Source organism: Thalia democratica, chromosome 8, assembly GCF_965202585.1.
Source record: "Thalia democratica chromosome 8, ktThaDemo2.hap1.1, whole genome shotgun sequence".
Lineage (NCBI taxonomy): Eukaryota > Metazoa > Chordata > Thaliacea > Salpida > Salpidae > Thalia > Thalia democratica.
In genome coordinates this window covers 9,933,811-10,005,899 of record NC_139172.1, presented here as the reverse complement: position 1 = coordinate 10,005,899, position 72,089 = coordinate 9,933,811, and the positions used below count along the sequence as shown (strand labels likewise).

The window sequence follows — 72,089 nt, the reverse complement described above, 5'->3', positions numbered from 1 at the left end:
GCATTTTTCCTTTAAAAAATCTATCATAAGGTTATACTACTGCGGTGCACTAACTAGTTGCGTACTGTTTAAGTCTAAATTCTTATGAAGTTAATGAAGTTATAAAATTTTTCCTTATGGAGTTTTTCATCAACATCGGTGCGCATTTGAAATTACGCACCGAATCAGTATACTGGGTAATTTCCCTAACTTGTCACTAATTGATATTAGAAATTTCGTTTTACTTTTCGAATACTAGAAAAACATAGTTGAAAAAAGGCAAGTTAAGCAGTAAAAATAAGCAATAAAGGATAGAGATATTGCATTTTTTTACTTCTTTTTTTTGGGGTGGCACGCATGCGCCAGCGTCCCTCCCAACGCTACGCCCCTGGAGTACACTAATAATTACTACACATAAGGATGTAAACTATAAGGGGTTTGTTTTGTGCTTAAAGTATTAAAAGTGATAGTATGCTCTCCATCATCTTAGTATTTTTATGAGTTATCTACAAACACTTTATATTTTGAAATAGTCCATACTGAGAATGTTATCAAGTTATAATGAAATTGTTTCAGTCTAGATTGTAACAATTACTATCACGTTTTTTAATTTTATTAGGAGTAGGCAACTTTTATAGTAGTGGGCAAGATCTACTAAACATTTTGCGGGTTGTAACTGTTTAAAAAACTATTAAAAAATTAAAAATAGTATATTTTAGTATTTGAAAGCAAAGTTACATTAAAAAATTTGTTTGTTAACAAGCACTATATTATCAAAAACAATTCGCGAACAAAAATATTCAAGTATTAGAAAAATTTTGCTTGAAATAATGAAAAAAACATTTTATTAACTTTCTACAAATTAAAAAAAAATGGTAAACACCGTGAAATGAAAAACCTATGTGCTTCAAAAAACATAATATTATTTTTACTTATAATAAGTTTAAAAACTTATACAACAGTTAATAAACAAATATAATTAAATAAAATAAACATTTGCCTATTAATCTAACTACAATAAGAAACAAACTAAAAGCAAGCTTTAACACATATCTATCTAAAAAAATCAGTTGTTTGACTTGGAACGTAAAAACAGGCTGCTTGACAGACATTTCTGTTGGCGAGCCGAACCTTGCCCACGGGCCGTACGTTGCCCCAACGTATTTAAGAGACTGCTTGTAAACAACATCTTATTAATAGCTATACCTTTCGTATATCAAATTTACTGAGTTCCTGATATAGTAAATACTTTGAGAAAAGTTTAGCAATTGAGTCTTAGACTAAAATTACTGTTAAAGTACAAAGTTAACAGTATCTTAACTTGTTTTTGTAGTTGTTTTTATCTTATAATGTCCTGGACAAGACCTTAAAAGGTATCCAAGTGATGTGCGACTCGATAACCGAAAGGTTTTTTCGTGCATTAGGTCCTATGACCAAATATTTTGAGGACCTTTTTTTATTGTTCAATAAACAATACCTTAATAAATTAACACAGTATTAAGTTTAAGTGTGTTTTCTTATTGTAATTAGATTGTTAAGCAAATGTACATTTTATGTAATTATACTTGTTTATTTACAGTTGTGAAAGTTTATAAACTTATAGTAAGTAAGAATAATATTATGTATTTAGAAGCACGTAGGTTTTTCATTTTACGGTTTTTACCATTTTTTTAAAATTTGTAGAAAGTTAATAAAATAAATTGTGATTATTTTAAGCAAACTTTTTTTACTACTTGAATATTTTTGTTTGTCAATTGTTTTATCTTGTTTGATAAACTATATAATTTATAATAATATCAAACCTTTATTTTATCAAACGGTCTTTAAAGAACTATGATATCAAATTCAAAAAGTTGTACTTATAAATAAAATATAACTTTCAAGTTGTTTATAATACAAGTTTAATAGATTGTTTGAGTTAAAAGTAAAAAACTAATATAGAACTAATTTTCAAAACAATTTTTCATTTTTTTATTATATAATGTTTTTTTTGGATAGTATGTGTATGCTAATATTGATAAAAGAATAAATTTATTTAACTATTAGCTACTGGTTATAAAAAACCTAATTTACAGTTTTTTTTTCAGACGCTAAAACTAATACAACCAGTTTTCAAAATAGAAATTTGATTTCAAAGATTGCACCTAATGTTTAGTTCTTATATGTGATCTATGAGTTTTTTTTTGTTATAAACAAAGTTACAAACTTGTTTATATATAAACATAATTTACTTTATACCTATAAAAACTTTATCATAGTGATATTTTTTATAAAATTTCAAAAGTTCTTTGTATAAATAGAAGTATGTTAACACTTTGTACAAAAACTAACAAAGAGTTTTTCAAATCGCTTTAGATCGATTTTTAACCTTACTTTATTTTTTTTTTAAATATCTGTTCACCTATAAGTTGTAACTAACTTAAAAAACAAACAAAGCTCTTAAATTGAACAAACACGAAGTTTATAGATACAGATCTATTGTTTCATATGTAATTTATCAGTAATTACGATCTTATTTCAACGAGCTAACCAGTATAGTTGTAGCTCAGTACGATTGTGATATAATGCCGTAATAAGTAGGTCAACGTTTCGGTACTGAATTTATGTTTAAATATTTTACAACTAACTTTATGTATTTCAGTGTTAGATTTTTCATTTAATCAGGTTTAAACTTTTTAGACTTAAAAAGTTTTATTTAAATAATACCAGATAAAAATTAAATTTATAAAAGATAAATTTTAAACTAAACTTCGATGTTAGTCTAATTTTTTTTTCCTTAATCTTTTTAAAAAGTGTTAAACACACTAACTTTTATAGTTATCTATTGAAACAACGAAAGTTGGTTTACGTATTAAAAATTTTTTTGATTATGTATTATATTGTTTTTTTTTAGATATACAAAATAACTGATTAACTTTTTTTTTAATGTTTTAATGTTAACTTATTAGTTACTTACTTGAAAATGTTTCGTTTTTTAAAAAGAAATTATTCGATATAAAGGTTATGACAGTATATTTTAATTAAAACAAAGATAAAAATTTAAGAAACTTCTTTATTTTTTTACTAAATAAGCCATACAGTTTGAATAAAAACTAATACCTTAATAGTTAACTGATGATAGTAAAAATCAATGAAAGATTAAAAATATAGTTCAAGCATACAAAAAAGTATAAAAGATTGGTAAGAATTTATTGGTGTTCAAGTATAATGAATGTATTTTGCGGTGAGATATGTAGAGCGTGAAAACCATTGAAGTATAGCGTAAACTCGTTTCTCAGAAACCTGATATCTTGCACTTAATTTTATATGCTTATTTGTATACTTTAAAATCTACTTAGTTTTTTTTTTCTTTTATTAATACATTTTATTAAGATTAACAAATTTACTTAAAACTACTTTATAATCTTAACATATGATAAATAAGTTTTATCAACTCTGTTGATTTCTATTAAGTAAGTATAAAACACATAAACTAAAAATATACGTACTATGTTTTTGCTTTATACTATTGAGTCACTTCAATAAGTATTGAAAAAAATACACTTTAGTATTGCGAAGATCTGTTCATTTTTAAGTATAATGTAAAGTATCAAACCTGCATAACAAGTTTAGTTGCAGTGAAAGTGGCAGTTCAGAGATTAATGCACTGAATGCATTTTTTGTTTAATGTTTGCAAGATATTTGCCTTCGAGCTTATTTATGTTTAGTTTCGAACCTTTACGAACTTCTGTTTTAAATACATGAAATATTTTTACATCCAGCACAGAAGTAGTTTTTTAGGACGATTAAACTGATTTTTTACAGTTGTAGATCAGATAACAGAAACCAACAATGTTTTTAATCTTTTAAGATTTTTTCGTGGGTCTTAATACTATTGAGATAAAACTTTAAACAATGGCTTAAAGTATTACATCTTTGCTAACAATAATCATTTTTTAAACGGTAAAATATATTAGTTTGGCCATAAAAAAACATTTTTAGAGAGTTTTTATCTAAATCATCGACAATGTTTTAACAGACTGTTCTACTGATTGATATTAAAATAGCTTATAAAAGTAAATTTTAAACTTAATGATGTACAACTTTTGACGAATACTACAAAACAATATTAGATTGATTTAAAATATATTTAAACAGTCATTTCTACTTAGATGGGAAGGAAAGTAATTAAAAATTGTAAATGTGATATTATTTACATTTTTATTTTTAGAGTAATTTGTTAGAGCTGAGCGTTTTCTAATATTTATATAAAATTTAGTTTAATTTTAGGTAACTTATTGCTAAAGAAGAATTTATACAAATTGAATAAGGATTTCTTAAAACTAATTTTATAGTTTTCATTCTCTAATCATTTTATTAAATTTCTTTGAGTAAAAAATAACAAAAGTCAACTTCTTAATATTTTCAGTTTTCAATTGTCAAACTGTTGTACAATAAAACGACATTAAATATAAGGAAATTTAAGCCATTACGAAAAAAATATTTACAAAACTAAATAAAACTGAACCCTACATTACTTTTACTTTATACAAGCTGAAATATTTTTGTATACTCTTATATTTAAACAACACTAAGACATTTTTTTAATTGTTAATTTATTTCACTCTGGTTTAAAACTAACAGCAATATGATAATAAAAAAAATATGCAGGTTTAGCTAAATAAAAAAGAAAAGGTAGATTAATGTTATAAATAATTACGTTAAAAACCATACAAAAGTTTTTTCAGAAAATAAGTAAGTTTTTGCATTTTTTAAAAGTACTTTTTAACTGAACATTTACATAGTATTAATACTATTTTAATTGATTAGTAAACACGAGTAAGTAAAAATTTTAATGCGTTAAATAAATAGATGTTTTGAAATAATTTTTTTTTGAAAACTTTAAAAAATTGATTTAACCTTTATTATGATAATTTAAAAAATACTTAAATAAAAAAACTAATGTACAAAAGAAAATACTCTAAAAGCTTTTTAAATACTAGGTCTGGCACAGATGTTTTTGTCAAAATAAGCTAGAGGTAGTTTTGATGAGTATTGCTTTAAAGCATCTCGTTTTTGAGTATAGTTGTTTGTTCAGAGGTCTATTAGCACTAAAAATTCAACAACCTTACTAGCTTCTAATAAAAAAGCATGAACGTGTAAGTATAAAAATAGCAAAAAGTAATGGCTATAAGCTCTTTGACCATAAAACTTATGTGAATCTTTTTACTAAATTTCGAAAGCATACTACAATAAATATTTTTTAAAGGTGAAATTTATATCAGTTATAACCCTTAAAAACTACCTTTCGATCAAAAAACCTATGTTTTATAAGTATACTCTGTTCTTTGTAGCCAAAAACATCTGAGTTTCAAATGCTGTTTACTTTGGTAAGTAAATTAAAACGTACTTAGAGTCTATGTTCGTTATAATTAACAATTCAAACTTAAGTCCTGATTTTTAGTAAAAAAATATTACGTGGTGCAAAAATTTTTATGCTGATGAAAAAAATAAATAAGTATTCATCAATAAAAAATACTGAAAAAATTAAAGGCTTTTTTGTATAATACAAGGGGAATGAACTGGTTTCTCTTGATTGCTTACAAATAATTCTCTATGAAGTAATATACTTTCAAGGCAACGTGAAATAAGGTTTACTAGCTATAAAGTCAAGGTGAAAACTGCCTATGAGTAATAAAAAAAATGAAAACGACCTAACTGAAAAAATGTATCTTTAAATTTAACATTTCTTTTCTTAAATATTGTTGCACTGTTAACCCTTTTAGGTTGATAACCTCAAGCTTCAGAAACCCATTCAGCTGTATGGAAAATCAAGTACTTTTTAGATTTTAAGTTTTTAAGCAATTTCTATCATTAAACTGCTTATAAGCTGTTAGCTTGCTGTAAAAACAAAGCTTGCTGTCTAAGATGCTGTATAACTGTGTTACTAAGTTGAAGTGGCTGTTGCAAACCAAACTGTGGCTGCTGCTGCTGTATACAATTTTCTACTTTGATTTCAGAACCAACTCTCGGTATCCTTTTAACAGCTGAGTTGGCACGTTTTCTTTTACTTCCGTTGTTTCTTTCTTGATCCAAAACCATTGAGGGAAGCGAATCTTGAACGGAACTTTGAGGCATACCATGAAGCGTTATGTCGAAAGGAACATTGTCTTCAGTCTCAAAAACGTCGTGCAAAAAATACAGGGGTTTTTCTTCTCCAACAGACTGTGTATCAAACAAGTTCGGTTCTCTCAGCAACTGATCGATTACGACGCCAGGGTTACGCATGATTTTACCGTCTGGTAGTAAACATGAAGCTGGTACAGGACAGATAATTAAGCCGGTAGTTAGATCAAACACCTTAGCGACATCCTTAGCAAACCTGTGCTCGGCTCCACGAGAAACTTGGGTGTTTTGACAAAGGAGAAGTTCTCTAGGAACTGCTTTAAGATCGACTGACCAAAAGTTTCCCTTCGAGTGAGGCTTGAACGGATTCTTCAGAGTCTGTTTTAAAGTATACAATAAGCATTATAGCTTGTTTTTTAATACATATATTTATTTGAAGTTATTTAAATTAAGTAAACTTACAATTTAATTACTTATGTATATTGTATTAGGTACATCATAAAAAAGATGATTAAACATAATTTACTAACGATTATAGTACTTTAAAAGTTCGTATTTGAAAGAGCATATAAAATTAGAGCTATCTTCTAAACTAAAAGATAGAACAAAAACAAGCAAAAATACTTTATGCCTGCATATTGTTAATACATTTTTTAACACTAAAATAAATTTTTTTATAATTTAAGTGATGAATATTTTTTTTATTCAAATTTAGTTTGATTGCATTTTTTCTAAAAAAAATATAGTTTAAGTTGTTATTGCTAAATTAGAAAAAAACAAAATATGAACTTAGCTTTAAAAAATACTTTAGAGTGACCCAATACCCACTATGCAAACAAAATGCTTGATGAATTACCAAGCGATCAGTTTGTTTTTGAACGTGCAAAATAAGAAACGATGCTATTTTGTTTTCACGCTACAATAGCTTGACGCGCAGATTTAGAAATTTCATTTAAAAGGCACCCAACTCGGCGTAAATGAGGGTCAAAAGACTCTTGAGAACAAAAAAAGGCTTCTATATACGCCTTGCTGCAACTAAATGGTCAAGTTTTCAATAAACAAAGAGAAAAGAACGAGTTAACTCTATATTCTCTTTAAACGGGTAAAGATATAAGTAAATTAGCTCTCGGTTCTTGCACACAAAGTATTTCAGCTTAAAGTGATTTGTTAAAATAGGTAATTTTTACTTATTGTTTTAGTAAGATCTATGAATATTAAACGCTAAAAATGTATGCAATAATGTTTTGGCAGACAAACAAAAACTAATTAAGTCTAAAAAATAAGCAATGAAGAAAGATCAATCACGCATAATTGCTTTTTGTATTAAACTATTCTTCTTTTTAAATTTATAAAAGTTTTTCAGTAAAAACGAATATATTTTTTAAATTTTACTTAATACTAAAAGTGTTTAAACTTAAGCTTTAACTTTCATTTATGTTACCAGTATCACAAGCATTAAATAAAAAACCCATAAATTCTATTTAGATTTTTATTAGCACCTTGTGCACTATTTAAAAATTACTTAATGATAATAACAAATCATTTTTAATTATTATAAACGTGTTTTTTTTTAAGTAACACCGTTCTGTTTTAAAAAAACTCGTTGCATTAACTATAAATTCAGCGTATTTAATAATAATAGCAATGATTATGAATATAAAATTTCGAAGGTTTCTTAGTGGTAATGCACTTGTAAAATTAATAAGTTTTAAATACTAAATACACAGTTTGTTAATATATACAATACAGAGCTGTTTGGCATAACTAAGTGTAGAAAAATGTTGTAGTTGTTCTTTCGGTTCTTCATAATGTTTTAAGTTTTATGATTATATTTTGAACTGCGAAACAATAATAAAAGCATTTTGCTTTTTTAGATCATAGAATATTTTAGTTTAGTTATCTATGACATATAACAAAATCTCTAAAAAACACGTTTATCTAAAAGAAAAAGATTGTTAACTGATACGTTTAAAAATATCTTAATAATAAAAGAGTAACTTAAAACATTGTTCATTTACTTTCAACTTATTTTGTGCGTATTTTCTCAATTATTGCCTATTTAAATGGAATAGCAAATGGGGTAGCGCATCTTTTTCTCAGATGTCTTATTTCATAGTATTTTTTTAATTTATATAGTATTCCAGTAACTTTTTTTTACTTTACTATTCTCATTATTTTTAAATGCTGAACCTACGTAGAAAACAAAGAAGCTTATTAATGTCCTGTTAAATATTTGAGTTAAAACCAATGATAAAAATGTTTAAGAAAATAGTACAAAAATAAAAACTCAATAAACACATTTTATTGCATACTTTGAAGCTTTTACACCAAAACGATATTAAGAAAAGTTGGCGAACCGGAAAACTCATTTGAAACTTTTATTTATTTATTTTACTTCAAGTATGCCGATGTATTCTTTTTCAACTAGCGGTTATGCTTCGGTAGGAAGTCACGGTCTGAATAAAGTGATTGCGGATGGTTGGTTATCGGGTCGTAATACTCTTCTTTAGCGCTTTATTCTGAACGTAAACAACTTTTTCACTTCTGAAAGGCTCAGCTGCCGGCCTTATTCTAAAATGAAAGACGTTGGGGATTAGGGCCGGAGAGCGGCTCGACTTGCTGCGTACGATGAGACTTAAAAGAGGAATGCAGAAAAGCTCGAGCTGGTTGCAGCGCCGAAGGGAGGGGGGCGCGGGTGACCTACTTGTTTAATGAGTCGTAAAAGGAAAGAGAGAAAAAGCGTTTGCTTCGAGGGTTTTGTTTGTGCAGGATGCAAATGAGACGCTGTGTAAATAACTTTGAATGGATGAGTCATATATTCACAAGCCGAGTAAACAAGCCTCCGGCCGTGGGTTGTATATTATAACAGTGTTTCACAGATTACAATTTGCTATATAAGTCTCCACACTCGTCATCAAACTACTAAACATTTTAGAGTATACAAGTTGTTAAACTAAGTTTTTTAGGATCATTTACATAATGAGGTTTAACGCATAAAATTCATTAAACTATTTTTTAAGATTTTCGATACTGTAAGCACTTATATCAAGTTAATAAGTCACGAAAAAGTTCTAATACGCAAAGACGTTAATTATGGTTAAAATTAAAAGTTAAAATCATAGGAAAAAAATATAATTATTGTCTAAAATCAATCATAAAATAATTGCTTAGGTTGCTAAGATGTATACTAACATGTTTTTATTTTAAATATATAATCAAAAGTTTTTTATAACTTTTCTAATGATTTTTTCGTTGCGCTATGATTCTTTTAGTATTTGATTTAGAATATTTAATTTTCAAAACATAGTTTTGATTATACCTGTACTTACTTTTTTTACTACGAACACTTATTTTAACTACAATGTTATTAAAATTATTATTCCTTGAAAGAACAAAACTAGTCATATATTGATTCTAAACTCGAGACTAACAAGTTTTCAAAACGATTATCAGGCAGTTTATTTTGAAAAAATATTGTGAATACTTTGCCGCCAGCTATATTCGTTTTGTTGCCACATTACACTGCCAACTGGTAAACAAACGTTTTAAAACGCGATGTTTACCGGCAGAAAAAATATAGCGGACTCTTTATCAAATTTTCAATGCGAGCATTGCTAAAACGAGCTATTTTTTTACAAACCCATGCAAAGTTTTATTTTTTTGAATTTATGTTTATATGCACACTTAAGTTAAACAAAAAAAAAAAAAAATCTGTTGAAGTTTAAAATTACTAAAAAAATATTTTTTTGACTAGGTTAGAAATTTTAATAGTTTATACTTTGTCATTTAAAAAAAGAAGTACCTACTCAACAATAAGAAAATTGGTTTTATTTTTTCTTACAATAATAAATTTAATTTTTGAATATCTATTATAACTCTCTACTGTTTTACTCATTTTAGGATAATTTTTAACATTTTTCTTCAATAGTGGTATATGAAAAACTTTTCATTTATTTTTTAAACTTCTTAAAACATATAAACATAGCATTTTTTTATTTTTTACTTTTGCTAACAATCTAAGTAGGAAAGCAGGAGTAAAAAAAAAGTTGAGACTTACCTTAATAAAACATTCGAACTGAGAAAGATTGTGTCTGATTGAGTCTCTCCAACCCTGATAGGCGCCTCTAAAAAATGGAAACATTTCGGATATTCGAGTTAGAATCTGAGCCAGTTGCAATCTTTTGTTTTTTGACGAAGCAATTGCCATAACAATCAAGGCTACGTAGGAAAATGGTGGCTTTTCGTATCTCTTGTATCGCTTCGGAGTCTTTCCTTGTGCTTCATCGCTATCTTTACGTGCCTTTTTAGCTTCCTTGTCGTTAGTTGGGTAAGAATTAAAACCTATAACTTCAGGCTGGCCATTCGGACGCAAAGCTAAGTTCAAAGGAGAGCTTGATGAAGAACCGTTTTCCTATATTTGTTGTATTAACGAATGATTATTCATTCAGAACTTCATGGTTTTTTAAAATATTTTTCTTTACAAACTTTATAAAGCCATGTTAATTATAATTACCTGAGTAAAAGTTAGCGAAGTTGTAATTAAATACTAGTTTAAACTTAACTTGTAAAATAACAGTTACTTTAAAAATTCTAACTAAATACTATTTAAAGTCTTAAGAAGTAGGAAACTAACGTAGCCATTCGATCGCTTTCGAGACTTTTTGTTGGACGGTTTGTACACTCTTGGAGGGTCCCATGTTGTAGAAAAAACAGGTTTTTCTTGGGAAGATATAGTGTTTGTACTTGTGCTTGTCTCGTCATTATCTAGAATCGAACGTTTAGCTTCGGTGGACGGTGATGACGATCCTCTGTTTTTCAAAATTTGAGGAAAGCCAGTGACAGCTGGTAAAGAAAGAGCTGAGATATTCGCTTTGTAAGTTTTGTTTGAACCATTGTGAAAAGATGGACTTGTGTACGGGCATAAAGATGGCTTTTTATTTGAAATACTTCTCGAGAAAATGTTTAGATCAATCTTACCGTGGTCGTTATCACTTGTAGCTGATTTGCTAGCGAAAATTCCGAGCTGAGCAGCCCAAGCTTGAAATTGATTGTTTTTGTTGTTTTGCTGTTGTAGAATCGATTCTAATGTTGATTTATTTTTCTGCTGCTGATTCAGTAATAAATTGCTCAAAAAAAGCTCATTAACTTTATTTTTATTTTGCTTTTGTGATTGTTGTTGCTTTTGGACAGCAGGCGACTGCTGGTTCGAAAATCCTAGAAGTTGCAGCACGGAGTTGAGATTGGAGTTGTCTGTGGCAATTTTTTCTCTACACATTTGCATTGCGCTGATCCACGCCTGCATTAGCTGCTGCTGTTGTTGAGGGTTGGCTCCTTGCAGGACGGCGGAATTTTGTAGCTGCTGATTGGCAGAACTTCCCTGCATGAACATTTGCGACTGCTGTTGATGGGGAGAAGTGGCTGCTTTTGCTTCATTTTTCATCATCTCGAGATCAAAAAGTGGCTTGAAAGACGACGGAAAGTGAAAGCCATTAAGTGTTGAAGGGGATGAAAGTGATGTCATAGAAAGCGGGGAGAAAGCGGTTGTGGTTGATTTTGGAATATAAACGCTTGAAAGTAACTGCTGATTGGTATCTTCTTTAGGCAAATTGAAACCTGAGTAAAAAGTAACATTTTTATTATTTTGATTTTTCAGCTTCTTTAACTTCAACATAAGTATATAAACATACTTATAAGAATAACATCCCTCAGGTTCTTGCAATAAATTATTAAAAGTAGTAAAATACATTTTAATGATAGGTTATTTATGATTAAAAGGTTATGTAATCAAGTACGGACCTTATTATGATAGGGTAATATATAAATAGTAAGTTTTCAGAAACAAAATACTAACTTTGTAAAAAAAATTGAAATTTAAGTGAATTGTGTATTATGTTTTGCAACTAAAATTCATAGACTTGTGTAAATCATTTTTTTTTAAATAGCTGTGTACTTTAAAAATATATTTAAGCTCTACAATTAGTATGTTCTAGATTTTATCATCTTGTAAGTAAAGTAAAGTAAGTAGGTTTGTACTGCTTTTGTTTTTGCATTCAAACTTAAATAAGTTATGGAAAAAAAAGAAGTTTATAAGTATTAATCAAATCACTTTGTGTAGAAAGAGAAAACTTGTTAGCAATTAAAAGTTCGTTGTCTGTCGGTAAAAGTGTTGACTTTGTGTTGCTCGTATCTTCTGTCTGACCTGATCATTTCGTTATCATTATAAAGGTAAAATAATTCAAATAAGTAAATTTATAGAACATTTAAAATGTGCTTTAGATACTTCTAAAAAACTGTCTTTAAGCATTAAATTTATGTTTATAAGAATACTTTTTACTTTTTATCTGTTCTTAAGCTTTTTCGTTTTATTAAACTTTAAGTCTTACAAAAATGTTATTTTGAGCTTTAAAAAATTTTAATTTAGATTTTCAATAAATAAGTAATTCATAGTCTCAGACCATAAAGAAAAACAATTAATTGTAATACTACAATATTGTTAGCTTTTCTATTCAGTTAAAAAAAAAGTAAAAAATTAATTTTGTTTTTGTTAAGCTTAGTATCTAAAAATTTTTTTTTTTTTTTAATTTGATTTAAAAGTTCAAAATTAGTTTAACAACTTACAACTATAACGATCGTGTTTAATATTTTTTTAAAAGTACTTTTAGTATACGCAGTAATTGTTATATAAATTGTAATAAATTTATTTTAAAATATCTAGTTTTAATTTAAAACTTGCAAGGATTTATACGTAAAAAAAGTTTTTTAAAATATACAGACGGTTTCGAAAGGTGTCTCCTTGGCTATTAAAAATTACTAGTAATCAAACTAGTTCTTGTTTTAGATTTTTAGAGTTTTAGCAACGCTATTAACTATCAGTTTAACTAATAAAATTGGAAAATTAAAAAAAAAAAAAAAATTAAATAGAAGTTCTACAGGTGACAATTTTACGCTTGATGACGCAAATATTTTGGAATGAAGTTTAATATAATTCACAAAAAAATTTTAACAGTTTGTTAAATTTAGTTTTTATTTACTAGCTGCTATTAGAATTGTTATTATCATACCCTGTTTCCTTGTCTTCTTAAAACTAAGAGTATAGTGTAAAAAATCATCATTACCATAAAGCTAAAAATTTACAATTTCATAACTTAAACTTTATAAAAATTTAAATCTTAAAAAAATAAAACGTTAACTACTTTTTAAACATTTTTTTAAAGTATTTATATTAGTTTTTAAAATTACTTTTAGTTAAAAAAAAATTAAAAAAGCGTGTACTATTGAAAGGAGTAACTCACTTTGATTTAAGGATATTCGGTTTTTTAAATCCATTTTTAACTGAAATACTTATTTTAAGAAACTCTGAAAATGGTTTATATTTTAAAGAATTATAAAGTTTATTTCGCCTTAATTTACAAACTAGGTTGCGCAAGGAATTTAGGTCAGCGAAACCACAAAACATATCCTAGAGCTAAAATAACTTGAATAATACACTTTCACATTGGTTTGATTGAATAACAGCCTAGAATATACTTTGACACGCCAACTACACAACAAGCCGACTATTGTACTCATAATGCTAATTTCGCAAAGGGAGTGGTCTCTGCTTGCTGCTTGACTTATATTCAAATGTTACCCTGGGTTCGAAAAGCTCTTGTACTGGCGTTCGTAACAAATAACACCTTGTGAGTAAAGTACTCTTGAAAATCCATTCAATACACATGACAATCTTTCGTCGGTATAGTATAAACATATTGAAAACATAGAGTTTTAAAGCTATTTATTTAGAGTTCTGATGCTACATTTACAAAGTTAGACTAGTTTATACTTAGCACCTGCTTGTTAAATGTTTTAATACCTAGCGCTTGACAAATAAATCACTAAGTTTCTAACGATAAAGGTTAATACTTTACGTTTATATTTTTTGTTACGGCATAAATTTCTGCACTAAGTTAAAAACACTTTTTGTAATTTTAAAAACTGTCTAAAATATTTTTTCTAAAACTTTAACTTTTTTTAAACAAAATAACTCTAAAATTTTATAATTTATACTAAATTAAGAATTGGAAAAAGTTACTTAGTGTTACTCAGTATTAGAATTGCTTCTTACAATTTTTACCTATTTAGCAGCGCTTTTTTAATTCTTAAAAACAAAGTATTAAGAAATATAACCAAACTACACAAACCACTATAATCGTTTAAATAATTGACACAACTTAAAGTTGTTTATTAAAATTTAGATAACTTTTAATACTAAATACGTCAAATTTTTAATTGATAGTAAAGTTCAACTCTCGAAAATTTTTATCATTTAATGATATATAAAAAATATATTCAACTAGTCTAATATAAAAAATGTTACATTGAAAAAAATATATCAAAAACTAAACAAAACAAAAATTAAATATGAATCACTGCAAGTTTTTTTCTATACAAATATAACTTATCTTAAGCAACTTTTGAAATAATAATTTTTAATATTTTTCGCTGAAATTAATAATTTTATTAGTTTTTGTATTATACTTTCCAAAGTATTTATTGCTGTTTGTTTATTAATAACACCAAAGTAAAATATAAAACTAAAAATTGCAAAAAAAAATTAAATTAACAAAGTAAATACTTTTATTTATTTAACTATACTTTTTGATTTTACAATGAGCTAGCTAAAGAAGTTTAAAAAAATCTTATATAAAACTTTTGAAGCGATTTTCTATTCAATAAGTAAAATAATTTTGAGTTCACAAAAAAAGCTAAAAACTGCCACAATCTAGGGCAGGCCGCAAGCAGAGAAATATGTGCATATTTGCAGACGACGCTGACCTAAATATTTTTTTTGACCCACATATATTCAGAACGCGGCTGCGATCGCGCGTTGCTGTTCAGGCGTGAGAAAGAGAGAAGAAGGGAGAGACTCGTCACGGTTGACCTACTGCACTACCGTAGCGAAAGCCGGCACCGCAGAAAAACGGACATTATTAAGATGAGATGAAAACTCGAATATTTTTATCAAAACAACGCATTTTTTCTGCTTTGCACAGCGACGTCCCAGCGATCTCAATAAACTCGGAATTAATTTGCGGGCCTCTGCAATCTATCACACGGCTGACAATATGTTCTTACATTTCTAATGTTAACTGACTCTGTTACGTAAATTTCAAGTTGGTTATATTATAACTCAAAAACAATATGAGTTTGTTTGTTGATTAGCTTAGACAAATACTATGAAAAAGTAATTAAGTTAATTTATTTTTTATCTGATAGTCAAGTAAAGAAAACGAAAACTTAAAGTGATAAATTGTGAAATATATAAGCATAACAAAATTGTTGGTCACAATAAACAAAAAAAATATTTCTATTTATCCAAAGAAATCATTATTTTGTTAAATTACAAATTTGTGTAAGAGTATTTTTATAACTTTAAAAAAATCTTTAGAAATAAGCTTATAATAAAATTTGTTTATTTGGTCACATTGTAAATATTTAAAAGTTTTGGGTATCACTTATATGACATAATTAATTAAAAGAAAGTTAAAAAATTGTACGCTAATTTCAACAAATAGCTTTGATTAAAATTAAATCGTATGGTTTCCATTTGGTAAACACATACAAACGTGGGGTTATGTAAATTTTGTAGTATATTATACTTTACACTTTAGCGGAAATACTAAAGTTCTACTTTTTCACAAACAGTTCATATTTGAGACTAAATGGTAGCTATATGCACGTAAATTCTTACTAAGGAGATTAAGTAAAATTGACCTGCCTATGAGCTACCTAAGTGATTAAACACAATTGAACTTATGAAAATTCTTGTTTTACCACTTTTTAGTTTACATTTTATGCACTAGTTGTTACAATGAATTTTACGTACTTCTACTTCCAACAACATATTAGATCAAAACAAAAACGTGTTGTTTAAACGGCTTTTTACTCATCAGTTATTTGTAAGATAAACTAAGAGATTTCGTTAAAATAATCATGTAAAGCTGATTTTATAGCTAAAGTCTTTTTTCTTAATTACTGAAGTTTTTCGTAAATCAGAATTACTAAACTATACTTACTTATTAGAGATAAAATTTTATGCCAATAACTTTACTTATAACTTTTTAAACAATACGAATATTTAACTTAAAGTAATAAATAAAGCAATGTATTAACCTTGCACTGACTCAGACTAAAATGTTCTTTATTTGAAACAAACTTTAGAACACTTATTCAAAATCTATATTAGTAAAACTTCACGTGATAGTTTGCTGTTAGGTGAAATTTAGTTATAAAACTAGTTTTCTTGTTTTATAACAAAATTTACAAGTAAATACAGCTTAATAGCTGTTTGTTTTTACAATTTTTTTGTTTTTAAAGTTCACCTGAACGCAATAAAACGCAGATGTTTTATTGTGAGAGTCAAATTAAAAAAATTTTTGTTCAAGTTTTAATAAATATTACATTAAATATATTCTTTTTTTTTAGAATGCATTATGATTTTTGAAAATATTTATAATTTGTCAGAAAAGTCATAAACTGCTCAAAAAATTTTTGGTCTGGGACCTGGGTACACAAAAAGACCTCTCGGAATATCAACGAAATATATCAAAGAAATAAATATATCAATAAATCAATCGTAAAAATCAGCGTATTACGAAAAACACAAAGTTTTGATATAAGCAATACGAACTTATAAGTGTCAATTTATTAACTGTAAGATTTTGACTACTGAAAAACTTTTATTACTACTGTTTTTTTACTCAGCTTTTTTAATGTTCGATTTAAAAGTTTAAGCTATAAACTACTTAGCTAAAGGCTTAATTTTTATTTTCTTAAAAAAACTCTGTATTAAGTTTTAAGTTTTCAAGTATGTAAGAAACTAAAGTGTTTCGACCTAATATGTCTTAATATTATTCCAAATTTTGTTTACAATCTGAACTCGAAATATGAGTCATGTTCCACTATGATAACTTGAGAAATAACAACTGTTATGTACAACTCTTGAAAGATATACAACCTTTAAGAAAACAAATTGATATTATTAATTGTAAAGCTAAAAGTATCTAAAACGATTATTTTTTCGAACATATAAAAATTTTTATTTTCTTTAGTTTCATACTGTAGTTCAAATTGTTATAGATTAAATTTATAACCTGAAAATTACAGTTTTTTACCACAATAAGCTAACTCAGGTTTCGATAAAAGTTTTAACATGATTCTCAGGTTTCGATAAAAGTTTTAACTTGATTCTTTTGAATTTCAAAATCTTAATTTACAATTGCTTAAAAATTAAAAAACCTAATATTTCAGATTTTATTACTTTGTTACAGGAATAAATAACTTAGATAGCTAAAATATACACTTTTTATAAATTCTATTTCGTTGTTTCTTTCAAACACAAATAGACTTAAATTTGTGTTTTTACTTTAAATGTTTATCTTAAAATGCCAATAACCGTAATTATTAATTCTAAAACTACTTTAAATAAAATTTTAACTTTTATGTTTTTTTTTGCTTTCTTTTTTGGTTTATTTACTTTAAGTTACACAGCAAATTGAAAACTTAACTTAGATTTTGTGTAAATCTCGGTTTTGATTGTTAACCAAAGTGCACCTTATTTATTGCACCTTATTTATTCAACCTGCATAGATATTGAACATGTTAACTTTATTTGGGTTTCACTTAAGGCCCAAGTTGTATAAAAAGTTTACTTAGTAAGTTTAAGTTGAATACATATATTTTAAAATGCTTCCTTACAAGTTTAAATTGTTTTTAACTAGTAAAAAGTTTTACAAATTAGTTGTTATATAGTTTAGAAACTCGACAAAAATCTATATTTTATATGCATCATTTTCATATAAATATAATTTTAAGTTGAGTTAAAACGGTTTAATCTAATAGTTATAAACCATCATAGTTTATTTTTTAAAAGGTATTTTTATAGTTTTTCCATTGTTCGAAAAATAAAACAAGTTGTCCTTATTTCAACTACTAAATCTTAAACTAAGTAAAAGTTCTAAAGTTATATTTGTGTCTATCTGTATTTAAAACAAAGGTATTTTCAATAATTACTTGAAACAAAAAGCTAGTGAATTTCGTTTTAAAAATTCTTAAAAACGTACATAGTTTACATAAACTATTTTCATAATATTTTTTTAAGCCATATGATAAACTAGTGCTGTACTAAAAATAAACCTTTTGCTTTGCATTTTAACTACTTCCATACAAGCTATGTTTAGGTAAAAAGCGTTTTCTTTATTTTACAATAAAATATTTCATATTTTTTTTTTTACTTTAAAGTTATTTGCTATACAAATTTTTATATAGAAAAATATTTCTACCTGTGAAGTAGTTTTAAGAAAAATAAATTATTTACACAAAACTTTTCCTACTAAAACTACTCACCAAGAAATTGAGTTTTAGATAATAATTATAGTTCATACACAAACTATTGGATACTTGAGTAGTTGATTTTATCAATATATCAAACTACAGATATACAGTACGAGTTTTAACCTTATAAGATAAAGACGAATCACTTTGACCTAGGTCTTCATGCAGTTAGTACAGCAATCACTTTTCATTACAAATGTTCTTTAAATAATGAGTTTTTCATTTTTTTTAAAGCTTATTGTATTTGCATAGTTGAACAGTGTTAAAAAAAGGTTTAAAATATAATTTTTTACTTAAATTTTTTTTGAAATTGCCAGAATGATAAAATTTTGTTTTGATCGCTGTAAAAACTTGTAAAAAGTCTTAAAAAAAGCAGCAATAGTAAATAAAATGTTCAGTACAACTTTAAAATAATCGTTGAAAAACTTTTTGCTTAAATCTTTGAAAATAATCAGGAAGTAAATAATCTTTTTTTTTTTAACCTTAGTTATGAGACAAACCAGAGGCCTGATTTTTGTGATTAATAGGGAATATACAAGATTAAATTTAACAATATTTATTTTGATTTAATAAACTCTTTTTAGTGAAATTTTTGTTAAAAAAAAACTATCTTTTGAACAAAAGTTTAAATAAAAAAACAGAAAGAATTGTTTTAATTTGTAAAAATTGTTTACAAAATATATTGATGAATCTGTTCGAAACCTTTAAATATTGTTGATATATCTAAAAGTTCTTAAAATTACTATATTTTTGAACTTATTTAACCAATTTCTCAAAAAACATTTTAAAATTTTCATAAGAGAAAAAATAGCTTATAAATATTAATAAGATCTACATAAGATTTTTTTTGCTTTTTTGAAATGTACATTACTTTTTAAATTCTGGCCCCTTAATTTTTTTTTAAGGAATTTATTTGTCCAAGTTTGAACAGTCGTGCATCCTACAAATTTTTAATTAGTAATGGTTATTGAACAACAAAAAATACGCTCAAAAAGTTTAGTCTAAGGACCTGGTGTACGAAAAAATTTTTTAGTTATCGAGTCGTACACCAGAACAGTTTAATATCAATACCAGGACTGGTAACAAAAGATCTTTTTTTAGTAAACTGTTACATTATATACTGTTTGATCACACAAAATGAACTAAAGTTTTTTTAAATTTAACAAAATTGTTTTTGTAGCTATTACATAAGAAGAAAAATTAACTATAGTTGAAAATAGGTTTAAAAATGACAAAAAATTATAAGTACTATTAGGACACATTAAACTTTTAGTAGTACAATTTAAATCATCGATACTAACCTTTTTTGTTTATTGTACTGCACTGTAAACATCAGTTTAATTTAAAAAAGAAAAACTAATAAATGGTGACATTAAATATAGTACATAGTACCTACTTATGTAATATTTAATAAAAAAGTGAAGTAATTTTATCAAAAATGACTTTATAAATTAAATGAGTCGATTGTTGGTGGTAGGTTGGACACTTCTGAGTGAAATAATTATTTGGTAGATTTATATATTTCAATACCGTCAAAAAACATTAAATAATTCATTTTACAGTAAATTAAAAACAAAGCTATTTAATTTGATTTATTGCTAAGAGTTGTAAATGCACAAAAAAAATATAACATGAATTATATATAATATAACAAAGCAGTTGACAGCGAGCTGTAAAGTCTAAAAATCATAAATTAGTTTTTGCCAATTCAATGTAAAACTTTATCTTAGCTAAGATAAATGAAGTTATACTTATCTACAGAGTCTAGTTAAAAGTAGCTTTAAATTAATTTTAAAAATCATACAATTTTTGAAGATTATTTACAATTTTCAAATATCATTCAGATCTTTATGACAACTCAAGCAGTTATGTTAAACATGATGTTGAAAAGTGATTTGAATCTACTTTTGTGCTACATGAGTTGCAATATTTTTCATTAAAGTAGTACAAAAAAAAATTGTTATTATTTCGTTTACTTTAGAAATATATAGACATCTAAAGTAATAAAAAATCATATAGTGTTAAATAAACTAGAAAAGCTAAACACTTATTTTTTTATTTAAAGTAATTTTAGATAATTATACAGTAATCTCCCTTTATTGTACCAACATATGTTTCTGTGTGTTAACGAATCAACACACTTCAACTGGGTTCTGAAAAAAATAATTACTGTAGTGTAAGAATAGAAGCATAGAATAAAGTAGGTGTATACATGTTTTCATTAAAATTAAAATAAAATAATTTCTACAGATTTTTACAATTTAATAGTAAATAATAGGTAAAATACTTAATATAAAATCCGACTGTTATATAATATTTGTAATTATTACATCCAAATTAAGTAAAGTTAACTAAAATACACAACAAAACATTGTTATTGTTGTTTTGTAGAAATTATTTTATTTTAATTTTAATGAAAACATGTATACACCTACTTTATTCTATGCTTCTATTCTTAAATTGCAGTAATTATTTTTTACAGAACCCAGTTGAAGTGTGTTCATTCGTTAACACACAGAAACATATGTTGGTAGAATAAAGGAAAATTTCTGTATAATTTTTTTTTATTTATATTCCAGTGAACTTGTTTCACTGGGATCTTTTATTAGCAAACGATTAAATCTATATTTTGAACAGTAATTTCAATTATTTTTTTATAGGGAAAATTATCAAAAAATAAATTAAACAACAAAAAAAGTATTTTCTACATATAAACATTTAACTATACAACTTAATAAAGTAATCAAAAATTAAATTCCTTTTTAAGCTTTTTATTTTTTTAATTTCATTCTGATTAGAAGAACTGTTTCGTTGGAAATTAGATTATTAATTGACAAAAAATATTTTTATTTTAACTAAATTGATCGTTTTTTTTAGTTTATGTATACAAACTTTTTTATTTTAAAACCAACGCTTAACATTATTTCTAAAACGAGTATATTCTAATGATAAAATGCTCTAAAAACTATATAAAAAAAGTTAGTAAAATACGATTTATTCAGAAAAAACTTGATAATGCGGTTTATATTGTTACATAGTTAATTATACTTTAGAAATTAAACTGAAAAAATTTCAAACTGTACTCTACACAACTCTTAGTTTGCAGAGTAATAAAGGAATCTTTAGAGACTTGGAACTGTATGTTTATACTATAAACTGACTTAAATTCTTGGTGTTAACAAGTTGCGAGTATCTTTGCTGTATACTGTACCTAAATAAATTAGTTTTTCAGCGTAAACACATTTATTAAAAATTTATCACAGTCTGAACAAATTATTAATAAATAACTTTATAAGAGCTAGCTCTTAGAATTATGTTTTGGGTAAAACATATTTTTTATATAAAAAGGTACTAATATTAAGACTGTTTTACATAAGTCTGAAACTTAAAAAAGTTACTTAATTCAAAAGGTTTTAACACTAGCCCGTATCTTTTTGCACTCCATTAAGTTTTTTTTTGCTGCTCAAAATTAAGTCCCCGAAGCTAGGGTTGCCAGAACTTTATATAGAAAAAAAATATTTGCTTTAACTTAAAATGTCATACTATAGTATTTTTTGCTATGTTCGCTTCGCCTCTATGGCAACTATACCTAAAGCCACCCTTGATAAGCTGTTAAGTTTATAAAGCTGTTAAGTTTATAGAGTGTTTCGTCATTTATAATTGGCAAACTTTTAATAGATTTTATTAAGTACTGTTTTTTTTTTCAAATTAATCATCTTTTAGCTTTGAAAAAGCTTGTATGTTTTAATTAAAAAGTTATGTATATATATATTGTTTAATGAACGAAAACAGTGCGCTCCAAATAATTGGTTCTAAGACATGGTCCAAAAAAAAACCTTTAGGTTATCAAGTTGTACACCTTTTACACTTGGATACATTTTAACTTTCTATCCAGGATAATATACAAATACATGACGTATCAAATCTTTGAAAGCTTAAAATCTCAAATTAAAAACTTGTTTAAATTATATTTAGCAAAAATTAGAGTTTATGTTATGCAAGTTAAAATAGAATAAATCTTTTTTTCTATAAGTACTAAGTTCATAAATTACCTTTGGTTAGTTCTTTTTTTTGAAAAATTAAAGATGTCATTTAAATACAAAGAAAAATTAATTTTATCGTCCACAGATGCTCCAACATAAAATGAAAATTTTATATTACAACAAAATATTTTTTTACAACAATATTTTTTATAATTAATATAATAAAGCTTTAAAGTTAAATATAGTTTACAATATTCAAAAACGGTTCAGGTAAGAGCAAAACTAATATATTTACCATTTTGCAGTTATAGAACATGCAGAAGTTTCCTTTTTTTTAAGTTTAAAATCTACAAAGAGGTTAAAGAATTCAATTTAAATTTCTAACTTTATTAAAGTCTAGCATAGTTTTACAAAAAATAAAATAGGTTTTTGCAGTATTTACATGTGATCATGTTTTTGAAAATGTAATTAAATGCTCTAGCCAACAAATCTTGTTAAATAGCTTAGTTTATTTTAGTTTCATATTATATTGCTTAAACTTTAAATAGTGTGCTTGATAAATATATGTATGTTAATTTATTTACTCTATAACTAAATGGATATTTCTGGAGAAAACTCTAACATAGTTTTTGCTAATTAACACAATTTTAACAATTTTGCAAAAACAAATACATAGTCTTAAATTGCATAACCAAAACGTCTTGACTATAATTACTGGTGTGGACTCTTACACCGAGAACCAGAAGACTCTAGAAAATATGTCTTCAACTAACTTGTTCATGTTAAATCTGTACTGCAGTTTCTCTTATGCTTGCTTCCCTTCTGAAAGAGAAAGTGTTATTTAGGTTGTTTTTGCTAAAATTATTGATGAACATCAATACCGTGATGCAGGCTAAAATATCAAAAGATGTAAAAAATTTAGTTTAATACTTTTAAGTCTGGTCGGGGTGCAACAAAAATGCTACTACTTTTCGTCTGTAGAAGAAAATGTGGTGTTTTTTTGTTTTCTATACATTTAAATTAGGGTTTTAATATACTTAACTCTAACGGGTAACCTTTTATACAGTTTTTACAAAAAATACTTTCCAAGCCCAATGCGCATCATAGTTTTTTAATTAACTTCGAAAACTTGCACTAGACTAATCTTAATTTAGCTAGAAGTTAAGCTAAACAGTGATGGTTTAACAATAGAATCTTATCGCCGCAGTAATTACTCGCTTATTCGTTATAATGTGCCACATCCTTTAAAGTTGTTTATGAGCATTAAAAGCATCTCAAGTTGTATTTGGATATCGCAGCAATGCGTGTTTCGAATAAACTTATTAGACTGTCATCTCTGATACCATTCACCTTATAATTCTCTGACTACTTTATCTCTAGGTCCCTCCCATCATTAGACATATAAAAACAATATTCAAATTGGTTTAAAATACAATTGAACGTGTGTTTTGTTTTTGTTTATATAATAATTAAAAACTCATAACTGATAAATTAAATTCTGTAACCGAACTGCGACAGTATAACATATATTTACAAACCATAAAGTTCGTTTATAGTTACTACTCACATAAATATTATAAATATTTATACATGCCTTTTTTCTATTGTATGTTAATATTTTATAGACTTCGTTGATCTGTTCTTAAATTTATTTGAGAGCAGTAATACGCCGTTAGTCGGAATAAAGTTTTAACACAAAAACATATGTGGTGTATATTTCGATAAGCTTAGCTTATCAGGATCTCTAGGATTTAGCGACTTTTAGTGTTACATCTTATATATATATATATATAGACTTTTCAAACTCCGACCACTCAAATTACGACAACGAAAGTACTATTAAAATATGTTATAAGAGTATTATTATTTTTATTAAAGATACCTTAAGTACAGTAACTGCGTTTTCAAAAAAGTTATTTAAGTATTTTCAAACCGACTTCTTGAACATTTTTCTCAAAAGATGTTGTGGGAGATTCATAAAAGTTTGAAATATTTTAACGATCTTTAATTTTTGATGTAGGCAGTTTTTTTTCTTTAATATTAAATTTTGTTTTACAAAGTACATCCTAAACTTTAAGACCTAAAGCCATTTTAGTTTAACTTAAAAGCGACTAAATACTGCATAAAACCATTAAAACTCAATATCAATCAGTATAATTACTAATTACAAACATAATATTCGACAGAGTTTGGACTTTTAGTTTAAGCCAGTAAGTCATAATGATTTTGTGCATATAACAAGATGTAAGAAGCTATGGTTTCAGCATTCAAAAAGTGTATTGATATTTTGTGTAAATTTAACCTTAACTATATAAGTTACACTAAATTGCTTTTTAGTTAAATATTAGTATTCCAGTATTGATTTATAGTAACTTGATTCAGTATAGTAGTACATTCATAATTTCAGTTGTCAGAGTTGGAAACTGAGTTTTTGAATTTAAATTGCCAAAACTGAATTTTTGTGCAAAAGTGTTTAAACTGGTTTTCTGGAATCTGTGCGACCCTTGAAAACCATGAAAAAGGAAAAAATCAATAAAATGATGTTCAATCAGAGTTTTTCTTATTTTAATATACTTTATTATATAATGTATAGTTATCTACTAATTTATAGAAATTTAGAATTTTTTATTCTTGTTTTAAACTTATTTGTTGTTTGTTTTTAAAGTTTAAACCAATAGCAAACACCTACTAAGGCTACCTACAAAATAAATAAGTGAAGCACTGTTTATGACAAAAAAGGTTAAAACTAAAGTTTTAATAATTAAGTGGACTAAGAATATTTGAATGCTATGTTACTTCTAATATTACAACAAACAAATGTTTTTACATTTCAGTAAAAAAAACACTTACATCATGTAATTTATAATGTTACTGCAAGAGACGATTTAAACCAGTGTACAACGGAATGAGAAAAAATTGAACTTCCAAAATATAACATTACCTCTACGATTCGCTAAAGGAGAAATTAGTAAAACTTAGAGATGATCAGATGTTTATTAGTTGAATATTTATATCTTGACATTTTATATAAAAATTAGAGTGTTAGGTTAGCATACGTGCATAACTAATATAGAATTTAAAACTTTTATAATATTGGTTTTGAGTGAGGAACTGAAAGGAGATTTACAATAAACTACTTTTTTTTTCCTTCTTCTTTTGTTAAAACTAATATTGCTACTAATTTATTTTTGTTCCAATATAGTTTTAAATTCGTCTTTTTTAAATTGTTGCTCGCATGAATTTTATAAAAAAATATTTTTTTAGATAACGATGAGATTCGTTGCTTTTTGTGGTAATTTTTTTAACAGTTTAGTTTGTTGTACAGAACAGGGGCGTTGCGTGGTTGAGCATTGAAGCAGATGCTTCACCGATAAAAAATATATAAATTGTCATAATATTATAAAACTGTTAAAGTTATTATTTTTCAATAAAACTTTTGTTTACAAATAATTTAATGTGGTTGCAGTATTTTTATCTTACTTAATTTTAGTGAAAGTATCAAATTAAGTGGTTGTTTAAAAACTTGTAAACTTCTGCACCCCCTAACAAAAACATCACACGTAGCAGTGGTACAAAACAAAGAATTCGACGATTATAAATATGGTCTGGTTACTTAACTAGAATACAAGGAACATATAAGGAAAACCTTTTGATATAAATAGATATAGGACTATATTAATACTCGTTTGTTTTTTTTTTATTTTTTATTAATTAGTTTTAAGGGGTTGGTACGAACTGTTATGCAAATCAAGTGAGAATTCAGAATACATATTTCTTTGTTGTCTATATATATTTTTCTTTTGATGCTCTGCCTAGAAAAATAAGCTCAAATATACTTTTGAGCTCTTATCTACCTAAGCGCTATTTATCAATTAAAAAGCCTTTTCATATCGGTATAAGCCAAAGTATTTTTTAAGCAGAAATTTACTTTATTTGGATAAGCAAAAAAAATCAAACCAATTCACTGATTTTAGAACCCTATGAATACATTGACAAATTTATCTTCTGAGATATTTAAAATCCTTAGTTTTTAATTATTGATGAGAACAGTTGTACCAAAATGGAGAATAATTTTATTTGAAGTCGATAATTTTGGTGCTTTTGTTATATTTTCAAAATAAACTTAAGACTTTTTAGTGATATTAAGATAAAATTTACAGTATAAAATTTTTAAAACCAATATTTGAAAATAATTCTAAACTTGTGGATAAACATTTTCCAAAACTGATCCATTTAAATAGACTCTTAATGTAAACATTATTTAAATTTGTCACGCATGTATGTCAAATTTCAAGTTAAACACTAAAAGGAAGTAAAAAACTGCAAGAGAAAAAATAACATTTTTTAAACTGTAAAATAATTGATCTACCCATTTAAAGTAGTTTTGTATAAGTAGTTTAGTCCTTTGTGTTTTATAGTGTTCATTATTTGTGAACATGAAACACAATGGTATTTTAATAAACTCAAAGTGTAAAATTTTACTTTGTTAACTTTAGTAAAATTAATTTAAAATATAGTTTTTACTTGGTCTTTATACCAAGTTATAACAATATAATCAGAAAATAGTCAACTCGTATTTTCATTCATTTTATGCTTTGAAATTTTTCTCAACACCATTTTAATTTTTTTGTTTAGTACTAATTCTTATCTTTTATTTTTGTATCTTGATTTTTCCTGCAGGCTGTATGTTGTTCATCCCTTATTCTATTACAAGTTTAATTACACTAAAAATAAATTAATTGTAGACGTTTTAACTTATTTATTTTTTATAAACAACAAAATTACAGGTAGGATTCGGAAACCAAGGGCCCATTTTAAATTTGAAGCAACTCGTGAAAAACAGCTAACATAAGCTTTTTTTTATATGAAAATGTGATTTTATAATGTACTAATGTTTTTATTTTAATACAAAGTAGTACTTAAAAGTAGTTATTCAATACAGTTTCGCAATTAAAACTTTATAAAAAAAAACATTCTTCTTTATCTAAAATTACGCTAACTTTCTAAAATATCTAGCTTGTAAAGGCTTTTCTGATAAATCCGGCCTATCGATCAAGAAGTCTGTCATCCCTATGGTAAATAACAAACTAACAAAAACGTTACTTTCTAGTTTTAAATTATTACTAAATTTTCAAAGCGTGACAAAGTGAACTCATAGATTAGTACTTGGCACGAACGATGTTAAGTTTATCAAATTTTAAAAGTGTTATAGTCTAGGCAAAAACTAAATTTAAAAATATTACTAATTTTAAAAACAAGTTGTAACAAAATAAGTTGACAGGATCACCAATTTTTAAATCATGTAAAGGTTAAAGTTTTACTGTAACAACCCCGGTCTATATTGGGCCGCTACCTTTAAATAGGGGGCTTGGCCCCTTTTATGGACTTGACGTTTTGAGTGTTTAACTCTTAAAGTTTCTCCTGAATTTCTCTAACTCATTTGGTTTAATTTAATAACAAATAAATATGTAATAAATTTAAATTGTTTAATTTCTTTTTTGAAATGAATTTATTCAAGCGACAAAACAGCCAATCTATTAGCGGAATAAAACTGCGAAAATAAACACAATTAATAACACAAGTTTTCTACAAATTAAAAAGTTCTTAATGTTCATACAACGATTAAATGTCATGATCTAGAATGTAGAAATAGTTATTATTAGTAATACAGAGTCTTAAAGTGTAATGTTCTTCTTTCACACTGATAGTTGAATTGAGCACACAAACATATATTGTTAAAGTTTTGTATAGTGATTTAATAAACAATTGTATAACGCCCTCTGGCAATCATTTGAAAAACAACAAAGTATATATATATTTTGTTACATTACTACTGTTTAATTAATTAGGAAGATTATTTTGAAAAATAAATGTTTTATAAAAAGGTTTGGGTCTAAATAAAATCTCGTTGTAATTTGAATGTATAAACGCTTAACAATTTAAATTAAAATACGTAACTTACAAAACATTTAATTGAATAAAGTAATTATTCTATAAAATTTCAAAGCTGTGCACAATAAAATGCTGAGCAAAAATACTGTGCACTTAAAACAATTTAAGATACAATTTTATTATACTAAAATTGTAGTTATAATCAATAATATAAATATAATAAAACCGATAGTATTCTTTGATTAGTTTATAAGCATCTAAAATTAGCTTTTGAAAACAAAATATCATCTGTAATTTTATACTTGACAAACGCTCTAACTTATTTTTTAATTTTTTTTGCACAGCCAAATATTTTTTTGTTCAACTTTAATAAAAACTCAATTGAAGCATTGTTTTAAAAAGTGAGTACTTATCTACAAAAACTTTGATAAGTAGTAAAACAAATTTTTAAGTATGTATATTATTGATCTACAGAATCAACAAAATAAGGATACGGCCGGATCCTAAACATTTTAGGTTGTAAATACAATTTAAGCTCACACATAATAATTAAGTATTCTAATATTGATAATTTAATAGAAAAAATTTAAACAATATTATTCACTGGTTAATGAAGAAATTCATAGGTAATGATGAAATATGTAATTTCAAAAACCATCAAAAATATACGTCTCGCTGAGAAGAAAAAAATCAAGTTACATATAAGAGGTCTTAATTTGAGTTTTCAAACAACTACACTCTACATTTACAACAAACTTGGATTTTCGCGATTCGTATGCAGTCAAACAAAAATGAATAAGATATTGAATTTAGTAACTGCTTAAATTATAAAACGAAATGATTACATACTGTTTTTAATTCAACTTAAGATTAAACTTTTAATGTTACAAAAAACAAATAATACATTAACTTTCATTTTCAACTGATAAAAATTTTAAAACAAAGTACAACTAAAAATAACATGGACTTATGATAAAAATATACCATGTAGTACCAGCCGTAGTAAATATCTAAAACATAAAAAAATATACAATTGTAAAATTCATCATATTAAGCTTTTAAAATAACAAAAGAAAAATAATGTTGTTGTTGACAACTGTTAAAAAATACTACTAAAATTGCAAAATACACCTCTAAAATCTTAAACTATACAAGAGCTTTTTCATTTTTTTCAAACTGTAGTGGAGAAATAAAATGTTTTCGCCCGTCTTTCAAAACAATCGATTAAGCTTTTGCTGGTACAAGTAACAAGCTTCAAAAGTTAATACTTCAGAATACACAAAGGTGGTGGTGCGTAAAGACATAAAACATATAAACATTTTTTTTTAATTTTAGAATTTTGAAACTGTAAAACACGACAATCTAAAATTATTTTTGCCAAAAAAAAGGAGCTAAATAGCTGTAAAAACTTTTACACTATATATTTATCTCAGCAATTATCTCATAACTTAGGTATAAAAACTGAAAGGAGCTGAAACAAGTAAAGTAAAATCATCTTTCTGATTCCTTTTTTTAGTATTCGACCAGATCCGGATCCGGTTGGACTGCCTTTTCCTGTATCCGGTAGATCAATTATATATATTTAATCTTATCCTACTTTGTAAGTTTGTTTTTTAATTTTTCTAAACAAGTTGAAGTATATTTTGCACTAAATTACTAAAAATAAAGCTAAAATAGTTAACTACGAACAAAAATTGTATTAACTAAAATCCATACTGTGCACAAAATTTATTATTAAGTTATATTGTGTCTACAGTTTTATAAACTTCGATTACCACTCGGTTAAAACTTTGATCTAAGCAAATACGAGTTTTTTTAAACTTAAGCTCAAATATATGCTTTAAGTTATAATTTTACATACATGACTGCTACATTAAAAATTGCATTAACAATTAAAAAAAAAATTATTAACAAGAGTTTCACAGTGTGTTAATTTTTCTAGATACTAGGTATATATGTAATTTTAGTGTATTTTGACACTGTGGTCTCAAATTATCATTATGAATTTATTTACTAAATTAGTTTTATTTTGTTTCATGAACTTTACAAAAAGTGCTTAGATGTATGGTGTTACTTTCATTTTTTATATGTTTAAGAAGAAGCAATGTCAAAATTGTTTGTGGTAAGAATTCAACTAAAACTAAAATGTAAACAGTCTTTATAAATTTTAATTTGTATTCAACAAAACATTAAAACACTTGTGACAATACTTTAAAAACATGTTAGAATTATTAAAGACATGTGTATATTGTATATACATATTAATAATAAGAAGTAAAGAAAACTTTCAGATATCACTCAGAAGCTAGTATAGTAAATAATAAACTTCAACACACGACAAACAACAACAGCATCCGAGACAACCTACGACCGGTTTCGTCCTTATTAAAAATCATCAAGCAGGCATAGTTGCTAGAAACCGCTGTTGAGACCTTACCAAGCGGGGTATAGTACAAAGTACTGTAGCAACCGTTTGTGGGTTGAAATGTTAATATAGATAAGCAAAAACTACTTATCTTTATTTTTAACTTTTCCTTACACAAACATATTCGACATAGACTATTTCTTATCAAGTGATATAGTTAATTAAAATCTATATATTAAGTAGAAATTATAAAGAATAAGTTTATGATTTTATGATATTAGAAATAAGTTTAACAAATGCAGAAATAATCATGAGAATATATTTGTCTTACTGATTAAATAATCATTTAGTCAGTTCAAATTTCTTAAAATAAAACATTTTCTTTGTATTCAGTTCTATCTAGAAACAATCAGTTAACATTTTAGAAAAAAAAACTTTTAAATTTTATCACTTTAATTTATTGATTCATACTACAAAGAAATATTAAATATTTTAGTAAATATTTGCTGTTTAGATTTTTTATTATAACACATAACTTCAGAAACGAGTTTTTAGACTACATTTTAATGCTCAATACATTGTTTTTATGATAACAAATATGAATTTGTTTGTTACAGATGTACATATGTTTAAAAATTGAGAAAACAATTTAGAAATGTATTTTTAAACACTTAGACTTTAATTTTTTTGACATAACTAGAAGTATGTTTTCTTATTACAAGCATAAGTTTTACAGTACTTATCTTCATATTTTCATTTATTAAAATTAAGTAAAATTGTTGTAAAAATCACTTCTTTAAATTTTTTAAAAATATTACTATAGTTTATTTAACTGTTAAAAGGTGAAATATTTTTATTTTTAAGTTAAATTATCAAATAAAATAAAAACTACCTTTTTAGCAGAAAATAATAATTTTTTTTTGTAAAAATCCTTCAGTGTATAACATTTTACTTTCTTTAAAGAGGTTATAACCTATAATTCAAATATCCACACGTTTGCTATTAGTGTTGTTAATTTAAAGTTATTGTTTTTTTTTGTGCTTATGTTACTAAACAAGATTCATAGTACATTATTAAACACAAAATTCAGTTAGTTTTCGTTCTGTTCTATTTTATTTTATTCATTTCATTTTCTTTCATTTTTTATTTAGTTAAACTGATTGTTTTATTAGTAACTGTCCTGGACATGGCATAAAACTGAATCCTGGTGTATGACTCGATAACTGAAAGGTTTTTTCGTACACCAGATCCTAGGACCAAATATTTGAGCGCTTTTTTTTTCGTTCAATAAACTAATCTATGTTGAAGTAGCTCGTTATAAATCTTATAACTTGAATTAGATCGGCATGCTCCTAAAGTATTTGGAAACTTGTACTTGTTTCGTTTTAAACGACAAAAATATCATTCTTAACTTAAAAAATATATACAAAATTCTAAATACTTTGTATGGAAAAGATTAGGCATTAAAAATAGTTCTTTAAACATATAAAAATTGTTTAACTAATTTTTTTATTATTTAAACTAGTTTAAGATAATTAAACAATTAGGATAACTAGGATTTTTTATTGATAACTTTTTCAACTAGTAAGATTATTTTGTAGCATGTATTTTTCTAGATTACTGTAAAAGACTTACAATAAATATATACTCAAATCAATGACATACATGAAGATGAAAGAGAAGAAAAAGGCAGTTTTATTAGTTAAATAATAAAAACAAAAGTTTACAAATTTGCAACATATATAAATGTAACTTATGCTAATGTATTTCAATAAACTTCAAAAAATGTTTGCTTTTAAGATTTTATTTCACTTACTAACTTGAGATATTAGTATTAGTTTAAAAATTTCAGAAGCAGCACTACGATTTTATATAAAGAGTTAATTTAATGTTTATTTATTTTAAGTAGTGCAGAAAATCATTTTAAAAGGTAAAAACATATTTTTTGTTAATTATTTTGGTCAGTAAAACTATATTTACAACAAAAAAGGACCTAAGTTTATAATGATCAACATGCAGACAATTCTTAAATATTAATTATGTAAAATATATTCGGTGTTTAACTATAATTCAATAACTCACTAGGCTGAGTAACGTTTTTAAATAAAAAAGTTGGTTTAATAAAAATAACTGAGAAAATTATACGTATACTTTTGTAATATATCTAAAAAATATTGCATTTGAATAAATAATAGATGTTTTGTAAACAGTTTATTTCAAATTGGGAAAGCACCATAAATTATGTCACGACTTTTATTGATTTACATAAAACAACAATTTATTACATTTTCTTGGTTTTGCCCTTTTTTTATAGTAAAAAATCATTCTTAAACAAGTTGAAAAAAAAATTAATAAACTTATTTCATTTTGCCGAAACTCGTTTAAAAAACAACACAGCTAATTTATTTTAAACGATTTTTTTAAGTTAAAAAAAAAGTTTTAACTTACAGTAGCCTTCTATAGGCATTTTCATTTTGTTTTTCTTAAATAAAGTAAACAGTTGTTAGTATGTGTTTTATTTAAATATTCAATAATTAATTTTAAGATAATTAACAGATTTTGTCTTGCAACTTTTTTATTTTACTACAAAAGTTTTGTTTAGTTGTAACGTTTTATCTTTCTTCGGTAAAGTTTTTTCAAGTCTAATTTTTTTATTTAAAATTTCTTAGATAATTTTTTTTTAGCTACAGTATTACAATTTTCATATAAGAGATAGTATTTTTAGTTTTTTTTTTATCACTACCTGTTTAATTACTTTTAGATATTTTTACTCATATTTAAGGTTATATCTTTAAAAAATTACCTAAGGATTTTTTTTACTTCAAAAGATAACCAAAAAATCTGTTTGAATATTTTTTTCTAAATCAAAAAGTTATTATTTATAGTTGTTTTACTGAGTAGGTGTGTCAGTTTGTTATTCCTAAGCTTGTATATGTTAATTTTTTTATGTTAAAAACGAGGTTCTTTGTAAAAATTTAAAAAAATACTACTACTCTTTTTGTTTAAAATTAGTTTTAAAAATAGATTTTTCAATCAAAAAATTTTGACTATAAAAATCATCTGTACCCTAAATATAAAAATAAAGTTTTTTTTTTCTATAAGCAGTATAATACTCTATTTGAAATCTTAAAACATTACATATTATTATGGTTTTAAAAAGACACAGTGTAAATTTAAAGTAAAATAAGAGTTTATAAATATTTTTACGTAAAATCAACAAAACAAATGCACTGCATAATAATTGATCTAAGATAAAATCGAAAGAAAATCCTCTGTGGTATTGCTCGGTCGTTATTCTTATTTCCTTGGGTAATACTTTTTAAATTAATATCAAATACAGAAAAAAAAATGTCATGTTAAAAAAAGAATGTATAAAAATACTTTTAAGCATCCATTTATCTTTTTTTTGCAAAATATGATAATCGAAAAATGCATTATTAAGATTGTAATAGCTCGACAGAAATAAGAAGATTTTAAGTATAGTTTTCTTAATTATAATTTTAAAGTAAACTACTAGTAAAGATTTGACAACTTTTTTTCTTTTTTTAAATTTAAATGATGAAAAGTTTATTTGAATAAATTTAAGTAATTTTATTGTTTAGTCTGTTGAATACTTTTAAAAAAGTAGTTTTATATAAGATTAATAAAATAAGATTACTGTTTAGTTTTAAAAAGTCTTTAATTTTAGATACAATTATAAATTTAATCTTATATTTGGGTCGGACAACTTTTTTTTGTCAAAAAATTGAAGGCAAGAAATTGAAAACGTTTTATTTTTGTTTTCAGTGCTAATTAAAAAAGGTCTTCGGGGCCATGCACTTAAAAAAGTATAGTATAATAATTTATAAGTATCGTCTAAAGTTAATTTTGTAATAAACTGATCAGTTAATCAGCCTAGTGTACTAAAATTAAATTTAGACCACCTTGAAACTTATTATTAAAAACAAAGCTGAAAATAATGTTTTTGTATGTTCTAGTTAATTGAACTACAAAAAAATTTATGCTCAAAATATTTTGTCCTAGGACTTGGTTCAAGAAAAAACCTTTCAGTTATCGAGTCGCACACCAAATATACCTTTTAGGAAATTTTTCAGGACGAACCTGTTATTAGGCTTAAATACGTCGAGAGCCAGAGACTTTTGACTTTTAGGCAAAATGCTTGAAACCTCAAACATATCATTAATACTTTTTCCTTAGCTTTATTCAAAAAGACCATATAAATAATATTTACAACCATATGGCACTAAGCCTTATCGAGTATGTGCTATAAATTATATTAATCATATTTAAAACATTTAAAATGTTTCTTTTATATATATAATTTATTGAACGACAAAATATACACTCAAAATATTTGATCCTAGGACTTGGTGCACAAAAGAACTTTTCATTTATCGAGTCGCAGACCACGGATACATTTTAATGTCTTGTGTAGGAGGAAATTCTTTTTTTATTAATGTTTTTTTTATAAAAAAGAGTCAGAAGTTTTTAAACTTTAAACATGCTAGTACACCAGATTATTTGATAAATAAGTGGAAAATATCTTTAAAGCAATATACTGATTAATTCTTAATTCAGTTTTAACTTCAATAAACTTTTCAAACACAGTATTGTATAGAAATAAACTTTTTTGAGGGAAATTTATTAAGCGAAGTAAAATGGTACTTATAAATATAGTAATTAAAAACCTAGCCCTTATCATTCTAAATTTGATGTGTGCGCTAAAAATTAATAGATATAAAAAAATAACTTTTATGCTCAAGTATGTTTTTAAATTTTTTACTGTTTGATTTTATTAATTTCGAAAACTTTTGCTTCCATTAATAACTTTTTTAAAGAATACTTTTCTACAGCCACAATTTTTGTAGTATACTTTTAACTATTGTTTTTTTTTACTGTATTTAAAAACAAAACAGTTCCTTACAGCTAGTTGGTAGTAGAAAACAGTTTTTTGTTGTTCATCAAATTTTGAAGACAGCAACTGTCATTCACTTCTATTAGAAAAATAATAAAAAAATATGTTATTTATATAATTTTCAACGACTCATTTTTTCAGGTTTTTAAATAAATTTGTTTTTTTAGTTATATTTTTATTTTAGTTTTTCTTTGGTAGATTTTTTTATCTATAACATTTTTAACTTTTATTGAAAAGTATTTGATTAATTTAGTTTTAGTAACTTTTTTTTACCATTAAATTGTTTTAATAAAAACATTTCGATAGTTAGTGTTTTTGTTATTGTCTCTATATACCACTGGCAAAACGTGATAATTTTGTTAGTAGGAGCGAAAATTTACGAGTATTTAAAAAACTGCAAATTTAATATTTTTTAAAACTAAATTATTTTAAAATAAAATACACGAGAGGATACTTGAGCTTTTATAAACCATTTTATAGAGTTACTTATTACGGATTCGTAGTTTATTTCATGTTGACGTTGTTTCGACTTTCCCTCAGTCATCATCAAAAACAATTTTGGTATTCTAAAAGGATGTAGGAACAAATTTGAGACTCTGATCAGTGAAGCTATTTTGATTAAACTTTATAATCTAATTTTAAACAAATAATTAATTAAACCGGGTATAACCCACACATTAAAAATTTTAATTAGTTGTATATATATTTTTTTTACCATGTATAGATATTTATGTGCATAAACTTTACTTTTAACCTTGTAATTTTACTGTGGTTTATAATTTTTAATACATATATAAGTGTTTATATATATCTCATTAATTAGTCTGTCTTATATATTTAGCTGTTTAACACTAATCTTTAGTTATTTTGTGCAATTTTTATTTGATAATGACTGAGGAAAAGTCGAAACAGCGTTAATATGAAATAAAATATAAATTTGTAATATGTATCACTTTGAAATGATTTTCAAGTTTTTTTACTAAAATAAAACATTGTAACTACAACAAATCGTTTTTAAACAAAAGTTTATTTAAAATGTATCAATTTAAACAGCTTTATAATATTAAAATAAGTTTTTTTTTTTAGTATTTAGCATCTGCTCTAATGCTCCACCTCATGCAACGCCCATGCTGTTTATTTAAAAAAAATTTAACAACAAAACAAAAGCTTATAACATTTCTTTTAAATTCAAATTTTTTATTAGAAAATACTTTTTGTCATAAACTTATATTTCAAAGACAAAGTTGTCATTTATTGCAATTTAAAAACCTAAAAGAAATCTGCTCTGCATAACATTATCAACAAGTCATTTAAAAAATTTACATTTTTTATAAACTTATTAGTTTAGTTATGTCTTTATCCTAATTTTATGTTCAGCTTTTTAGACAGCTTCAGATGTAATGTTTACTTAGAACTTTTTTAAAACGGGATCTTTTTTTTAAGTATTGTTATTGTAAAATATTTTTTTTAATAAAAAATAAATTAAGTAGCTTTATTTATTATTATCAAAATAGCTATCAGTCAAACTTTGTTTTGAAAGTAAAATATACTTTGCTTTAAAATCAATCTCATCGCGAGAAAAAGTAAAGACAATTAAAAAGCCAAATATGTTATTAGGTAATGAATAGTATTTCTATGAATAAAAAGGAATCTAATCTTTTTTTTTTTTTTTTGAAAAATACAAACAGTTTTTTTTAATAAACGTAACTTGTTTTTAATTTCTTATGAAAAAGTTATAGTTTAAAATTCAAATTTTTTTTTTAGTATGAAAGTACTAAAATAAATTTAAAGAAAATGAAATGTATTCTGTTATACATCTTAAATAAGTTAAGCACCGGAAAAAAGCTGTTTAATTTGGATTTATAACTAACCGCCATTATTTTATAAAATTTATACTGCTATTAATTAAGCTGAGTAGCAAATAGATTAGAAAAAGTATAAGCTTTGCTTTTTATTTGTCAATATATAAAGTTTTTAGTTGTATGTAATGTAAAAAAAGTTAAAAACAAAAGTTGAGGAGAAAAATCAAAAACATTGTAGTAAAACTAAAACCTGTATCTAAAATTGGTTTAATTATTTTGTTTAAAGATTATTTTTATATGAATGTTAAAAAAATCTTTCTTCATGTAATAATATCTTCTTTGTATCAAAGTGTGTTAACTTTTGTGATTAGTTTGTCAATTAAGCTTAAAATGTTAAACATTAAAATGTTTAGATAAAGTATAAATAATAAGAATGAAAATTTATTGTTTTTGATATTCTTAATTAAACTTAATAGCTAAACTGTTTTAAAATATGTTGTACGAAAATATTAGTTAATATAATTTTTATTGCCTTAATGGTTTTAAAACTAATTACAGTTTTTTAATCACTGTCTTTTTATTAGAAATGACTTATAATAAAACTATGTGTTTAATAATTATCATTCTATTTAAAAGGTAATGCTAAAAAAAACGAATTATGAAAAGTATTGGATAAAGTTTGTATAGAAGCAGTCGAAAAGATTGAAAAAAAAAAGTTCAGTTTCTGAAATGATCTTTTCTAGGCATCAACAACTAGGTCAAAAAGCGGTAAGATTTTTAGCAGTGTTTTTAAAAAGCATGTGTAAGCTGTATTTTTTTTTTGAAAAATACAAACAGATTTTTTTAATAAACGTAACTTGTTTTTAATTTCTTATGAAAAAATTATCATTTATAATTCAAAACACTTCGAAACATTTTTTTACGAAATTGGATATTCTACCACGATTCTAAACTTTTGTTAAAAATTAGTTTTTCTTTTGATTAAAATCTTGTTTTGAAGTTTTTAATCTTAAACAATGTTATAAATAAAACATAGTTAAAGGGTTTCAATATAAACTAAAACCAAATTATTAATATCGTAAATTCATTTATATGAATGTTTTCTAATTATTGTTCTTAAAAAAAATTGTTTGCTTGTTAAACACGATAAACAAAATGAAGTCCAAAAAAATTTGATTGAAGGATTTTGTGTTAAGTGAGACATGGTCATCGAGCTACAATTCAGTGTTTAGTTTAATTATTTGAGCTAGAAAATAAAGAAAAAAACTTATTCTATATATAAATGAAACTAAATTACCACACAAACTTTCTGAGATTATTGGAAAAAAAATTACTTAATAATTTAACTAGACATTTTTTAAGGCATTAAGAAGAAAACACTAGTAATTATACCAACACAAAATAAGTATTAGCTTTTGAAATTACTAATAGTCTAAGTGTAATAGAAACTTATTGTAGTTATTAAAGTATAGACTGGAGTTTTATTTATAAAATTAACTTATATTTCTAATTTGAAATGTATAAAGTGTCGGTTTTGAGCATAATCTTATCGATAAAGTTTTTGGCATACGACTTTTAAATGATTTAATTAGTGTATATTTGTAACGAGTAAATTAATCAAACGTCAAAAAGATTTAATCATAATAAAATATTTAAAGTACTTAAACTTTAAATAACAAACTTTAAATTTTGCTGTTTTTATTTGTTTGTGCTAGGTGGGGCTGCTGCTTTAGTGCAGAATTTAACGCATTGTTTCCTACGTTATCAAGCAGAATAAAATATTAAGCAATGTAATGTTTAAATATTAAATATAAAAGTTCTAACGATTTTAGTCTAAAATATTTTTTTTTAATATTCATAGTAATAGTCAATAAGCACTAGATCAGTTTTAGTTGAAAAAAGGTTTGCATATAAATGTAAACTGAGTTATTACTTTAAAGTAGAAATGCATTAGTAAAAGTGTTTACGTAGTGACACCACTAACGGCTTTTATTAAAATTAGATCTTTGGGTGCACCGATTTTATTTTTTGCATTTTGGTGTACACAGGTTTTGATTAGCTTGACGACCACTGCACTAAATGATGTCATTAAAGAACTTAATGAAGACAAAAAAAGATCTCATCTTTGCTGAAAATAGCCGGATTAAGTGTTAAATAAAAGTTTAAGTTTAAAAAAAGGGGTTTGGTTTTAAAATACTTTTTTAACTTGTAATTTTAGAGAATTCATGTCTAGTTTATACATTTACTTCAAATAATAGAACTTTAAAAATTAAACTTTTATTAATTGTAAAACATATGTTTACTATGAAATTATTTTAGTGATATTTATTTTTTTAACTAGGATAAAATGATAAGAGCGGAAAAATAAATTAACTTAAGCCTTACTAAAATGTAGATGCTACTTACAAATATTTTTAAACATTTTACAAATATTATATTTATACAATTTGACCATCAATATTTTTCATCATAAATTATACAAATTGAAAAGATTAAACTGTTGAAAGTTAAAAGTTAAAAATTCTACTTTCAGCAATATTAAATTTCTAATTTTTTTTAGACTAAACTGTTGAATGAACATATAAAACATACTCTAGTACTACTTGTTTTAAACAAAAGCAAATAAAATTCCTAAAATATATTAAAGGCTGCACAAAAAGATATATACAAAGCAATAATTTTGACTGTTGTTATTATAAAACATAAATTAACAATACAACAGTACGAAAAAAAATAGTCCATACGTGAAAAAATATCATAGTAAAATAGTTATTCACTTTTGAGAGTTAAACTAACTAGTGTTTATAAAAAAAAGGATAAGTATTTATGTAAGTTTTTTAAATAGCGGCTTCAAGTAGTTGTTTCTGAATTTAGTTTACAGCTAAAACTATGCAATGAACCCATTACTGACGTATATGTAAAACAATCAAATTTGTTTTTGTTATTATGCCAGTTTTGTACTTTAATAACTTATGTATATTAATATTATGTATATTAATATTAATATGTATAGTCAAAAAATATTAATTGAATATTTATGACTAAAAAACTACACAATTTATATAATATAAAACCTTTATTTTTGACTTAGTGAAGATAAAAGTTTAATGACGATCATAAAAATTTACTAGAACTTCTAGTTTTTGAAGTATAAGTAGTATATAAAATAGTATATAAGTATTATACGCATGCTCAACTCTTTTCATTTTTAAGTCATAACTATGAGAAATAAAACATATCTGAGAGTGTAAAAAAAAGACTTTCAAAAATTCAGCTGGTAGAAAAACAGTATTGTAATTTCGCCAAGTTACTAGATAAACGCAATGTCAACAAATGACCTACGTGCTTTTAATACTAATAACAGAAATGTAAGTTTAAGAAATAAAAAAACAATTGAGGTAGTAATTTTAACTTTTTAATTTAGTTTTGTTGTCAAGTTTTTTTTCAGACATAATGACGACAAATTTAACTTACTTTTATATTGACTGTTGAAAATATATTCATTTAAATCAATAATTTTAGATAATGGAAGTAGTTATCGTTTTTTTGTAGTAACTTATTTATCGAAGAAAAGCTTTCTATTTCAAAAAAAGTGCACTGTACATGTGGTAATTAGTATTAGTAAAAACTTATTTTAAACACCTTAGTTCATCAAAAACAAAATAGTTAGAGTTTATACAATATAAAATTTTCTAGACTGATTTATATAATGTTTACTAAAACTTGAGCTTTTGTTCAATTTATATTACAGTATTCGTAAAATTAAAAAATACATACTATTAAAATTTACATTTTTATATTGTTTTTATTTTTACCTTTACTATTTAGTTTAAATTTTGTTTACATCATAAGTAATTAAGAACATTAAAATAAATAAAACTAACAAAAAGTTGATTTTTACGTATTATATATAATCTAAAACCATTACTACAAATAATCTTAATCCAGTCCTAGACAAGACTTTAAACTGTACTCGTGATGTATGACTCGATAACCGAAAGATTTTTATAAACAAGATCGTTAGACCAAACTTTTTAAGCGCTTTTTTTGTCGTTAGATTAACAGTGTTTGAATATTTTTTTTAATAATAATCAAACTATCATAATAATCACAATTAACCTTAATGTAATATGTAAACAAAAGTATTTTATTTCAAGATAAAATTGCAATAATAAAGCCTGTTTTTTGAAAACAGTGTTTAATCTAAAAACTGTACACGAAAACACAACAAACGAAAACAAATAAAAACAAAAGAGTATGTTATTGTGCATAAATTAAACATTGATAAAATTTTCTTTAATAAATCAAAAAAATTGCTTCTAGGTTTGCCCTTGTGATAAAAGTAAAAGCTTGCAATTAATTTAACAATTCAAAATGCATCAATAAATCATGATATCCATACATATGCTATTGATTATTGCGAAATGGTCGTAAACATAACTCAACAAATTCTAATCTTCTTTTATGGCTTAAGTTATTGATTTGGTATTTATAATAAAAGGAAGAAAATATGTATAACTAGTTTTAAATTATTCAAAGATGTATATCGCGAGTTTAATTTTATTCCTTAACATCTTCTTTTAGATGTTCAATAATTTCGTTGAACTAAAATGTCAAATTTGCTTACAAAAGTTATTGAATGTAATAACAAATAAAACACTTTAAAAAAATGTAAACTTAATTAGTTATATTTCTTTAAAAATAAAACAAATTTGAAACCTATGATATAAAGAACATATTTGTTATTAAAATATAGTTTTGTTAAAATAAAATTAATAACTTCTTTAAAACCAAATTTCAGGCAAACAACGATCAGACAGTAGTTAACAACCAAACGACAAATTTAGCACTAATAAAACTCGGAAGAAAGCCAGAGTTAGTTTTGTTTGTAACTTATTAATTTGTTTTTATAAAAAAACAAAAATATTTTCCTTTAAATACATAAAAAATTACTTTTTAGTTATTTTCTTAAAAATAATACTCATTTAAAACATGAAGCTAATTAAATTGATAATAAAAGATGTTCAATAATCATTACATAAAAAGTTTAGTATAAAAGTTTTAATCAGAACTTTTAGAATACATATATTAAATAAGATATGGCTTGATAAGTTATTTTATTTAAACTACATCGGCGTCTTGATTTTTTGAATAAAGTAATTACAAATGCCGTATAAGACATTGAAAAAAAATACTTTAAAACTGTTTTAGTTAGAATTACACTTAACACGCGTATTAATTTCATACGTTTTTGCCGTAAAACAAAAAGAATTAAACTTTTATTACCATCATTTACTTTTCATAAAACTCATCATTATAAATAGTACGTTCTTGTTTTTACATAAACTTACTTTTAAAATCTTTAAAAAAACTTAAAACTACAATATTTACAATTTTCTTACTATCATACAAATTTTGACTTATTCTGGCCTTGTTCTTAATAGTTACGTTTTCTGTTTTAATGATTTTAAATACTTCTAAAAGTATAACTTAATTTTGATTTTTTATAAAATAATGAGAAAATTTTCAAAGTATAGTTTTTGAATAAGGTGACCCAAAAAGTATGTACTTATCTGTTAGTAGAGTTTACAACAAAGGCTTTTTTATGAGGTTTCTAATTTACTAAAAAAATTTGTTTAGTTTTTGTTTCAATTTAAAGTTATTCTTGTTTACTCATTATATTTAGCTTTAGAAAAACATGATTTTTCAAATTAAATTCATAAATGCAATTTTTTTTAATGAAATTTAGTATTTAGTTTTGGTTTACAAATGTTTAAACGAAGAGTAGTAAACTTTGCCAGGTCAGAATGAAAGTAGTTGTACTAAGAACATGACCACTTTCTATTAGAAGTTTATCTAAGTACATTAAAAACAATGGTTTATCTTTTGTTATTGCTTAAACATAAAATTCATGTTTTTGTTCATTAGTCTAAATTTATAAGTCATTTTTTGTCTCAAACATCTAGCTTTTTTTAGTATACGTGTATAAGGTATTTTAGTAGTAGTTTAGTTGTATTATTTATATTAAATTATTTATAAAGTTTACCTACAAAGATTACAGCCATCTTAACATACTTTTTTATTTTAAATCTTTTACAATTGAACCGATACTGTTCGTCTACTTCTTTTGTTTTACATACTTATAACTGTATGCTAATAAACAGTTCTTATGTTTAAAAACAAAATTTTATATCTATCATCTAGGTATTACTAGGGACAAACGAAAAGAAAAATTTGTTCATAGTTTTTTCGTCTGTTGTTTATCAATTGCTATTTTTTAAAAGAGCAATAAAAATGTTAATTAAAAAAAAATTCTTATCTACTAGAATAAAGACACATAACGTCTTTAAAAGATGAAACAGAGTACGCAATGATACACAGTATTAGTTGTAAGGTATTAGTGCTATAATGTTTAAGCGGAGTAGAATTTTTAATTATTTTTCTTACTATATTTGTGCATAATTAGTCTTTTATTTATAAATAATGAGTTATCTCAGTTATACTATTTGTTTAATACTACAATTTACTACCGTTTACTAAAAAACTAATTACAAGCTTTTTTTTTGTTAAGCTTTTATCTAGCTAAAAAGTAGACTATTTTATATAAAACAGCTTAAGTATAGTTTATAAAGGTTTTGTACTAACAATCTAATAGGAATGGAGACAAAAAGCCTCCAAAGCCCAAAACTGTACCTATCCATGGAATTTCAACTTTTGATGGTGGCTGCTTTTCATCAAAAATGAAGTTAGAATATATTTTCCTAACTAAAACTAACTTGAAGCTGACTTTTTTTTTCTTATTTGCAGAAGCATAAAGCAGTTTTTAGATCTAAAACCTCATTTGCGACCTTCGATTTGCACAGTCCTGATTGGTCTAACAATACTTTCATTTTCTATCATGGTCCTAATTTCAAGAACTTTAAATCCTTTTTGGATTTCTTATGTTGCGCTTGGTGTTGCTATCTTAGTTTTAACTGGTTTGTTTTTTTTTTTTTCGTTACTATCACTTTCAGAAATATATACCAAATCGTTCCATTTTTTTTTTTTTTAATACAGTCTGTTTAAGGTTTTCGAAACAGAAGTGACCTATTTGATTAAAAAACGTTTTATTTCATCTTTTTTTTTTGGTATTATTTTGGAAATTAAACATAATACAAATGGTTGCATATGTGTTATAAATAATTATAAGCTTATACTTCTTGTTTATTTATTTATTAGTTTATTGTGCACTGATGTATAAGCTGTGGACATAAATAAGCTGTGGTTAATTTCGCAACCGTCTTTTTTAGTTGGAGCAACTACATTAGTTTTTTGTATATTCACCGAAAAAAAACTTCTACAAACAAACAAGAAAGCAGAAATTAAAACTAAGCGACATATAAGCTGTGATAGCTCAAATTTGGATCAATGCCATATCCATCGACATAATGATTATGATTCAGAAAAAGCTTGTACCTTTAAACACACTAACTCGACATCTTCATATGTTCTGCATGCTCAAGTAATTTCTTAGCAGTTTTAGACTATTCTAAGTAACTTACATAAACATGGACATTAATAGATTTTTTTTAACTTGATAAATCTATAATGTATGAACTTTCAATAAGTATAACGTTTGTTTATGTAATAAAATATGTAATTTAAATAAATTCAAACTTATTCTATTGAAGTATGTTCTAGTTTATTAAATTATTATAATAAAAGTTAGTTTCAGTCATTCGATAAAAAAAGCACTTAGCTAACTAAAATTTCTGCATTATGACCTTCGATAAACTTAAATATTTTTCAACATTAACTCTTTTGCTAATAGGAAATCTTTACTAAGTTTAAAGATCCCCTTGTGCTTCGTACACCAACGATGATAAATTTCAAGTGTCAGTCAGAGTTTCCTTTGTTTGAGTTTGACACGAATGAAGTCGTAAAACGTCCATCGAGTTTGCCTTATACCAAGCAATACTTTATCAAAGAAACACAAAAGCTGGAATGCATAGATAGTGAATCAGATTTAGTATACTGAGAACTCATTGTTTTATGTACATGTGCTACTTTATCATAAAAAAATATTAAAAAGTATTTATCTTTTTTTTTTTATCTAGCTTATAAAGCAGTTTTTATAAAATTTTAACAATCATACAAACGATTATGCTACAATTTATTTTAAAAAAACTACAAGTATTTAAATGTACTTTAAACTGCCAATCAAGGTTGTATTTAAAAATTTTATTGTTTACAATAATTAAAAGTAGACAAAAACTTCATGTTTATTCTTTTTATCTACTTGTGCTTTTTAAAAAGTGTAGTTACAATTATTGCATTTAGAAACAATTAAAACTAAGTTAGTCTTTGAAAATTTATATTAAAAGTAGTGTCTAATATACTTTACTTCATTTTGACCTGAAAGAATTATTTAAACAATAACAGTTTTTAATTGAATTTTTTAAGATTTAACAAAACTAACTTACTTAAAAAGAAAATTGTTTATGTCGTTTGGTTAGTATTTTTTGAAGAATTTTTAACATAACTATATGGAAATTGTTTTACTATGTTTTTTTTTTTACGTTTATTGTAAAAGATTATTTGTTATGACATTATGCTGAAAATAAAAACAGTTCAACATTATAAAAACTGAACAAAACTTTTTACAACAATCTTGCATTATGAGTTGAAAATTTTCATGCTTCTATGTACTTTATAAGGTTTACAATGTAAAACTTTGTTGCGTGACCAATTTTTTTCCGCTTTCATCGTTTGTATTATCCGCACCAACTTTTGTTAAATATAATTTTATAATTTTATAAAAAAAAATTACAAAATATACTTAAATCAATGTTTCTTTTTTAGATCTGTTTAATTTACACTAGTAAATTTAGATATATTAAAAGTGTTGACGTATCGTTAGTAGTTACAAAAAAACATTAATCGTTGCTTCTTGATTATTAGAAGTTCTTTAAACATAACAAACTACAGAATTATTCAACATTTTTTTTATCTTAAAAGCTCAAATTCATTTTGCTTATTTTAAGATGTTCTAAAATAACGATGATAATAATTTATTATTGGTATGCTAAAACTGTTCACTGTCTAAAAGTTCTAGTCATTTTTTTTCTTTTTATATTTATAATTTTTTTTGATGCTTAAAACTTTTTTACGCTTTTAATATTAATAAAACTGTATTAAGTTTTCTGTTTTCTTTTTTAATAACTTTATCATAATTGTTTATAGAACCTAAAATTATCATTTAATAAAAGTCAAAGTTAACTAATTTAGCTTAGTTTGTTTAAAAATAATGTTCTTACCTAATACAACGGTCATAAAAAATGTCGTTTAATGTTTTGTAATCTGTAAATTTTTACAAGTCTGTAATTACATTTTGTAATTTTTATGGTTTTAAAGTTTTAAAATTGTATTTACATAACCTTTTAGTTTTGATTTCATACCTTGTTTTTAAACTTTGTAACTTTTTTTAACTGTTTTTATTTTGATTTACCAAAATAAAGTTAAAGGTATAATGTAAGATTTAGTTACTGAAATGTTGACGTAAAGTATTTATATTTATAGTTATTTTTATTTTTACTTTCAATATACTAATCTAAGTTAAATTTAATATTCAAATTTATATAAGTTGTAAATGCGCAATTAAACTTTTTTTTTATTGGTTTATAAAGGTGTGTTGTTTTGTTTTGATAATTTTATTACATCTTACTGATGGAGTTCGAACTTTTTCTTACTATTCTTAAAATACTTAAAATCTTTTATATTCATTCTAAATTTTTACTTTATCAAAGCAGATAAACTTAAGCTAATTTTTTTTAAACAAGCTTTGAGAAAATAAAAATATACAATAAATACTATAAATAAAAAACTATTCTTAGTTTTTTTATGAAATGTAGTATGATAAAAAACTAACATAATTTTCTCACTGGTATCTTTGAAGCATAACTTGAAGATAATTAATTTAGCATCGATAGAAAAATTTGAAGCAACTTTTTATTTGCGCTTTAAATTTTTTTACTAAACTCTTAAAAGAGTCAACTCTTTAAAATAACTTTTATGAACCAATGAAAGTTTGAAGTTTTATTAATAGTTTTTTATATAAACAGTACTTAAATATTTCAAAGAATTAATCATTTTATTTTTGTTAGTCTTAAATTCATCAAATTTGTGAAACAATAAGAAACACTTTTATTAAGAGTTACAAAAAAGAATTTTAGTATAAAAATTTATATTTAGTATACGAACTTAATTTTTTTCTACAAAAATTGATAATGCATTTAATGTATGTATCTGCAAGTAATTTTTAACTTAGAAATTTGCTAAATAAAGTATTTTATATGTAAAAAATGTTAAAAGGTTTATTAAGATATAAGCAACTCGGTGAAAAAATTAAAATATTAGGTTTAAAAAACGTATTTCATAGTCTCAAAAATTATAAAGTTATTATAAGCTTTCCTTCATATTTTTAATAAGTAGATTTTATTACAAAATTTAAAAAAAAAGGATGAAAACTTTTCTTAATACTTAATTTAATATAATTTTTAGTATTAACTTAAATATAATAAAAAAAAAAGTTTAAATCAATAAAACTTAGTTTTTTTTTGCATTTGTAGCCATTTAAACTATATTTAAGATTCGTTTAGCAGCGTAAAAAATGCTTATGGAATAACCAGTTTGAAAAAAGTTTTAATTTATTCAATCTGTACATCTTGTAAAAAAAGAAAGTTTGTGAATTCACTTAAATTGTTTTGTTTATTCTGTATACTTTTAAATGATTTTACTATAGATTTTTTAAGATAGTTTTTGAAGAATTTTTCGATTTCATATTCATATCAATTTATTTTAATCTGTGTTTACAAAAAATTTAAATATATTTTTTATAACACTAAACTTATTATTCAAGTTTTTACCCTTAGGTTATTTTCCTAAAACATACTAACCTTTGTTTTATATATTTAATTGTTTTTTACATAAAACGTCTGTTACGTCAGTTTGTCACCATCAACTGTAAATAAAAAACAAAATATTATTCCTAATCTTTGAGAACCTGCAATTGTGAATTTATTGTATTATGTTCACTTAAAAAATATTTAAACATTACTTAGTGTTACTTTCTATTTTTAAGATCGTATTTTTTTTAAATTAAACTAATTTAAGTAGAAATAAAAAGTTGTTTCTTTTCCAGATTTTAAAGTTAAATACCGTTTTACCTAGGTTGGTAATAAGTTTAATTTATTTTTATTAAAAAAAAATTAATGAAAGCTAAAAAAATATAATAAAAACAAAAAATACTAAGTTTATATTAAAATACGTTAACTACTCTTAAGACCCTAATAGTTTTGTAACTTATATTTGAAACTAAATCATAATAAAATAATGTTAATCAATAATTTTAAAGTATTCTATGTTGACAGCAGGTTATTAAAAAAGTACTTGTGCACATTTAACAGTTTATTACAGACCATCAAACTTAATCTTGTTAATATTTTGTTTATTTTTTGTTAATTAATTGCGAAAAAGTATTGGTTTAGTAGTATAAGACACGATGTCAAACTGTATCCAAGTGGTCGACTCGATAACCGAAAGTTTTTTCGTGCACCAGGACCTAGTACCAATTAAACTGAACGCTTTTTTTTTGTTCAATAAGCAACAATAGTACTAAAAGTTTTCGCTAAAAAAAACTTGATTTATAACATGTTTTTACTATAAACTTTTTTGTTTAAGTGTATGTTTACAGTAAAATATACTTTTTGCACACTACTGTGCACAGAAGCACAACTTGTAGCTTTAGTAATCTAAAGTAAAAAAAAAAACTTATATGGAATGACCAAAGGGGCATTTATACGCATTTTCAAGATAATTTATCTATATTTCAAATTTATTATATACTAAACAGATTAAAACAGATATTTAGTCAAGAAGCTAAAAATAAAAATACTAAATTTAATTGTTTTTATTTTATATTTTTATGTCTATTTTAAATCAAAAATACTACCTTACAACATTTTAAGTACAGTCTGATAACAAAAGAAAATATGTAATTTACTTTGGTATGAGAAAAATGTCTGTTAAGCTAGTAAATAGCCCTTACAAATATTTGTTATAAAAACATTACTTTTTGTTGTCAATGGTCTATTCTTGAAAATTAAACAAAAAGTATATTATACACGAACATTTTTAACTTTTTTTTTCAATATCAAAGCTCATATATTCAATTGTAAGAATTTTTTTTAATACATAAACTTGTAGGTTATAATAATATAAAACTTGAACAAACTTATTAAAGTGACAAACTTTAATAGCAATGCTATTTTACATCGTAAATTTATGTTAAAGTGTTACTCAAAATTTCTTTAAAATACTTTTTATTTTTATAAATTAAACGATTCAAATTTGAAATAAATATTTTCTAAGAATTTGGTAAGCATACAGCACCTATCCAGCCATAACTTCTGCGGATAATTAAATAGCGAAGTATTTTGACACGGTTTTAAATAGTGAACACTGAAAATTGTTCTGTCATTTCACTACGTTTTATGCTAGTTTTTTCTACAAGTAAATATAACTTTGAAATTAGAATTACTTATTTTGCTTGTAAAACAGTTTTTTTTTTTAACTTTTCATCAAGCTATTTCTTTATTAACTTTAATTTTAATTTAGAGGTTGGAGTTAAATAGAAAGTTTTATCACTTATATAATCATAATAGAGACTTAAAGCTTACTTTTTTACACACTACTTATACTTATTATAATGTCTTAAATTGTACTTATATCATAAAAAACTATTGAAAACATTGTAGTACTGCTTATGCTAAGTCAAACAATTGTACTAGGAACGATAGACTAATAAAAAGCACTAATAACAAAGCATTTAATTTATCATAAATGTAAGTTTTTATAACAGCATAAAAAAACTATTTTTGAAAAGAAATATATAGTGGCCGAGAATTTTTATTATCACAACCTTAGTCAGTTTAAACCAGGGTTTCTAAAATAGAGCGATATCATTCCTTTTAACTATAACAAACTAAATCTGTACTTTGCTTTGCAAATATTGAACAAAAAACTACAATAAAAATGGTCTTAGAGATACTTTGTAACAAGTTTGTCCTTACAGTTTTACACTATTTGAAAATTTACAACTGATTGTTTTAAACATGTAAAGCTTTTAATTTAAATTAAAGTAGTAAAATAAAATTTTGAAAACTATTTAGCTATTCTATATTTCCTTGTATTTAATATCTAATTCATTAAATATGGAGCAGGAAAATTTAGGTCTTGCCTCCAGCACAAAACGCTTTAAGCGTTTGGCTGTTAAAAAAATTTACCATAAATATAATAGGAGCTTTAGCTCTCTATCTAAAAGTAATCACACAACACAGGCCAGGGTTACAACTTGACGGAAGGTTTGCATCTTACAATAAATATTCCGAGGTTTTCCTTCCAATCTCTAAATAAATCCAATCGTTTGTTATATTTATTATAAAGGAGCATTTAGTCAAAACTCTAAAGGAATTGCAATCTTGCTAAATTTGGTTACATGACAACTCAAAATCTCAAAAAAAAAAGTTTAACAGGCCATATCTCAGAAAGTAGTATATGTTTGAAAAAAAAGCGGTTGAAGATATATTTTATAAAATTATGATAATATAAAATTTAAAAAGGTACTTAATAAAACAGAATTTCAAAAAATACTAAAAAAACTTTATCTTACATTTTAACGTTTTGAAGTAGATACATTAATATTAATGTTTTGTTTTATTTAAAAATGAATACCAAGTTACTGACTGTACAACTTATTTGTATTTTTTTCTTATTAGACAAGTTTTTAAATACATTATGAAAAAAAACTTTCTTTAGTAAAGACATGAGTTACTTAATTTTCATTAAAATTTTCTTTCTTTTTTTTATTCTTTTTATTGGTTGTCTTATATTCGTTAAGATTTAAAAATTTAGATTTAAAAGAATTTCAATTTCTTAGCTGGTAAATAATTGTTGAAAGCATGTGGTGTACGACTCGATAACCGAAAATTTTTTTCGTACACCAGGTCCTTAGACCTAACTTTTTGAGCGTTTTTAATTGTTCAATAAACAATACATATATTGGAAAACTTTTATATTACTTATTTTAATGTAGCTATTATAAAACAAAAGTTTTTAGTTAGCTAATTTTTTTTAATTAAGTAATTATTTAGCTGCTTTTTTGAAGCATAAACAGGCAATTACTATATGAGTTTTTAAATAGCTTCAACAACAACAGACTGTTATAGAAATTTTTTTGCTCATAATTAATGTGATGAAAATAAATTGCAAATCAGTGTTTGTTGAACGATAAAAAAAGCGCTTATAGAGATTAAGAACCTGGTGTACGAAATGGAATGAAAACTAAAAATTTAACATAAAATAAATCCTTTTGCAGAATATTAGTAACAAAAAATATTTTTTAAAGTTTTTTTATCAAGTTAAGTAATTTTGTAGAATTTTTTCAGCTTTATTTGAGAAAAAAAATCATTTATGCTTTTGAAACTTATCCAGTCCTTAATTAGACAACAAAATTGCTAAAATTTAATTTTTTGTAAACATATTAATCGTAATATTTTTTCTTATTTACACTCAGTTTTTCATGCATCTTCAATAACAAGCTCAGCGCAAAAGCCTAATAAAATTAGAACTACCAGATTTATTAAACATTTATTTAAAAGAGACGTTTTTAGAAACAAACTTAGCCGTGGCGATAAGTTCAACATAGTTGCAAAAAATGACAATTATACAATAGCAAACTGTAAAGGAAAGTGATTAAACGGTAAAATATATAACGGTGTATATTATAACTACATAAAAAATAAGTTTAGGTAACCAAAAAAAAAAAAATTAGCTTGCTTAAAAGGACCTCTAAATAAACTATTTAAATTTCAAATGAAAAAAGCACATATGTTACAAGCAGGTTTTTGCTACAATCATAGTTATGCTATTTGAATTATAACATTTACACACAAATAAACTATACATACAGAGATAAATAAAATAAACAAAAACTAAAAAGTTATGACGTGCTTTTGAATTTTGTCTAGGGTGTACTTTGCAAAAAAAATTCTTTTCTCCAAACTAAACTTAAAAAAAAAGTAACTATATATTTTGTTGAGCTTGAAGAATATTTTTCTAATGTGTCGATAAGATAGTACAAATTCGCTTCCCTTATTTAAAAAACCCACGTAGTTTAACGCATGTACAACGTCAGTAGCTTCAATTTATTACAACCTAAACACTAGCTAGACAATTACCATCTACTGTAGGCTGTGCTCTTTTTATCACCTCCCAACAGACTCCTAAATCAATATTTTGCGCTTTAAGTCACAAACATACTTTAAAAACTCAGTTTTATTTTTGTACATGCCGTCTCTAAAATATTTTTTATGGTCAGCGTGTCTGAAGTTCAGAACAAGCCGACATAAAACTTCTTCTCAAAAAAGGGAATCAAGTGTTTCCTTGTAAAAAATGTTTTTTCGAACGTCAATTGAAATGACTTTGAAATTATATTTGCAGCTACCAGCGTAATTACAGTGACTCTGATTATTTTTGTTTAATACCTTCTCGCTTTAATATAAGTTAAACGCACTTGAATAACTAGTTCATTTTGTATACCTATTGGTAATTTTGATACCAGATTGCATTTTTGCTATGATTTTTCACTAAGTTTTTAAGCCTACAACCAATGCTTGTTTGAACTGCTAAAAAGGGGTCGCACAGGTACGCATTCGCAACCTAAATCTAAGCGAGATCAAATGACTTTTTAATGGTAGTTTGTGTATGACATTATTGAACAAATAAATTAAAACAAGTTTAAAAACATCATAATACTACAAATGAAAACTCTAGTTTGAGTAAGAATTAAAAGTGTTTTGAATAAACAAAAGACCTCTCACTTAAGTTTTTGTGTAAAGAATTGAGACAGTTATTTTCAAACCAATTTTTTACTTGTCAAGTTATATAAGCTGTCTGGTTCTAATTTGAAAAAGCATACCATTAATCTTAAATTAATTAATGCAAACTTAAAACAAAAATTAGAAAAGGTAACTTAAGAATAAAGTAGAACAGACTGTTTTCTATTTCTTGAAATAAAAAGGGCAACTGTTGTGTAAAAACTATAAGGTACGAAATTCAGTAGGACACGCACTTTTTCCAGATGTAAAAATTATTGATGTGTCTTATTGTATTTGTGTCTTATAATTCTATTCTGATTTTTTTTTTGTTTGTTCCAAATAGTTCTACAATCTCAGGCTACGTTATTTTTTGAAAATATATACAAAGATTGATTTGTACAAAGTTTCATTCCCTTTTACCATTTTAATGCGATTTTTGCGCATTGAGAAGCTCAAAATAATTTTTTTGCAACAAAATACTTTAAAAAGTTGACTTATTTAAGAAAATGTACAATCAGTTATATAATTTGAAATGCTAAATTCTTATTTTATCGTTTAACAAATTTAACTACAAAATAATTAAAAAAAATAACTAGTAATAAATGTATTACTATTGTTTATAGAGAGTAAAAAATACTATCGACTAAATCTTAACTTGGATAAGCATGAGGCTTTGCAAAAACAAAGCCGTAATATATTGTAACAATCGAAAAAAGCAACTAAGTTTTACCAAAAGCAAACGTAGAAATATAACTGAACATTTGCAATAGGGCCTTTTATGGTATATGCTAGTTTTTATAATACTGGTTACTCGAATAATAGTTCTAACATGTTTGTTTAAAAAGAAATAAGAAATCTAAAAGGGCTACGATGTTTACAGTTTTGTTAGGGTCAAAACCAGTGTTGTTAATAAATAACCAGTGCTGAAACGACAATAGTATTTTAAGTAGACAAAGTGCACACAATAATAGATTTGTCTGTAATATTTTTCTATATATTAGTTAAATCAATTGTGCTTTATACATCTAACAATGAAAAAGTTTATAAGTAATAATACAACTAAAGTTTTATAAAAACACTTAAAGTTCACATAAATTAATCGAGGAAAAAAATAAGTTTGAGGTGATTTATAAACTTTTTAGGAATGCTTAAAAACGCTGTACGACTTTATATATGATCATTAAATTTTGTTATTGTATTTAAATGTAAGCTTTATAATACCCTTAAAATTAGTATATTTTAATCAACTTATTACTACACACTTTTAATGCTACAAAAATTCATATTACAGGCAAAAGAAAAAGAAGAAAAAAAAGAAAAAATAATTCGCAGTGATGATATTTACATAGTGATTTGAAGTGCTGAAACTGCATCTAAACATAAACTTTAGTACAAAACTCAGTTGAAGGCGTAAAAAATAAAAGCTTTTTTTTTTAAATTTAAGGTAAAACTTAAAAAGCAGCTAAAAATTGAATAACAAAAATTATTATATTTGCATGGATGTTCAGCAGATAAAATCTTTAAATGGCTGTTAGTAGTGTTAATTTATGTGAAAAAAGCTGCAACAGTCGAAACATAAAACTTAATTAGTAAACAAAACATACACAAGATTAAGCAAAAAAATATTCTTGTTCAAGGTATTTAACATGATAAAAAAATGAAAACAGTAGCTGCATAGCGCTCTAAAAATTTTAATGTTAGAAAGTACTATAAAATTTGCGAAATGATAGGTGCATTTACTTATTTCAGGTAGAGTTTCAAACCGAAAACATAAAGAAATTAAACATAGAATTTTACAGTTAACAGATGAATGTTAGTAGTCCATGTACCGTTTTGAAATTGCAAAAAAAAAATTATAAAATTAGGCAGAACTGCACTGTTGTTCACCAACTTCGTCAAAAAGTTCTTCTTGACACGAAAACTTGCAGAAAGTTATGATGCTTTCTATAAGAGATGATTACTGCTATATTAAACTTGAAAAAACTGTAAAATAATATAATGCAGAATTTTTTTACAGCTTCTCTTAACGTTTGAACAACTTCTAAAAAAAAAGTAGATAAAACGAATAGTTATGTATAAAACAAGCTTGTTAGATAACACTATATTTTTAATAATTTTATAAAAAACAATGCTACTTAAAATGTTGCTTTAAAAATATGTAAGTATCTTTATAAAACCATAGTTAAATTATTTTTTAATATTACTTATTATATAAAACTAAAAATCAAATCCATAGCACTAAGTTTTTTACGTGTTTTAATTTAAAAAGTTTTTTAGTAAATAGACCACATTTCCGAAATAAATAGTAATAAAATAGTAAAATAATTTAACTTAAAGTATTAAAAACTTAATCGATAAATACTTTTGTAATACTATAGCAATTATCATCCAGCTTTAAATGCGCAAAAACTTTCCAAAAAAAAACTCAAAAAGTTGTTTTTAAAATCGATAAAAACCTGGACTTCATTCAAGAAAGTAATGAGCAAGTACTCGCTCGTTTTGTAGCCCAACAGCGAGAGTTCGTAGTTGAAGTTTGCAACGTCTGAAGCTCTAGTGGAGTTCAGCAGACTTGATTGCTGGCTCACCAATTTCATCAGCTCGTTGATGTCTGTGATCAACTGCAGTGCGGAAGATCGACGTTGTATATTTTTCCTGGTGTTTATATTATAAATTAGATTGATGACGACTACTTAAGTGTTAACTTTTGTTTAAATTCACCTTTTTTGTCTAAAAGAAACCTGTTTTTAATCAGTTTAACTTAAAAGAATATACTGGTATTAAAGGCATAGCTAAAACTTTATAACTCAAAACAATAAGGAGGAAATAAAAATCAGGTTATAAAAAAAAGCATAACAAATAAAATAAAATAAAAATATTGACTAAAATATTTTTTAGTAAAACAACGTTTTTTAGTTAAATAAATTAATTTATATGCAAACTGCTGTGATTACTGCACTTATTGAGAAACAATAGCATAATTACAGAAGCTGTAATGTATAAGTAATATTAAAACTGATTACACAAAAAAAATCAATAAAGTTTTTTCAGAAAGCGAAATTTTTCATATACTTATACATACATATTAGTTTTCACTGTTGATATTACAAAAAATGTTATTATCAAAAAAAAAAATTATGACTACGTAAAGCTTAAACTAATAAAGCTTTGTAAATAATAAAAACTTCATATAAAAATTAGTAAACTATTGCATTAGTATTCTTAAGTATACTACTAAAAGGCGGGCAAGCGGTAATTTACGTTTTTGGTTACTTGAATATTAAACTTAGAGTTATTCATTGTTTTACAGAACTGGGCTTTATCTTTTCGAAACTAGTTTTATTCAATTTCTGCTCCAAGTTTTTCAGAAGTTAAATAAGTTTAAATGCGGCCAGTTTTGGTTAACTGTATGTTCAAAACTTACCCGAAATATTTTGGTTGGATTTAAGTGGTTTAATTTAAACTCACATAACTTTTGTAACACTTGGAGCAGAAAAGGAACAAAACTAGTTTTTAAAACAATAAATCTACTTCTAAAAAAGTCTGTAAAACATTACATCTATTTAAAACACCTTTAATAAAAAATCCTGTAGGTCATACCGTAGAAGTTTAAACTCATAATTTATCTTATCAATATATTTTAGTTAGTTTTAGAACTTTCTGACTAGAACTATCATGCATGGAAAACCAATTTTAAAACTAAGATGTTAATAAAATGCAAGTTTTTATACCAACTGTTTCTATTATTAACTGAGAAAAAAAAATCTTGAATAGAGGGTAAATTTTCCTGATTTATTAGTGTTTTACCTAGTATTTAGAAAGTATCTCAAATGATATCAAACTGAAAACTTATCTTGAAAAACAACTTCTTCAAAAAAAAGAAACTATAAAAGTAATTGGTTTACAAGAAGATTAAATGCTATAGGAACTTTCAACAAAAATTCAAAACATATTTCTATAAAATAAAGTAAATGTGATTTTTTCAATTGTAATAAAGATCAACAAACTATGACTAATGCGAATGATCGATTTATGTTGAAGATGAAAAATAATTTGAAAAGACGAGCAACTAAAAAAAATTCAAATAACATACTTAAGTTTACTAGACAATAAAACTAAAGTTTGATTTTTTCAATTTAAATCAGTAAATACCTGTTATTTTACCATTATAACTTTTGCAGTATTTAGGTGAATTACTAATATTTATGTTAAGTTTTATAACATAACAATACAATAAGTATATTTGCTAAAACATAAAGTTAATAACTTTGTCTGTAATGGAAACCAGTATAGGTAGTTTTTACGGTTATTTTTTTAATACAATTTTTAATTAAACTTTTATACTCGTTCGTTTTATTAAAATAAATGTTTTAAAACACTTTAAACTTAGGTTTTTTTTTTTTATTAATTATAAATATATTTTTACAAACTTTATAACTTTAATACTAAACTAATAACTTATAAGATTTTTTTAAAAGTTGGTTAATAGTAAACTTAAAATTTTCTTATGATAATTAATTTAAATGTTGTAAAAAAAACATGTACCTTTCATTTATTTTCAAATCCATACGACGTTTTCTGTTTATCTCTTGAGAAATTTTAATGTTCATTTTTCTCTCATAATTAGTTGTAGTTCCATAATATGGACTTCTTTTAAAACTTAGTTCTGTATAGTGTTTACATTTTTCAGGTCTGTAAATCTGCTAAATAACAAACAAATTATAAATCAAGAAAAATTAACATGCATTTATTACGGTAAACAAAGATTTGTACTGTGTACCAAAAAATCACCTTGTAAATATTTTTTAACGACCTTTAAGTTACTTTATATTTATTATTGATGTTTAAAAAAAAAAGCGAAAAAACTCTTTTTTTATACTTTTCATTTAGTTATATGTATAACTAGTTTAATATGACTTTATTAGTATATCAGAGTCTTAGATTTTTTAATTTTTATATTAGCTTAAATATTTTCCAAAGTTTCAATTGTTTTATTTAATAAAGGTTTAAAACTAATGATGCTTCATAGAAGAAAGATTATTTTTAGATAAAGACTCGAGTTTCAAAAATACATGTAGTTGATAAAAACATAAAATTGCTCAAAGTTGCATATAAAATAAAGTTGATGTTAGTTTAGTTAAATTGGGTTGATAGAAAGTTTTAGTTAATTTTTGCTTGAAGCACAATTTTTTTTTTTAGTTTTTCTTAAGATGAAAAATATACTTTGAATGTGCATTAATAAGTAGTACTAAACTTTAATCTTTATAAATATTTATATGTATAACATTTCAAATTAATCAATTTTTTATAGGATTATTTCAAACTAAAAAAAACAACATTTTCTAAACTATTTAAGTCACAATTTTCGAGTTAAGATGTGTAAATTTATAACATATCTGTAACTTGAAAAAGTTATTTTAGTTATTTAGATAAAAATAAAACAAATAAAAAAGTAAATATGATAATAACCTGTAAAACCGCTTTATTTTCACAAAAATAATCACTTTCTCTTGAAGATGTTGAACTTTGATCAGCGAAAGGGCTTTTATTTGGAAGGCAATTGTTACGATAGGACTTAAAAAAGATTTAAATGTTAAAAAGATTAAAATTAGTATATAAGAACATAAAGCACTTAGTAGATATGTAAGGTTAAATTTTGTACTTCAAACGAGAAGAGAAGCAAAAATTTTTAAATATATTTTATTCCTATTTTTTTTTTGTAATTAAAAAAAAAACTATTATGATACTAAATTTGTTATAAGTAAAAATTTCATCTATCAAAATTGAAATCAAAAATATAAAAACTAAAAACGATAAAACTAATAATATATAAACTAAAATAAAAATTTCTTTATTATCATTCATCAATCAATTCAGCTAGTCTTAGGCTAAAATTAATAAGTTTGTATATGCTTTATACATTTAAATAAATTTAAATATCTAAGGCCAAGGGGGTACAGCACTTTTTTACATATTGATCTTATTTTGAAGATCTTATACTTAGCTAGCAGTTACTTTTTACTCTTTTAAAAATTCAAATTTGTTTTTTAAATATTAAGGAACAAAGTCGGAGAACTCAATAGGTTGCTTATGGAAGGACCAAAGTAAAATAGCAAAAAAAAACTATTTGAATAAAAACTTATCTTCTTGTAAAGTTTTTAAGCCACTGTTCTGAAACTTTTTCAGTTTAATTTTGATTAAATAGTAAACATTTCTAGTGAAAAACTTTTAAATTTTGAGTAGTTTATTTTATTAAAATAAATTGATTCTTTTTTTTTTTTTTTTGGTCATGCAACTCTTCAATTTTAACTTTTTTTTAATCTTTACTTTTTTTTTCTTTTTTTGCAAGGAACATTTCTTGAAAATTCGAGGTTAATTGACCAAAAATAAAAGAAAAGATAGACCTTTGGTGGATTTTTTTTAATTCAGAGAAAATCGTCAATGAAAGAATTTTCCTGCATACGCTTGTATCAAAAAATTTTACACAACTGACCATATCTCAAAAATTAATTTCTATTCTTTTATTCTAGGGAAAGTATTTTATAGTACAGAATTATAGCTTTCATATCAGCTATCAGGTATAATTATAATTTTTGTAAAAAAAATGTTAGACACCTATAGCCATTATTATTTAGCATAATATAGCAATGTTGTTCATTTATATCAGAGCCCAGAAAATTAAAATAGAAAAAAATATTTTGTAAATGACGTTTCTTTTGTCTTTTATACTAAAATAGCTTATACTAACACAAATTCGAAGTTCTCAATACATAACTTATATGTTAAGATACTCAAAAAAAAAAAATAAAACAGCATTATTTAACAAAAACTTATATTTCTATAATCAAGTGTGCACTGAACTTAGTTTTCAGTAATCTGTTCTCCGCTTTTAAAAGGGTTGAGAACCACTAACAAAAACATATTTCAATCTGGTGTTTTCTGCTAGTGTTTTATTTAAGTTAAGTGCTTAACTAAAGTTCTAACATAAGAATAATTACCAAATAACTGTTTATATTGTTGATGAAAAAAAACTACATTATAATTTTGCAACTTATAAGATATCCGTTTTTTAATGTACATGTTGTGGTAATGAATTTTTGAAAGTTGAATAAAAATTTACATTAATAACTGGTTTTTTATACTATTTCATATTTATAGAGTTGTATTTTATTATTAAAAAAAAGTTTTATTATTGATAACTTCAATTTTTGATGTTTATCAATAAAACTATATTAAACTTCAATCTTTTTTGCAAATTAAAAAAAATAGCTTTTTAACAATTATAAATTATTATAGTTATGAAAAATGATAATTTATGAATTTTGATGTTTTTAATTTCTCCAACAATCATCATTTTTATCCATTTTTATATACGGGTGTATAGACAACTGTACTTTAGTTAAGGCCATAGCAAGGGGGAAGCCATTTTTTTTACAAGTTGATCTTATTTTATAGAGTTTCTCGAAGCTTCAAATTCTTTTTATCGTTTCCAAAAAATTTAAATTATTTTTTGAGATATGTCTAGTCAAAGTCGGGCATCATAATAGGTTCCTTATGGAAAGGGAAAACTAAAACAGCGAAAAAAGAATACTTTATTTAAAATCTATCTCCTCCTACATTTTTCAAGCAATCTTCTTCAAACGTTTTCAGTCTAATCTTTATACATTAACAAAATAACGTTACTTGGGACTTTAGTAAAATTAGTAAAAATTCTTTTTTTTTGTCATAAAACCTTTATTTTTTCAAATTATTGAAATTCATAAGTTAAGTTTTTTTCTTTTAATATAAGGAACACTTCCTGAAAATTTTGAGAAGATTGCTTGAAAAATGAAGGGGGAGATAGATTTTAGTAATTTTTAAAATGAAAAATTAATAAAAATTATAATTTAAAAAATAAAAAATTTGTGGTTCATACCTTTGTATCGGAAACATTTAAAAAAAAATCTCAAAAGTTAAATGATACTTTTGAATTCTATAAAAACTGGCTTGTAGTTTGTACTTAAATCTTTCATATAAAAGCCAAAGTTAATTTTTGTAAAAAAAAAAGTGTTTTACTCCCCCCTATGGCCTTAAGTTAATCTTAAGAATACCTGACAATTCAGAATCCAATATACAGGGTTTGTGCGCGAAATTTTTTTCATTTAGCCTGACTGGGACCAATTTAGCCTGACATTTTTTCAAAGTAAGGAAAATCCCCTTTAGAAGTCATTTTAGATATTGAGGGGTCTTAATTAGTACTATTGTAGTCTCTGACTTCAACTAGCTTTATCTCAAAAACATTTTGAGCTTTAAAAATCTGCAAAAAGCAACTCATAGCTTAGTTACAACTTAATAAAATAAGAAAATTGTGAAAAAGGTGATTGACCCCTCCTATGCCCTTAACATAACAAATTCAGTGATAAGGTTTAAAACAAGTGTTATATCTAATACTAGTGTAAAAATTTAATATATATTACTAAACACAATTGTTCAATTTAATTAAGCACTAAGTAAAAACGATATAAACAGGAGATTTTTAACAAAACGACGCGTGCATTGTCGTGTTTTATTAAAATTTAAAATGAAATGCTTGCACGAGTATTGAAATTCAAACAAACAGTTAAGTTGTTGAACTAAACTCTAACGTTTAAACTGTATTTTTTTATGAATTTTCATAATTATGACGTATATAATCTACTCATTACAAAATAACGAAGATAGAGATTCAACAAAAGGTTTTAAGCAATTATTTTTACAAATACTGACTGATTTGGTCTCTAATAACTTAATCATTATTTAGAAATAAATTCACATCTCAACCTGATATTAAAAAGATTTCTCAATTCTTTTTAATCAAAAATTTTGAAGCATTTGAACTGAGAAAAACTGAGATTCTCAAATTTTTAAATAAAAAAACTGATTTAGCCTGACGTTTTTCAACTTTTTTCAAAAAAACTGATTTAGCCTGACTTAGCCTGATTTAGCCTGACGCGCACGAACCCTGAATATATCAACATCTTATAAAATTTCAAAGGTGCTGTAGCTTAAAAAAACATTTTTAATTAAAATAAATACTAATGTCTGTCTGTTTATAACTATAGATAATGATTTATATATTTTTTTAAATATACAAATCTTAATAACTCATTATTCTCATAATTTTTATATTGGAGTTTAAATTGTCAAATTTGAAATGTTGTACTATTGTTCACAAATATCTATGATAGAGAAATGTAAAGAATTATACCTTTTGCATTTTATTGAAATTTTAAAACAAGTAAAATATAACTAATAATTACAATGCCAAAAGGGAACTACCGTATACTTAAGCATATCTTTTTTTTTTTACTTACTAGTGGCTTTTAAAATAGAAATCTAGAATACTAAAAGATATCATAAGTTTAAAATTTTTTTAAATAACTTAAAAAGAAAAGAAAACATAGCACATCACAAAAATGTTAAAATATTTCTAACTTGTTTAAAAAATGAGTATAAGAGTGTTAAGCAAAATTGCCTTTAAAGGTATTTAAATTTTAAAAACTTTGTAGAAACTAAAAACATTTTCAACAATCTCTTATGTTATTCAAATATTAATAAGAAATAAGTACCTGAAGGCCAGTATTGTAGTACTCATGGTTCTGGTACTCCTTTTCATCGCAATATGAGTTACAAGATAGTAAACTATCTGATTCCGGACTTTTATTACTAGAACTTATTGAAAATGATAAAGAATCTGGACTCTGTTATAAGTACAATGAAGTTATTTTACTAAACTGTTTGAATTGGTGACTTTTTGATAAGAGTAAAAAATTATACTTTTATATAGACAGTTTTTTAGTACATACAACAGTTAAGTTTAAAGCTATTCAACTTATCTTTAAAGTCACTAATTATACTCAAATTTTATTTATAGGGGATATTTAATAGATTAGGTGAAGGTAAAGTGGTAGTATAAACTTTGTAAATAGTGTATAAAGATCACTTTTTTCATTTACTAATAAATGTATACAAAACTTCATTTTATTGAATAAAACTAATTCTTATTTAATTTAAATTATTAAATAATTAAATACATAATATAAATAAGTTTAATGAAACTATCTGTTTATTATAAACAAATATTAAATGAAATATATTGCAAAGTTGAGTAACTATTTTATTTCCAAACTTAGCTATTAAATAAATAAGTTTTATTTTAAAACTAACGTTATCTCCAAAGGTAGTATCTTTTCTTAAGTTTTCAGAATTTAACCAACATAAGAAGTCATCATTGAACTCACTCTGAAAATTTTTCTATTTGTTTTTAATATTTAAACTTGAGTTCGGTTAAGAACAAACAGAAGTAAATCACTTTTTAAATCTTTGTCTTATTTTGTAAACTTTTAACCAAGCTACAAATTGTTTTCTACTGCTTTAAATATTCAAATCATTTTTTGAGATATAGCCAAACAAAATCGAGTAGAATAGGTTCTTTAAGGAAGGAGAAAACTAAATAGTGAATAAATAAAGATTACTAAATATATAGCTTCTCCTGGGTTTTGTGAAATAAAAACCTCAAACATTTTAAATGTTTCTTGCAATATTTAGAAGAACCTGTAGTAAGGTATTATGAAAATTTTAACAAATTGTTTGTTTTAATAAACACTAAAAACGATTTTATGTTGTAATTGTTCTTTTCAAATTAACTTACAATAAATACTTGATAGACCTCCTTTCTGAGGTCTAACAAGTATATTTGTTACTTTACTTTATTTTTTACAGGTCATCTAATTCGGATTAAGCTGTAATATTTACAATGTAGCAATAAAATTTCTTGTGTAAATCAAAAAGTCTAGAGGTATTAGTAAATAAAATTTCATTTATTCTTAGTGGATAATTTTATACAAAAAGTTATTTCATCAGTCTACCAAGAGCTTGTGGTCTAATAATCAAATTGGTATGATCAACCCTTATGTTAAACTTGAGCTTGTCTCACAACATACGAATGTCTAGGCTTCTGCTCTCCTGACTTTTGCCAATACTTTGTTGACAAAAATTTATTTATTTTATACTTTTATAAAAAAATTTGAAAACCTTGTTTTTAACAAGTTGATCTTGATATGTACTGTATACATCTAAAGTAGTTAACAGAAGTTTTACTGCTTTTAAAATTCAAAGTAACTTTCAAGATATAAGTGATCAAAGTTAATTAATTCTATAGGTTGTTTATGAAAGGCTAATAAAGACTATTTCACTAAAAAATCTTATTTTTAATAAAACACATATATATACCTACTTTAGCTTCTATTCTTTTCTCACAGTATTTATTTTTTAGAGAGCTCCGTTAAAGTGTGTTGTTAACAGTTAACACGCAGAAACATAAGTTAGTGTAAAAAATAAATAGTACTGTTTAAACTTGTTATTATTATATTAGAAATACTTAGATGATTAAATTTACTTTTTTTCTCTTTTATTATTCACAAATTAAGGCCCTCAAAACCGTTTTGTAATTAGTGCGGCCCGCAAGCAATTTTTTCTTGAAAAATTTGCCTGCCAGTGACAAAAGGCTGCAAAAGGCTGCTACTTTAATCTTAAACTAGTTTTAGCAACTTTTCAAGAAACTAATTAAAATTAAAAATTTTTAAAGGATGCTTATAAAATACTCTAAGAAGGTCACATATATTTTTGTGAAACCAACAATTCAAAACATACCCTAGATTTGACAGATTGTTTTACACTATCAATAAAAAGGTTTGGATTTGTACTTTCCATTGAAGATAAACGCTTGTTATGACATACTAGAAAATTATTATTTTCTTTTTCATGAGTAATTATCTTATCTAAAATCTTTGGATAATATTTGGAATGCTTTTTTGATGCTAGTTCATCTTTGCAGAAGTCTTTAAGTTTGATGCAAGGTACGTCTCTAAATATATTCCACCATTTTTTATCTATTTCACTATGATATTTAGAATTAAACATCTGATAAGAAAATAAAACTTAATAAGTTACAACTATATTAAAGTAAAATAGATTTTATTAGTAAACAAATCGGTACTGCAACTCTAAATCAAGAATTTAAATTGTTTATTATAATTGTGAACTATTTATGAAGCCTATATTTGGCCACAATATTGTCAAATTTGTTTGAATATTTGTTCGATAAACTATAAAAAACGTTAAACAATGTAAGGTTTAGTTATGTTATTTTTAACCAAATTTTCATTCAAGAATAAAAAAATTGTTTAAAAAAAATATTATTAAAGATTTTACATGATTTTTAAGTTCATAATATAAACTTATCTTCAACTAAAAAGTTCAAAGATCTTGCAATTTATCTTGATCTTGCTGAAAATAAAAAATTGAACTAACATATTAAATACCTTTACCAAATTCCATTAACTATATATATCTTTTCAAGTTTCAAAGAGTTATAAATCTACGGATATAAAAATCCTTAAAAAGTTGTATCTTGTATACACATTCGTCCTAAGTTAAACTGAAAAGTAAAACAAGCTTCCAAGCAAATTAGTTTCATTCAAAAAATTTGAACAACTTCGATATAAGTTTAAAATAACATTGGTTTCATTAAAATGTTTGTCAGTAAAATTTATCAGTAATTTTTTTGTTTTTTCTTCATTAACTATTGAATTAATTTGTAAATGTTGGTTTAAACTGTAGTTTTATATAATTTGATAGCAGCACCTTTTCTCTATACATAATAAGTCCTTTTTCAGTATGGTCAAGGATATTTTTTGGTTTATTTGTTGTTATGTGGTTAGGGCTTTAGGTTATATATTTTGTGCTTAGTCAATCAGGGCTCTGCCACTTTTCATGAAAAAAAAAAACGGTTCTAATCAGCTATAAACTTTCTTGAGTGACCTTCAACTGTCCTGAGCCATCCTGAAGTTTTGAAATTATTTAAAACTGTTTTTTTAACTTTTCAAAAGTGCTTATGCACCTAAGACCACTTTCAGAGTTGCCACTATTTGAGTCAAAAAATCTTCCCAGAGTGACCAGAAACTTCCCTGAGTTTCCCTGAATTTTTTTAAAATCCTTAAAAATTTTGTTATTCATTAATAAATTACAATAATTTTAAGAATATTAAAGAACTAGCTGTGAGGCTAAAAAATTTCTAAATAAGCACTTTAAAATAAATAAAAATAACGTTTTTGAACAAAATATTGAAACTTTATTAACTAAATCTCGATCTAGATCTAGATAAATTTTCCTTGACATTTTTTAAAAAATCTTAAAATTTCCCTGATATTTTTTAAAAAACAAAAACTGCCCTGAGTTTCCCTGAGATTTTCTACAACTTGAAAATTCCCTGAGTTTCCCTGAGTTTGTAGCAACCCTGCACTTGGTTAGATCACAACAGCGATTTTTGCAACTATGCCTGCCTGATGAGTCCTAATTAGGACAAAACTGGCCTTAGGTTGTCTTGATGCTGCTGTTTTTGATGAGGTGGTAAACTTCATTGTTTATTTGTAATCTGTTTGGGCTAAGATTTTAGGCTAAGATTATGAAAAATTAAGCATTTAATGTTTTACATGAGTAATTTCACTGCTAAAATAGGCTAATATTTTGCAAATTATATCATATATATAATATAAACAACTCATTCATTAACTGCAAAGCCTAAGGAACGTATTGATATTTGTTTTACTAAACTTAAATTAAGTTTAATAAGGAATAGTATGAAAATGACACATGCATGTACTTTTATAAATAAAAATTTACGAAAAAAATTTGTTGAACTTTAAGGTTTTAAAAAAGTATATTAAAAGTGTTTATATAAAAAAAAAAACAATTCATTCATTAACTGCAAAGCCTAAAGAACATATTGATATGTGTTTTATTAAATTTAAATAGAGTTTATTATTGAAAAGTACAAAAATGACTTATGCGTGTACTTTTATAAAGAAAAATTTACAAAAAAATTAGTCAAACTTAGAGATCTTAAAAAAGTATATTAAAAGTGTTATATCAAAAATAAACAAATTATTCATAAACTGCAGAGCCTAAGGAACATATTGATATGTGTTTTATTAAATTTAAATAAAGTTTAATATAAAAAGTATGAAATTGACACATGATATAATTTGAAAATATTAAACTATTTAGTAGTGTAATTATTCATGCGGAACGTTAGATGCTTGATTTTTCATAGTCTTAGCCTAGAAATCTTAGCCCAAACAGATCGCAATTTGTTTATTATATTTTTTCAAAAAAAAAAAGTTGTTCAACAATACTGGTTACAAAAAATAAAAAAACAAAATATTGCAACTAAATATCATTTTTAAATTTATAATAACTTACCAGAGATTTTTTAATCTTAAAAATATCCTGAGTTTTATAATAAAACATAACTACTCTGAGTCAGCCTGAGTTTAAAAAAAAGTTCAAAATATACTGAATCTTCTGCTGTTTTTCTAACTTTAAAAAAATATATTATCCTGTGCTTTGTTGTCCTGAAAATTTAAAAACATCAAAATATCCTGAGTTATACTGAATGTTCTGAGTACCCTTGGAGTGTGGCAACCCTGGTTAATGAATATAAATGTTTGATGATTTGTTTAAGTTTTATGTGTTAAAGAAATTAGTTACTACCTAGCATTATTTTTCACCAATATCAAGCTGAAATTATGTAGTTAGCCTTGTTCAATGCTTTTTATTACAATAAAAGTGTGTTTTGTTATCAACTCTCTATTGTTCTTTAGCATGATGTTATTTGAAACTTACTTTAGATATTTTGGAGTTGATGATGAAGAGAAGAAAGTAAATAAAAAGGTCTTAAGTGTTTTTAGTGGTTGTTTTTTGAGTAGTCTTGTGGGGGAATTGCTTATTTAACTTATTCAGAGGGAGCCTTTTGATAAAAATTTAAGATACTCTGTTTTTAAACAATCATTTAGTCTTAAAACTTTTCCTAATGTAGGGTATATTTAAATTTTAAAATCCCCTTAGTAAAAACAATAAGCATTATATTAACTAAATTTGTTTAAATATGTGTCAAAGTTTAAAATGTACATTGTCAAAACAGGGTCAAGTCAACTTTGTTTATATATATAAAATAGTTTTTAACTGATTTCTATAAATATTAATTAAAACAACTGCATGCTTTTCCATTCAGTAAAAAAGTTGTAAAATATTTTTTTAGTACAAAAATAGGAAATACCGTCAAAGCAAGTACATGCATTAAGGTTTTACAACAATTTTCTTTTATATAACATATAGAAATACGAAAAACTAAGTTATCAGAAAATATTGTTACGCTTTATAAAAAAGTTACTTTTGAAAATTTTTTTTGTTTAGTCTTACATTTACTTTTTACGATGTCACGTTAAACACAGTTTGTTGTGTTTGGGCAGAAAGAAGCAATTAAGTTAATGTACATACTAATAAAGCATTAAAGTTGGATGAGTTCATCGTTTACTTAAACTTTTATTGTATCCTTTACGATTGTATAACGAAAGTAAGATGATTATTTGGACTAAATCACTTTCTACTGAGCCTCTAAATAATTTAGTAGAAAAATTCGATTTAAAAAATTCCAGTACATAACTATAAAGTTTATTTAAACTTTTATTGTATCTTTTAAGATTAACACATCTAACTTAGATGCTTTATTATTTAGTATGTATATTAACTTAATTGCTTCTGCCCAAACACAACAACCCGTATTTTATGTGACATCGTAAAAAGTAAATTTAACACTAAACAAAAATTTTTTTTTAAGTATTTTTTTTATAAATTACAATAATATTTTTGACCACTCAGTCATTAACATTTCCACATACACTATCAAAAAAAGAAAACTACTTTTTGTAAAACTTAAATGCATGTACTTTACATAAAGAATATTGAATGTTAAAGTTTAAATAATTATGAGCAGGTTAATTTATCTTTACATAAAAAACATTTAGTTTTAAATGTTAGTTTTAGATATAAATAAGTTTAATAGCTAACAACCTAACAAAATAATCCAAAGAAATACGTTTTTTTAATATTGTTTAATAACAAAAAAGGTCAAGATATCTGAGTTATCATTGTACTAAATTCACGACCGAAATATCTTATAACTTAAAAGTCATAGCCATCTTTGAAGATTCTTAATTAAAATGAGAGATATTTTATCAATATATTAGTTAAACATGTAACGAAAAATTAGGCTAAATGAAGTTATCCATTTTTTCATTTTTTGAATTTTACTTATAATTGCTTACATCTAAAGGTTGTCCTTAATATTATTCAGCGACAAAAAAAAAAACGCTAAAAATACTTGGTCGTAGGACTTAGTGCACAAAGTAACCTTTTGGTTATCGAGTCGCGCACTTATTGACTACAGTTTAACGTCCTATCCGAGATCAAAACATGTACAGTAACCTCTCGCATCTTTACGCACTCATGACGTTACGCACTCTCGTTTAGTTACGCATTTTAGAATTCTAGAAATATTCTAAAAATAAAATTCTAATTTGCTTTAATATCGCACAAATTAGGTTTATTGTATATTTTAACTTAAAATATGTTTTTAATGCTAACTCATCTCTATATATCTTTAGACTTAGTAAAATTATGTTCCTTGACTAACTAATAAACATTTATAACACCTCAGTATATTAGAAATTTTCTTAACAACATAAGATTAAATTAAAATTCTTAAAAAAATATGACTTTGTTAAACAATGAAAGTATAGTGAAATAATGAGAGTTTAAAACACAAATAAATAATATAGCACTTTTGCCCTATATATGAATAAACATCTAAAAAAGAAATGTAATGAAACTTCCTAGCAAAAGGTAGCAGTGACACTTAATAAATATAGAGCTTACAATTCACACAAATCTCAGTTGTTTACTATTATTATTTAAACTAGTAAAATTTTTAAACAAGTATTATTATTTTATATAAATTTAAATCTTTTTTATTAGTATATGTATAGTTTTATCTTTTTTTTTCATATTTATAAATAAAGTAAACAAATATTAAAAGTGGAGAAGTCTCAAGTCTGTTTATAACTAGAAGCAATATCAAAAAACAGCCATTATAGTAAGTATATTTGGTACCTCTCGTATCTTTACGATCTCTCATATCTTTGCGCACTTTTTCTGTGGACACAATGTGCGTAAATAAGCGAGAGGTTACTGTACTTATTGAATAAGTTAACTGTGTTTATAATGACTTTGGTTGAGTCTACGCTACGTTGTGGCAATTACTATTATATTGTACGTAAGACAACAATAGTTTAAAATTTCTATTTAATAATTAAAAACTGTTTTATGTAAGAAAATACTAAGTTCTTGACATATTTTTTCTGAGAGAGATTAAATAGTTAAATAATTTATTGAAAATATTAAAAAATATAAAGTAGAGCTCTGTTTTTTTAAACCTTTTTCTTATAAAAAAACTAATGTAGTGTATACAATATATTATACAGTTACTTTTTTGTGTTTATTTAAATTTACATGAAAGTTCAAATTTGTACAACTTAAAATGTTATAATAAATTCAAAGGGCAATACTAAAACTAATAAAAAGTTTTTGAATAAAAAATCAGTTGTAGGTCTAAATAAGAAAATAGTTATAGTAAAAAAATTGAAAAAAAGAATAAAAGACAAACTTAAAAAGTAATAAAACTTGCTTTATTATAGAACGTAAGTTAGTAAAATAAAAAATAATAAAATTTCACAAAAAAGTAAGCTTTATACTACGCTTATCAGTATTATTCGTAGTTAACACAGCTGTGATAAAATGAAGTAGTATTTTAAACTATCAAAAAACATTTAAAAATACATAAATACAATAAAAAATTGATAATTAATTTGATTACATTAAATAAAATAAACAACAACTACTTAAAAAGTATTAATCTTGTTAACTGTGTACTCAACGACAAAAAATGACAAAATAGTTTGTCATGGGATCAGGGGCACTAATTTTCTATAGAGTTAAAGTCATTAATTGTAACCATTGCTAAAGTTACACAAACATAAACTTTTTTTTCTATTACTTTTAATAATTATTTTTACCAAGTTTTACTAAAATCACAAAAAATGTTTAAAATGCAAGAAATAATAAACTAAAAATAAAATCTAGACATGTTTAATATGATAGACAAAAATTATTTAATGTCAGCATGGCCTTGAACTTCAATTAAAACAAATATTTAAAGTTTACAGTTTAATTTTGAAGCAAACGTAAAACATTCATGATACCTTTCGGTTATCAAAAACTACTGAAAACTAATTACTTCTTTTTTACTTTATGATATTTCTGTTAGAACTGTGCTGGCACAAAATAAATTGTTAGTTTTTATTATTTGTTTTATTTTATGTATTATTTTTTAGTAATTTAAAACCATATAACGCCTAAACTAATTGTACATGTTTTAAATTTTTGAGATTTAATTTTACAAAAATTACATTGTTAAAACGAAAAACAAAACAACTATTAACAAAAGTTGGATTTTAATAACTTAATTTATCAAAAACATTGACAACTTTTACTTTTTTTCACATATAAAAGTTCATGTCTAAGAATTTTTCAAAATTAAAATACTATAAACTATCTTTTAAAATAATTAAAATATGAAAGTCACTAAAAGCAAGTTATTAACAAATTTTCAATACAACTTCAAAAAGTATTCTTCATTACTGCTTAAAATTATTCAAGTTTTATAAAAATAAGTTAAAGACTTAAAGAAATTAAGCTGCAAAACTATTGTTTTGGAAACTTTTAAACTGCTTATATTTGTGCAAATGAGAAACAGTAATAGCAATAAAGTACTAACATTTTAAACTCTAT

At 24.5% G+C, this 72,089-nt stretch overlaps 2 protein-coding genes across 2 annotated transcripts; one reads left to right on the top strand and one right to left on the bottom strand.

Moving 5' to 3' along the window:
* The first annotated feature begins 40,739 nt into the window (after positions 1–40,739).
* On the top strand, positions 40,740–45,430 carry LOC145842902 (uncharacterized). Its single transcript, XM_082950376.1, has 6 exons — positions 40,740–40,781; positions 42,215–42,288; positions 44,069–44,158; positions 44,221–44,390; positions 44,703–44,914; positions 45,224–45,430. The coding sequence occupies exons 3-6, from the start codon at positions 44,154–44,156 to the stop codon at positions 45,428–45,430; spliced, it is 594 nt and encodes a 197-aa protein (XP_082806502.1). The 5' UTR covers positions 40,740–40,781; positions 42,215–42,288; positions 44,069–44,153.
* A 9,156-nt stretch (positions 45,431–54,586) lies between these two features.
* On the bottom strand, positions 54,587–65,253 carry LOC145842693 (uncharacterized). Its single transcript, XM_082950169.1, has 7 exons — positions 64,995–65,253; positions 63,510–63,584; positions 62,912–63,043; positions 58,794–58,898; positions 57,870–58,024; positions 55,784–55,979; positions 54,587–55,271 (listed from the first exon to the last, which is right to left on the bottom strand). The coding sequence occupies exons 1-7, from the start codon at positions 65,052–65,054 to the stop codon at positions 55,260–55,262; spliced, it is 735 nt and encodes a 244-aa protein (XP_082806295.1). The 5' UTR covers positions 65,055–65,253; the 3' UTR covers positions 54,587–55,259.
* Between the last annotated feature and the right edge of the window lie 6,836 nt (positions 65,254–72,089).

Coding starts and splice junctions, on each gene's coding strand:
- LOC145842693 (XM_082950169.1), bottom strand. CDS start 65,054: ATGGAAAGTACAAATCCAAACCTTTTTATTGATAGTGTAAAACAATCT. Junction 63,585..64,994: donor AACAATCTGTCAAATCTAGG/GTATGTTTTGAA, acceptor AAAAATTTTCAG/AGTGAGTTCAATGATGACTT. Junction 55,980..57,869: donor GATTTGAAAATAAATGAAAG/GTACATGTTTTT, acceptor TATAAACACCAG/GAAAAATATACAACGTCGAT.
- LOC145842902 (XM_082950376.1), top strand. Junction 44,391..44,702: donor TGCTATCTTAGTTTTAACTG/GTTTGTTTTTTT, acceptor CGTCTTTTTTAG/TTGGAGCAACTACATTAGTT. Junction 44,915..45,223: donor CATATGTTCTGCATGCTCAA/GTAATTTCTTAG, acceptor TTTTGCTAATAG/GAAATCTTTACTAAGTTTAA.